This window comes from Bufo gargarizans, chromosome 4 (assembly GCF_014858855.1).
Source record: "Bufo gargarizans isolate SCDJY-AF-19 chromosome 4, ASM1485885v1, whole genome shotgun sequence".
Classification (NCBI taxonomy): Eukaryota; Metazoa; Chordata; class Amphibia; order Anura; family Bufonidae; genus Bufo; species Bufo gargarizans.
In genome coordinates, this window is record NC_058083.1 from 511,255,620 (window position 1) to 511,327,708 (window position 72,089).

Consider the following 72,089-nt stretch of genomic DNA (forward strand, 5'->3'; position numbering starts at 1 on the left):
AGATTGTATGCCTTGAGGATTCCACTACTCTGAGGACACAGGGGGCCTTCATGACGTCCATTTCATGATCCAATCCAGCCAAGAATAGATGGAGAGGTGGCAACTAATGCTTGTGAGACACTTTTGAAGTCTATAAGAGTCCCTGGCTTGGTTGTCTTTATTACCTCCATACACTCCTGTGGAGATGGCCACGTCTACCCACCTCTCCTGTTTGCATCCGGTTGAGTGCCTGCCTGCCACAGAGGCCAACCATAGAAGCCCCCATTTTGAGTTAGATGAGCTGAAGAAAGTGGAACATAATAAGATCAAGATTTAAGCAATCATTTTTATTTGATTTTAAGAATTTATCTAAGCCCTTATTTAAAACGTGCCAATGTTCCTGCTGTGCCCACGTTCTGAGGTGACTATTCCAGAGATTCACAATTCTTACAGTAAAGAAGCTTTGACGCTTCTGGAGACTGAACTTTTTCTTCTCCAGTCGGAGGCAGTGCGCCCTTGTCTTTTGTCTATGTCTTTTTACATAAAATAGCATTTTACCGTATTTTTGTATGGCCCATTTATATATTTGTATAGGTTAATCTTGTGCCCCCTTAGACGTCTCTTCTCAAGATTAAATAAATGTAATTCTGTTACTCTTTCCTCATAACTAAGGCCCTCCATGCCCTTATCAGTCTAGTTGCTCTCCTTTGTACTTTTTCCAGCTCCAGGGCATCTTTTTTATGGACTGTTCGGTCTATCCCACATCCTGGTCCGACCAGCATACATTGTCGTACAATACTCAGGGAAGAAAATGCTCAATTCTTTGATTTCCATGTAGTGGAGGCTCCTAGCTAGTGGAGCATCTACGGTATTTGCCCCTCTAGCCCACCCCATAATTCTGCGCCAGATAATACTAGACAACAATTGGCTTGTCAACCAGCTTTCAAAATCTCCCAAGCTGGAAGTGCAGCATCTTACTCCAAGAGTCACATTAAACTGCAAAATGCTGTATTTTCTGTTTGCACATGATAATCAAAAGCCAAATTATTATCCACCACTAGATGGGGCTGGTGTCACCCTCTATATAAAAGAGGGCAAAACATCCTTGAGCCAGTTCATTCCAGTCTATTCCAGAAGCTAGCTGGAGTCAAGTCTACGGCTAAGAGACTGAAGCACAAGAATGTGAAGCTGAAAGGCCAGCTCATCGTGGACCTGGTACTATACCATCCCCAATAGAGCCAGAACATCTCCAGAAAGCATACCAGATGCAAGAAAGGTGTAGAGAAAGACCTGTAGAGGTAACCAGTCTTAAAAAGGATTTCATGGACTCTACGGCACCCATGTTCAGGGGAAACCTGTGTAGTTTTCCACATCCCATGGTGAAAGACTGGATTAGCAACCTGTACAAATAATGTAGCATAAGTATATGTCATCTGCAGGGGGGAACACCCTTATTGGTTGCAAGATATTAATTGCTTAGAGTGAAGTATTACACCCCACATCTGACTACTAAGGTGCAAGTCAACAAAGTGCAGTGTAAGGGTCCATTCACACGACCGTATCTGTTTTTGTGGAGCAGAAATTGTGGATCCATAAAACACGGATACCGGCCGGGTGCATTTAGTATTTTGCGGGTCGGAACATCCTTCCCTATGATAGAAATGCCTATTGTCTGCAAAAATGGACAAGAAAAGGACATGTTCGATCTTTACTGTGGAGCCCGTGAAATGAAAGTGCAGATACAGACAGCACACAGCACACACATCTTTTGCGGCCCCATTGAAGTGAATGGGTCTGCATCTGACTCGCAAAATTGTGAAACGGATGCGGACAGAAAATTACAGTTGTGTGAATGGGCCCTAAGAAAGATTGCTTCAACTACTAAATAGAAACTTCTTGGCCTATGATTAACTGTGCAGCTGTGGGAATCGTAACACCTGAGTATACTGCATTTCTGTGTAACATGAGCAGGTCCATTGTAAGGAAGATCTGTCCTGAACTTTTTGCATTTGAGTTCTTCAGTAAAGAAACCGTTTTGCTGTACATATATCTCCTCATCATTGCTTCTAGCACTACATTTGCACCACAAGGCATCACAACAGGGACCCTGCCTTGCCCCTCTAAACCTTCACCATCAAGGGCATCTCAACCGTCATCCGGCAGGAGGATCCCAAGAACCAGAGTGTGCCCCAAAGAGAAGAACAGATGCACCCTTCCTGTCACTACACGCTGGCCCAGGGTGCTTCAGAACCGTGATTACAACTACTACACCCATCCGGCCACATCTGCACTTACACATGCCCCTGTTCCCCACTGCAGAAGCTACCTAATTATGAATTGGTAAATCTCCCACATCCATCTTTAGGAAAGCTGGGTAAAGCCCATCTGTAATGCCGCCATATTGTCACCAAGCTTCTCTGACTTGAATTATGTGCTTCAATAAGGTCTGCTCCCCTGTAAATAAGCCCTAGCCTACACAGTGGTCCTTGCTCCTTCACTTTCATTGAAAAAAAAAAAAAAAAAAATATTCCAGTAATGACTAACGTACCCTGGAAGCTTCCTGTATAGTGGAACATTGTCCCAGCGACGGCGAGAGAATACAGTAAATCCCCGGCAGTGACATTTCTGTATTGTAATATCTAAAGCTGCTGATATATTCCGTGCTGGAAATTGCTGGGTGAGATGGAAGCCTATTTATTCTGCGTGTGAATAATGACCTGATACTTTTCAATAAGATGTTTTCCATCTGCAGAACTTCTCAACGGTGTCCAGAGCGATCGGCGGCGGCTGGCGATTACGCTTTTTATTGGTGCGCGACCAAGGGGGAAGATATTGCAATAGAAAACAGCAATAATGTAGGTAATAATACCCCCCACAAACACATAGGTGTGTAATATGAGGTTCTTCAGTAGCTGAGGTGTGTACTATGAAGTTCTGTAGCAGCTGAGGTGTGTATTATTATGTTCTGCAGCAGATGAGGTGTGTATTATGAGGTTCTGCAGCAGCTGAGGTGTGTATTATGAGGTTCTGCAGCAGCTGAGGTGTGTATTATGAGGTTCTGCAGTGGCTGAGGTGTGTATTATTCTGTACTGCAGCAGCTGAGGTGTGTATTATGAGGTTCTGCAGCAGCTGAGGTGTGTATTATTATGTTCTGCAGTGGCTGTGGTGTGTATTATGAGGTTCTTCAGCAGCTGAGGTGTGTATTATTATGTTCTGCAGCAGCTGAGGTGTGTATTATGATGTTCTGCAGCAGCTGAGGTGTGTATTATGATGTTCTGCAGCAGCTGAGGTGTGTATTATGAAGTTCTGCAGCAGCTGAGATGTGTATTATTATGTTCTGCAGTGGCTGTGGTGTGTATTATGATGTTCTGCAGCAGCTGAGGTGTGTATTATGATGTTCTGCAGTGGCTGTGGTGTGTATTATGAGGTTCTGCAGCATCTGAGGTGTGTATTATTATGTTCTGCAGTGGCTGTGGTGTGTATTATGAGGTTCTGCAGCAGCTGAGATGTGTATTATTATGTTCTGCAGTAGCTCAGGTGTGTATTATTATGTTCTGCAGTGGCTGTGGTGTGTATTATGATGTTCTGCAGCAGCTGAAGTGTGTTTTATTATGTTCTGCAGCAGCTGAGGTGTGTATTATGAGGTTCTGCAGCAGCTGAGGTGTGCATTATGAGGTTCTGCAGCAGCTGAGGTGTGTATTATGAGGTTCTACAGCAGCTGAGGTGTGTATTATTAAGTTCTGCAGTAGCTGATGTGTGTATTATGAGGTTCTGCAGCAGCTGAGGTGCGTATTATGAGGTTCTGCAGCAGCTGAGGTGTGTAGTATGAGGTTCTGGAGCAGTTAAGATGAGTATTATAAGGCTCTGTCCTAGCCCTGTCCTAAATAGCCTTGCCAAGGGAAAGAGGTTTGTTGGCACCCGCTGGCATGCATGTCTTGCTTGCACCCACCACTTGCCTATGCCTCTGGAATGAAGAATAATACCGTCCACCGTTGGTTGATTACCGGCCCTATATGATTGTAAAGGGGGGGGGGCATAAGAACATGGTATTATTTACATGTACTGTATATCGATGGAACCTCTTGATTGATTTCCTGTACTATAGTATAACGCCTTTACAGTGCCAAGAGGGGATTGAAAACAAACTGAAAACATCTCAACCCAACCTTGTACCTGCTGTGAATTCATAGTAAATTCCCAATCCTCCTACCAGTTACTTTAAGATTTCCCGTTACAGGGCAGCAGCTGTTAGCCATGTGGCACCTGCGCGTTATCGCTGAGCGGGTCCAGACTACCTGCAGGGTTTATAGGCAGCGCCACTAATGGGAAACTTTAAAGAGTCCTTGTCCAAATGCATGTATTTTCTTTACAGTTTCAATGAGCCGTGGAGGTGCCACAGTTAAACGGCCTCGTGAAATCTTCCAGGAGGTTAAAGGGAAACAGACCGACCTTGCTTTACTGAAAAGGTGACTCCATTATTTAATGAGCACGCCAAACCTCTTTTCACTCTTCGTGCCTATTACCGATCCAGCCCCGAAATCCTCAAGAAGAATGGACGGCGCAGCTCCTGGCAGCTTTACATGAAACCATTAAAGATCCCTGCTGCTGTTTCCACCATTAAAAAGATTCCAAACTCAAAAAAATGAACATTTATTAATGGTAGAAGTTTATTCTCCCAACGTTATTTAGTACTCGTCGCGAGAAGCCTGAAATACGCTCATTGACACAAGAAATACCGCACCGAGATAGAAATGTCGGACTGGTGCAGACACTCCAGGCAGTTATGTCCTAGGCAGATATGTAAATGATTACAGGTGTGGTCTGATGAAAAACTGGGTCTTGCCACAAGAGGGTGTAAACGTGCTTCCTACACTGTCCTATAAAAAGACTCTCAGAGGCTACTTTTGAGTAGTATACCTTCTCGTGACAGATCGTTGACTGCTAGACATTCCTCTACGATCCACTTGAAGAAAGTTTGCCCATTTGACAGACTTTGAAAGGGGTACATATTTCGTCTTAAAGAAGCAATATGGTTGTTTGGCAAACTGCCCACCATCTAGGCTGTTCTTATCCAGCTGTTAAGAACTTAGGAGGGGTGGTTTCGTGAGGACACACACATATAGGGAACAGGCTCTGGACGGCGCAGACAGTCCACCAGTAGAAAAGATTTTGTTGTCCGTGATCCAGACACAGGTGGCATCTTCATTACACCCCTGTCACTGCCAGGGCCATTTAGGCGCTTAGCAGAAGGAAATTTGGTGTCACGGTGCCCATTACATGTGGTGCCATTGATAGCCAGCCACTGTTACTTCCATTTGCAGTGGTGTCGTGAACGAGAAACCACCTGGACTGCTATGGACTGGAACTGCATCATCTTTATTGATGAATCCAGGTTCTGTTTGGGATCCGATGTCGGGTTTGAAGTATTGAGGACCTCGTGGTAAGCGCTTCAATCCTGCCTTTGATGTAAAGTGCCACACTGCCATAACTGCTGGTGTGATGATCTGGGAAGCCATCACATACGACAGTCGGTCACCCCTAGTAGTGCTACAAGGTACACTAACAGCTCAGCGAAATGTGCAGGACATCCTGCCACCACATGTGTCCCCTCTCATGGCAGGGGTTCTAACTGGCATTATTCAGCAGGATAATAGTCACCCTCACAGAGTAAGGAATTTCCCAGGAATGTCTCCTCCAGATTACAACACTTCCTTGGCTGCCCGGTCGACAGATATATCACTAATCAAGCTTTTATGGGACCAGCTGGGACACCAGCTTCACCAACCCATGGGTGTACAGGATCTACAAGCCCAGCTGGGAAAATGTGCTGCAGGATACGATACAGAACCTGTATACCTCCATTCCCAACCATATCTCATCTTGTATCCAAGCTAGATGCTGTATCTCAACTTGTACGAATGCTAGAGGACGTATCTCATCTTGTATCCAGGCTAGAGGTCGTATCTCAACTTGTATCCAGGCTAGAGGTTGTATCTCATCTTGTATCCAGGCTAGAGGCTGTATCTCATGTTGTATCCAGGCTAGAGACCTAATCTTATCTTGTATCCCGGTGAGAGACTGTATATCATCTTGTTTCTGGGCTGGAGGCTGTATCTCAACTTGTATCCAGGCTAGAGGCTGTATCTCATCTTGAATCCAGGCTAGAGGCCGTATCTCATCTTGTATCCAGGCTAGAGGTCGTATCTCAACTTGTATCCAGGCTAGAGGTCGTATCTTGTCTTGTATCCAAGCTAGAGACCGTATCTCATCTTGTATCCAGGCTAGAGGCCATATCTCATCTAGTATTCAGTAGTGTTGATTGCGAATATTCCAATCGCGAATATCGGCACTTCAAGATTCGCGAAGATGTAGAATATAGTGCCATATATTCGTAATAGTGAATATTCTAGTTTTCTTTATTAAAGGGGTTGTCCAGGTTCAGAGCTGAACCTGGACATACCTCCATTTTCACCCAGGCAGCCCCCCTGACATGAGCATCGGAGCAGTTCATGCTCCGATGCTCTCCTTTGCCCTGCGCTAAATCGCGCAGGGCAAAGGCATTTTTCAGAGTTCCGGTGACGTACCGGGCTCTCCATGGGGCTGACAGGAAGCCCGGTGACGTCACCGGCACTGATGGGCGGGATTTGGCTCTGCCCTAGCCAGTAAAACGGCTAGGGCAGAGCTAAAGCCCGCCCCTCAGAGCCGGTGACGTCACCGAACACACTGCTGGGCGGAAGTTACCGCCCGGCAGTGTGTTATTGAAAATAAAAGAGCCCTTGCCCTGCGCGATCTAGCGCAGGGCACTGGAGCGCATCGGAGCATGAGATGCTCCGATGCTAGGCTCAGGGGGGCTGCCGGAGTGAAAATAAGGGTATGTCCGGGTTCAGCTCTGAACCCGGACAACCCCTTTAACCTCCCTTCTTGCTTGTGGGCCAATGAGAAGGCTGCAATATCTTTGTCAGAGCCTAGCAACCAATAGGAAAGTTGCCAACCCCTTTACTATTTAGGAACCTCCCCAGCAGCCATTTTCTGCTATTTTTTTGGCAGTTCTGAGAGAGAGAGAGAGAGAGAGCAGTGACATTGCTGTGCTCTGTGCTTTTATCTGGATCCTATTCCTTATCCAATTACATTAGATAGTTAGCTCATAAATATAATACAGATAGTTAGTGGGAGATAGTCAGTGTAGGTTAGACAGTGATATAGTGTAGCTGATTCAGCTGTTCCAGTGCAGAGTGTTAGGTAGTGTGATAGGAATTACTGTTTCTCTGCTGTCCATACATACATGCTACAGACATAGTGCTGTGATGTCACAACACTCAGACCTGATAAAATGTGAAGTTGCATGTATCGCACCAAAAATATGCGCATCATTAGTGCCGATTTGCCCAATCGTGAAAATAATGATGAGATCACGAATTCTAGAATTCGCAAATTTATTGCAAATATGCGAAAAATGTGTGAAATATCGCAAAAAACAAATATTGCCTATGCCTCTCATCACTAGTAGAGAATGGCTTTGCGGTTCGCCCGGCGGTCGGTTCGCGGTGAACTTTGCGCGTTCGCGATTCGCTGAACATGCCAACATATGGCGATATTCGCGCCCGCCATATTCTTTTAAATTGTGAAGAACTTTGACCCATGACACATCCATCAGGTGGTACAGGACAGCCAATTGAGACGTTTCAGCACATGGACATACCCCCTACCTTATAAATAAACCCAATCTGGCCGCCATTTTGCATTCAGTCTTTTGCCGATGTAGGGAGAGGTTGCTTTGTGTAGCAGGGACAGACTGTTATGGACACAAATCGCTAGCTAATAGGGCCACAAAAGTCCTTTTAGGACTGGTATAGGTGTGCTATCGATAGGTGTGACTTACTGAGGGGTGTAATATACTTATAATATACTGTACTTTCTAACATAGTATATTATAGTGCAATTGTATTGTGCAGCAGTTGTGTGCAGTTCTGCTGCGATACTGCAGGTAAATAGAGGGACAAGCGTTATTTGAACAAATAATTTCTACTGGTGTGATTTACCAGTTGCCCCCCCAAAAAACGAATTGAAGCAGGGATTTTATATACCAATAATATAAGTTCTATATAGTGCATTTAGGTAGTGCAGCATTTCTCTGTGGTTTTGCTGCGTTTTACCACATCTACACAGAGTAAAAAACACTATTGGAACCAATAATTTCTACTGGTGTAATTTACCAGTTGCCCCCCAAATAAACTGATTTAAGCAAGGATTTTATATACCAATAATATACGTTCTATATAGGGCATTTGGGTAATGCAGCATTTGCGGTTTTGCTGCGTTACCGCATCTACACAGAGTGAAAAACACTATTGGAACCAATAATTTCTACTGGTGTGATTTACCAGTTGCCCCCCCCAAAAAAACTGATAGAAGCAGAGTGTGATATACATTCTTCCACAAATACTGCTCTTCTATAGGGACTTTTGTCACAGGGTCATTTTGAAAATGACAAGCAGAGGAAGAGGGAAGTTGCAGAAGGTACGTGTGATTACGTCAAAGGACGCACCAGACTTGGTTGAGTGGCTCTCTCAGCCTTCCGCTTCTCCACCCTCCTCATCCTCTCTATCTGCACCCTCTTCACTCTCTGTTGTGTCCACCCCCAAAGACACCGCCACCACCACCATATCCCCTCCACTCGAGTCAGAGGAATTATTTTCCCATACATTCCAAGGCCTTACCGATGCGCAGCCATTCTTGGCATCAGATCAGGAAGAGGAGGTATAAACGGTTGCCACCCAGCAGTCTGACGACACTACCCAAATCAGCCCAACGAGGGTGGTCCCCGCTGTTGCTGCTTACTCCGAGATCTCTAATGTCAGTGGGGGTGAAGGTGACGAATCCGATGATGACGTGTCGATGGACGTCACGTGGGTGCCCACAAAAAGAGGAAGAGAGAGTTCAGAGGGAGAGACGGAGCAGTAGATAGGGAGGAGAAGAAGGAGAAGCAGGCAGAACTTACAGTGCACAGGAGGCAAAAAGCAGACTGCTAATGTATCTGGAACGAAGCATCCACCATGCATGGTCACATCTGGCGCTCCCAGGACGCCGGCACATGGCTCCGCAGTGTGGGCTTTTTTTAATGTGTCTGCTGCTGACAATAGTGTTGCCATCTGCAGCCTGTGCTGTCAACGCATAAGTCGCGGTAAGCCCAACACCCACCTAGGGATGACAGCCTTAAGAAGGCCCCTGGCCTCCCATCACCGAGCCCAGTGGGAGCAACACCGTCAGAACCTACAAAGCCACACTCCCGGCGCTCACCATCTTGCCTCTTCTCCTTCTCCTCTCTCCTCCAGTTATCCTCCACTCCACCTTCCATTGTGTGTCACCGCAAGTTCTGTGAGAAGGTCTGCCAGACGTCCTTCTCTACCTCTTGCATGACTTTCTTTGTTTTGGTTTCATTTTGTCATCTCCTTTCCTTCTCCCAGGTGTCACCTATTTAGACTAATCATCTCCCTTTATATTCCCTCCCATACTGCCTCACTTTGCTGTTTATACTACTTCCTGGATGAAGTGTTCACTGCTGGAGGCTGCTGCTGCTGTTTGCTCAGATAAGTCTTTTAATGTATTGTGTTTCCTTGCTGGCTTGATTCTAGGTGACCCTGACTCCGTCCGTATTAAGTGCAGGGAAGCCGGTGGTCGTGTCTACTCACTATTATAGAGTTTTCAGGTGTCACACAGTCATAGGTACGTGGGCATGCAATCGTCTACCATTGAGACCCTTGCATGGGCATAGCAGTCAGGGAGAGCTCTTAGGGTTTTATAGGGCTCACCTATATGCTCCTTAGTTTTGGATCAAGCCAGTTGGATGTTTATTCATAAGTTCCAGCTATCTGCAACATCACCCGTGACATTATAAACCGCCGTAACTGTCTTAAGCATGGATTCGGTTTCAGCCTTGATTGACCGCATGCAAGGTCTTTCGCTGGAGGTAGCAAATCTCCGTAAAACTGTGTCTCAGTTTCAGGTGACCGGTTCTGCTGGCGTTCATGGAGTTTGTTCCGAGCCTAAGATCTCGCTTCCGGATACGTTCTCCGGGGGTAGTGAGAATTTTGTTTCGCTTTAGAGAGGCTTGCAAACTCCATTTTCGCCTACTTCCCCATTCCTATGGTGATGAGGAGCAGAGGGTGGGGATCATCATCTCAGCTGCTCAGGGATAACGCTCAGTCTTGGGCCTTTTTGCTGCCAGTGGGGGCACGGCCCCTGGGGCAGATATATGATGACCCGGATCGTATTGCTCTGGCTGAATCTAAACTGCGTCTTTTATGCTAGGGTAAACAGTCCGCATGGATATATTGTTCTGAATTTCGGATATGGGCAGCTGATACTGGTTGAAATGATGCTGCACTCCGAAGTCAATTTTGCCATGGTCTTTTGGAAAGATTGAAAGATGCATTTGCTTTTCATGAGAGACCAGCCTCTGATAGTAGACATTTTTCTGCCTCTGATAGTAGAGGATTTAGCTCTCAGAGGAGGGGTTGTTTCTGTTGTGGTATAAATCATTTGGCTAATGTTTGCCCCTCTAGGAGATTTATGGAGTTTTCTGAGGGTAATAAAAAAAAAAAACTAAAGAAAAAAAACCTCTAAAAACTTTCCATTTGCTTCTATTGGCAAGGTTGATGCGGAAATTGAAGGTTTGCAATTTGCTTGTAGTTCCCATTTTCTCCTACCTGCCAGGGTGGCGCTAGACAGCAAGAACATTGTTTGTGAGATTTTTGTAGATAGTGGAGCAGCTGTCAATCTCATTGATACCATGGTTTCCAGGTATGCACTTTGGAAAAAGATATACCTGTTTTTGCTATCGATTCCGCTCCACTTTCTCAAAGATCGTTAAAGGGCATAGTTCACAATATTCGTTTGACTGTGGGTGACGCTCATGTTGAGGATATGTCATGTTTCGTCCTAAGCGGATTACCTACTCCTCTAGTATTGGGGCTACCCTGGCTCACTAAACATAACCCCACCATTGATTGGCAAGCAAGGCAAATAAATGGTTGGAGTGAGTTTTGCAGAGAGAATTGCCTCACGGCGTCTCTTTCAGAGGTTTCTACCAAGACTGTACCATCTTTTCTCTCTGAAATTTCGGATGTGTTTTCCGAGAGTGGTGTCCAGGAGTTGCCCCCTCACCGGGAGTACGACTGCCCTATTAATCTCATCCCAGGCGCCAAGCTGCCAAAATCACGTTTATACAATCTCTCCCAACCTGAAAGAGTCGCTATGCGTACTTATAACTCTGAGAGCCTGAGAAAGGGACACATCCGGCCCTCGAAGTCACCTGTTGCCACTGGTTGTTTTTTTGTTAAGAAAAAAGATGGTTCTTTAAGACCTTGTCTGGATTTCAGGGAGCTGAACCGTATCACAATTCGTGACCCATATCCGCTTCCTCTGATCCCGGACCTGTTTAACCAGATTATTGGGGCTAAAGTTTTTTCAAAGTTGGATTTAAGAGGGACATACAACCTAGTCAGGGTCAGGGAAGGGGACGAATGGAAGATGGCCTTCAATACCCCTGAGGGTCATTTAGAGAATTTGATTATGCCCTTTGGTTTGATGAATGCTCCGGCGTCTTCCAACATATTGTGAACAGCATTTTTTATCATTTAATGGGGAAATTTGTTCTGGTGTATCTAGATGACATTTTGATTTTTTTCTCCTGATTTCAAGACTCATCGGGACCACCTACGTCAGGTCTTGCTGATTCTGCGGGAGAATAAATTGTACGCTAAACTGTAAAAATGTGTGTTTGTGGTTCCGGAGATTCAATTTCTTGGTTTTCTTCTCTCCGCTTCTGGTTTTCGCATGGACCCTGAGAAGGTCCGCGCTATGCTTGATTGGGAGCTTCCTGAGAATCAGAAGGCGCTGATGCGGTTTTTGGGTTTTGCCAATTATTACAGAAAGTTTATTTTGAATTATTCCTCTGTTGTTAAGCCACTCACTGATATGACTAAAAAGGGGGTGGATTTTTCCTCGTGGTCGGTAGATGCGCTTAAAGCCTTTTCTAGTATTAAAGAGAGTTTTGCTTCCGCTCCCATTTTGGTACAAAAAAAGGTCTCTCTACCTTTTATTGTTGAGGTGGACGCTTCTGAGGTGGGTGTGGGTGCGGTCTTATCTCAGGGTCATATGGCCAAATGGCGACCGTGTGCCTTTTTCTCAAGGAAACTCTCCTTTGCAGAGAGAAATTACGATGTGGGAGATAGGAAGTTGTTGGCCATCAAATTAGCTTTTGAGGAATGGCGCCATTGGTTAGAGGGAGCCAGACACCATTTTAACGTGTTTACCGACCATAAGAATCTGGCCTACTTGGAATCGGCCAAGCGTCTGAACCCGAGACAGGCCAGATGGTCTTTGTTCTTTTCTAGATTTAATTTTGTTGTCACGTTCCGCCCTGGGGTTAAAAATGTGAAGGCGGATGCCCTCGCACGTTGTTTTCCAGGAGGGGGGAACTTTGAAGACCCGGGTCCCATTTTGGCTGAAGGGGTGGTTGTCTCTGCTCTTTATACTGATTTGGAGGCAGAGGTTCAGGCAGCCCAGGCAGAGGCTCCTGATCTTTGTCCTCCTGGGAGGTTGTTTGTGCCTCTAGCTTTACGACACAAGGTTTTTAAGGAGTACCACAATACTGTCCTTGCTGGGCACCCGGGGAGTAGAGCCACAGTGGATCTCATTGCTCGGAGATTCTGGTGGCCGGCTCTTTGTAAGATGGTTGAGGGTTTTGTGGCAGCCTGCGAGACCTGCGCTCGTGCCAAGGTCCCTCTGTCACGGATTGTGTAACAGAAAACAAGAAGTTACAAATAAGGATCTGACTGGCTTGATCCAAAACTAAGGAACAAAAGGGTGACCCCTATTAAAGCCCTGAAGCTCTCCCTGTCTTCTCAGCCCATGCAAAGATCTCAGTGATAGAAGGTTGCATGTCCATGTACCTAGACTGAATGACACCTGCAAACCCTATAATAGTGAGGGGACACGACCACCAGCTCCTTGCACTTAATACGGAGGGAGTCAGGGTCACCTAGAACCAAGCCAACAGGAAAACAACAAATACAGAAATAGACTTATCTGAAAACCCAGCTGTAGCAACTTCTAGCAGAGAACACAATCCAGGATGTAATATAAACTGCAAGGTGAGGCAGTATGGGGAGGAGATATATAGGGAGGCAATCACTGCTAATAGATGACAGCTGGGAGAGGGAGGAGAGATGTCAAAACGAAAGCAAAATAAAAGAAGATCATGCAGGAGGTACTGAAGAACGTCTATCAGAACTTCTCAAAGATCTGGTGGTGACACCCTCATTCACGGCCATCGGGTTCTCTCCTCCCGTTACCCATTCCTTCCCGTCCTTGGACGCATCTGTCTATGGACTTCATTACGGACCTGCCTCGTTCCTCGGGGAAGACTGTGATTCTGGTGTTAGTGGACCGTTTTAGCAAAATGGTGCATTTCATCCCTTTTCCTGGGTTACCCAATGCTAAGACGTTGGCGCAAGCGTTTGTTGATCACATTGTTAAATTGCATGGCATTACTTCAGACATCGTTTCTGATAGGGGCACGCAATTTGTTTCCAGATTCTGGAAGGCCTTCTGTTCTCGCTTAGGGATTCGGTTGCTGTTCTCTTCTGCTTTTCACCCGCAGTCGAATGGTCAGACCGAAATCGTCAATCAGAATCTGGAGACATATCTGCGCTGTTTTGTGGCGGAGAATCAGGAGAATTGGTATTCTTTTTTGTAACCTTGCTGAGTTTGTTTTAAATAACCGTCACCATTTTTTGGTGCATATGGGTTTCATCCGCAGTTTGGGACATTCTCTGGAGAGGGGTCTTCTGGTTTACCTGATGAGGAGAGATTTTCCTCGTCTTTGTCATTTATTTGGCAAAAGATTCAGGGTAATCTGAAGAGGATGAGTGAGAGATATAAGCATGTAGCGGATAAGAGACGTGTGCCTGGTCCGGACCTGAATGTGGGTGATCTGGTGTGGTTGTCTACAAAGAATATCAAACTGAAGGTTCCCTCCTGGAAGTTGGGTCCTAAGTTTATTGGGCCTTACAAGATCTTGTCCGTCATCAATCCCGTTGCCTTCTGTCTTGATCTTTCTCAGACTTGGAAGATCCATAATGTTTTTTACAGGTCCCTATTAAAACCTTATGTCCAACCCACTGTACCCTCCTCTTTGCCTCCTCCTCCGATTTTTGTTGATGGTAATCTTGAATTTCAGGTCTCTAGGATTGTGGATTCTCGCATTATCCGCGGTTCTCTTCAGTACCTCGTTCATTGGGAGGGTTGTGGTCCTGAGGAGAGGATGTGGGTCCCAGCGGCGGACATTAAGGCCACTCGTCTCATCAGGGCTTTCCATGGGTCTCATCCTGAGAAGGTGTGCTCTGAGTCCACCCGTAGAGGGAGGAGTACTGTCACGGCCAGTTCTGTGAGAAGGTCTGGCAGACGTCCTTCTCTACTTCTTGCATGACTTTCTTTGTTTTGGTTTCACTTTGTCATCTCCTTTCCTTCTCCAGGTGTCACCTATTTAGACTAATTGTCTCCCTTTATATTCCCTCCCATACTCATCTTAAATCCAGGCTAGAGGCTGTATCTCTTTTGTATCTGGGTTAGAGGCTGTGCCTCATCTTGTATCCAAGTTTGAGGCCGTATCTCAGCTTGTATCTAGGCGAGAGGCTATCTCTAATCTTGTATTCAGGCTAGAGGCCGTATATTACCTTGCATCCATGCTAGAGGATGTATCTCCTGTTGCTTACAGGCTAAAAGCTTTATCTCCTCTTGTATTTAGGCTAGAGGCTATATCTCATCTTGTATCCAGGCTAGAGGCTGTGTCTCATCTTATATCCAGGCTAGAGGCTGTATCTCATCTTGTATCCAAGCTAGAGGCCGTATCTCATCTTGTATACAGGCTAGAAGCCGTATCTCATCTTGTATCCAGGCTAGAGGCTGTATCTCCTCTTGTATTCAGGCTAGAGGCTTTATCTCCTCTTGTATCCAGGCTAGAGGCGTTATCTTATCTTGTATCCTGGCTTAAGACTTTATATTATCTTGAATCTAGGCTAAAGGCTGTATCTCATCTTGTTTCCAGGCTAGAGGCCGAATCTCAGCTTGAATCAAGGCTAGAGGCTATATCTCATCTTGTATCCAGGCTAGAGGCTGTATCTCATTTTGTATCTGGGTTAGAGGCCGTACCTCATCTAAAATCCAGGCGAGAGGCTGTATCTCATCTTGTATCTGGGCTAATAGCTGTATCTCATCTTGTATCTGGGTTAGATGCCGTACCTCATCTTGTATCCAGGCTAGAGGCCGTATCTCATCTTGTATCCCGGCTAGAGGCTATATCTCATCTTGTAACCAGGCTAGAGGCTGTATCTCCTCTTGTATCCAGGCTAGAGGCTTTATCTCCTCTTGTATCCAGGATAGAGGCTTTATTTTATCTTGTATCCAGGCTAAAGAATTTATCTTATCTTGTATCTAGGCTAAAGGCTATATCTCATCTTCTATGCAGGCTAGAGGCCGTATCTCAGCTTGAATCTAGGCTAGAGGCTATATCTCATCTTGTGTCCAGGCTAGAAGCCGTATCTTATCTTGTATACAGGCTAGAGGCCGCATCTCAGCTTGTATCCAGGCTAGAGGCTATATCTCCTCTTGTATCCAGGCTAGAGGCTTTATCTTATCTTGTATCTAGGCTGAAGGCTGTATCTCATCTTGTATCCAGGCTAGAGGCCGTATCTCAGCTTGAATCTAGCCTAGAGGCCGTATCTCATCTTATATCCAGGCTAGAGGCTGTATCTCATCTTGTATCTGGTTCAGAGGCTGTATTCCTCATCTTGTATCCAGGCTAGAGGCTTTATCTCCTCTTGTAACCAGGCTAGAGGCTTTATATTATCTTGTATCCAGGCTAGAGGTCGTGTCTCATCTTATATCCAGGCTAGAGGTTGTATCTCATCTTTTATCCAGGCTAGAGGCCGTATCTCGTCTTGTATCCATGCTAGAGGTTTTATCTGCTCGTGTCTCTAGGCTAGAGGCCGTATCTCAGCTTGAATCTAGGCGAGAGGCTATATCTCATCTTGTATCCAGGCTAGAGGGCGTGTCATCTTATATCCAGGCTAGAGGCTGTATCTCATCTTTTATCCAGGCTAGAGGCCATCTCTCATCTTGTATCCAGCCTAGAGGCCGTATCTCGTCTTGTATCCATGCTAGAGGTTTTATCTGCTCGTGTCTCTAGGCTAGAGGCCGTATCTCAGCTTGAATCTAGGCGAGAGGCTATATCTCATCTTGTATCCAGGCTAGAGGGCGTGTCTCATCTTATATCCAGGCTAGAGGCTGTATCTCGTCTTGTATCTATGCTAGAGGTTTTATCTCCTCGTGTCTCCAGGCTAGAGGCCGTATCTCAGCTTGAATCTAGGCGAGAGGCTATATCTCATCTTGTGTCCAGGCTAGAGGGCGTGTCTCATCTTATATCCAGGCTAGAGGCTGTATCTCGTCTTGTATCCACGCTAGAGACCGTATATCATCCTGTATCTAGGCTAGAGGCGCTATCTCCTCTTGTATTTAGGCTAGAGGCTTTATCTTATCTTGTATCCAGGCTAAAAGCTTTATCTTATCTTGTATATAGGCTACAGGCTATATCTCATCTTGTATCCAGGCTAGAGGGCGTGTCTCATCCTATATCCAGGCTAGGGGCTGTATCTCGTCTTGTATCCACGCTAGAGACCGTATCTCATCCTGTATCTAGGCTAGAGGCGTTATCTCCTCTTGTATTTAGGCTAGAGGCTTTATCTTATCTTGTATCCAGGCTAAAGGCTTTATCTTATCTTTTTATCTAGGCTACAGGCTATATCTCATCTTGTATCCAGGCTAGAGGCCGTGTCTCATTTTGTATGCAGGCTAGAGACTGTATCTCTTCTTGTATCTGGGTTAGAGGCTGTACCTCATCTTGTATCCAGGCTTGAGGCCGAATCTCAGCTTGTATCTAGACGAGAGGCTATATCTTATCTTCTATTCAGGCTAGAGGCTGTATCTTATCTTGTATGCAGGCGAGAGGCTGTATCTCCTGTTGTATCTAGGCTGAAAGCTTTATCTCCTCTTGTATTCAGGCAAGAGGCTGTATCTCAGCTTGTATCTAGGCGAGAGGCTGTATCTCATCTTGTATCCAGGCTACAGGCCGTGTCTCATCTTGTATCCAGGATAGAGGCTGTATCTCATCTTGTATCTGGGTTAGAGGCTGTATCTCATTCGTGTCCAGGCTAGAGGCTGTATCTCATCTTGTATTTAGGCTAGAGGCCGTATCTCAGCTTGTACCTAGGCGAGAGGCTATATCTCATCTTCTATTCAGGCTAGAGGCTGTATCTTATCTTGTATCCAGGTGATAGGCTGTATCTCCTGTTGTATACAGGCTGAAAGCTTTATCTCCTCTTGTATTCAGGCTAGAGGCTGTATCTCATCTTGTATTTAGGCTAGAGGCCGTATCTCAGCTTTTATCTAGGCGAGAGGCTATATCTCATCTTGTATCCAGGCTATAGGCCGTGTCTCATCTTGTATCCAGGATAGAGGCTGTATCTCATCTTGTATTCAGGATAGAGGCTGTATCTCATCTTGTATCTGGGTTAGAGGCTGTATCTCATCTTGTATCTGGGTTAGAGGCTGTATCTCATTCGTATCCAGGCTAGAGGCTGTATCTACTCTTTTATCCAGGCTAGGGGCTGTATCTCATCTTGTATCCAGGCTAGAGGCCATATCTCAGCGTTTATCGTGGCTAGAGGCTTTATCTCCTCTGCAGGCTAGAAGCTGTATCTCATATTGTATCCAAGCTAGAGGTCGTATCTCATTTGTATTTGTAAAGGCTGTATCTACTCTTTTTTCCAGGTTAGAGGCTGTATCTCATCTTGTATCCAGGCTAGAGGCTGTATTTAGGCTAAAGGCTTTATCTTATCTTGTATAAATACAAGAAACAGAACTGGATCGCACATCCTCAATACTATGCTTTTATCGAACTGCTTCTCAGCATAATAAACATCGCTTCTCAGTGTAATTTATCGTATACCTACCCCTATGCTGCATGCTAGACATGAGGCATTAGTATACAATTTGATCAAAAAGCATAGGCCCACTCACCACGACAAGGTTCCTACCTCTCAGTTGGAGTTCCTGAGAGTATGTGATAGGGTGAGTTCCATACTTGTTCACATGGTGAGAGTATGTAATGGGGTTGGTTCCACACCTGTTGACATGGTGCAGTACTGCACGGCGGCTGTTGTTGCTTTGGTGCCATTCTGGTGGGTTGGTGGGGCCCAGTGCCATGGTGGCTTTGTCATGCAGCGGGGGGCGCTGTTTGACTGCTGGGTCCCGCTGCCTGCTGGGGTGGTGCTGCGGCGTCGGCGTTCGCCGTGAAGTGCTGCGCCAAATCTAGAATAGGGTCCCATTCAAAGAGGCAACCTTGTCGCGGTGAGGGGGCCTATGCTTTTTGATAAAATTGTATACTAATGCCTCATGTCTAGCATGCAGCATAGGGGTAGGTATACGATACATTACACTGAGAAGCGATGTTTATTATGCTGAGAAGCAGTTAGATAAAAGCATGGTGTTGAGGATGTGCGATCCAGTTCTGTTTCTTGTATTTATACATTTATCTTATCTTGTATCTAGGCTAAAGGCCTTATCTCAGCTTGAATCTAGGCGAGAAGCTATATATCATCTTGTATCCAGGCTAGAGGCCGTGTCTCATCTTGTATCCAGGCTAGAGGCTGTATCTCATCTTGTATCCTGGCTAAAGGCTGTATCTCATCTTGTATCCAGGTTAGAGGCTTTAGTTCCTCTTGTATCCAGGCTAGAGACTTTATCTTATTTTGTATCCAGGCTAGAGGCCGTATCTCAGCTTATATCTCGGCGAGAGGCTATATCTCATTTTGTATTCAGGCTAGAGGCCGTATCTTATCTTTTATATATGCTAGAGGTTGTATCTCCTGTTGTTTCCAGGCTAAAAGCTTTATCTCCTCTTGTATTCAGGCTAGAGGCTGTATCTCATCTTGTATCCAGGCTAGAGGACATGTCTCATCTCTTATCCAGGCTAGAGGCTGTATCTCATCTTGTATCTGGGTCAGAGGCTGTATCTCATTTGTATCCAGGCTAGAGGCTGTATCTACTCTTTTATCCAGGCTAGAGGCTGTATCTTATCTTGTATCCAGGCTAGAGGCCATATCTCAGCATGTATCCAGGCTAGAGGACATCTTTCATCTTGTGTCTAGGTGAGAGGCTGTATCTCATCTTGTATCCAGGCCAGAGGTCGTATCTCATTTGCATTTGTAAAGGCTGTATCTCGTCTTTTTTCCAGGTTAGAGGCTGTATCTTATCTTGTATGCAGGCTAGAGGCCATATTTCAGTTGTACCTAGGCTAGAGGGCTAGCCTCTATATCTTATATCCAGGCTAGAGGCTGTATCTCATTTTGTATCTGGGTTAGAGGCCGTACCTAATCTTGAATCAAGGCGAGAGGCCGTATCTCATCTTGTATCTGGGCTAGAAACTGTATCTCATCTTGCATCTGGATTAGAGGCCGTATCTCATCTTGTATCCAGGCTAGAGGCCATCTCTCATCTTTTGTCCAGGCTAGAGGCCGTATCTCGTCTTGTATCCGGGCTAGAGGCTTTATCTCCTCTTGTATCCAGACTAGAGATCGTATCTCATTTGTTTTTGTAAAGACTGTATCTCCTCTTTTTTCCAGGTTAGAGGCTGTATCTCATCTTGTATTCAGGCTAGAGGCCATATCTCAGCTTGGATCTAGGCTAGAGGCCGTATCTCATCTTGTATCCAGGCTAGAGGCCATATCTCAGCTTGGATCTAGGCTAGAGGCAATATATCATCTTGTATCCAGGCTAGAGGCTGTATCTCATTTTGTATCTGGGTTAGAGGCCAGGCCATAGCTCATCATGAATCCAGACGAGAGGTCGTATCTCATCTTCTATCTGGGATAAAAGCTGTATCTCATCTTAGAAAAATTCACAGTAGAAATAGAATACGTATATTGTAGGTATATATAAACTGTATATCACTGAATAATTGTCCTACTAAAACTTAACTTTTATATTGGTATTAGTTAAAATAAGTCCCACAAAATAATCATAGATAACTGCATATGATAAATTAGGCTTATGCACAGATGTATAAGGAAAAAACCACACTGAATAAACAGCTGAGAAGAATACAATTTTGACTTTGTAGTCACCACTCACGGTTTGATGTACGCTATTGTGGAGGTATTCTGTGCCAGGGCAAATGGATGTATTTGCGGCAGGATAGTCAGGTAGCATCCACGGTTGTTTCTTTCTTCGCTGCAAATATAATCCAAATAAATCTTTGGTAACTGGCTCTCCTTATACAGGGAGGGTAGGTCAGAGGGAGAGATATATCCCTAACCAACTATATTAGCCCTGCCTGAAAGCGGAGAGGTCTCCCGCCTAAATGCGGGAGAATCACCCCCAGAGGGAGCGACCCCACTTATCGGTGGCTAGCCCTGTTATTCTCACCCTGGAAAAAAATCTCCCAGTGCCTGCATAGTCAGATGTTAGATGTTTATCCCGACGCGTTTCCTCTAGTAAAAATTATTACCAGATTCATCAGGGGATGTCAAAAAGAGGATAAAAATAAAGATAGAGATATGGCTCAATGGCCGTTAGCACGATAACTCTGTCTAGATAAACCAACTGAATAATGCAGTCCAGTTAAGTTTTAGTAGGACAATTATTCAGTGATATACTGTATCTCATCTTGTATCGGGATAGAGGCCGTACCTCATCTTGTATCCACACTAGAGGCTGTATCTCATCTTGTTTTCAGGCAAGAGGCCGAATCTCATCTTGTATCCAGACTAGCGGTCGTATCTCAATTGTATCCAGGTTAAAAGTTGTATCTTCACTTTTATCCAGGCTAGAGGTCCGTACTTCATCTTGTATCCAGGCTAGAGGCCGTACTTCATCTTGTATCCAGGCTAGAGGCTATATCTTATTTGTATCCAGAATAAAGCCTGTATCTCATCTAGTATCCAGGCTAGAGGCTGTGTCTCATCTTGTATCCAGGCTAGAGGCTGTGTCTCCTGTTATATCCAGGATAAAAGCTTTTTCTCCTCTTGTATCCAGGCTAGAGGTCGTATCTCATTTGTATCCAGGCTAGAGGCTTTATCTTATCTTCTATCTAGGCTAAAGGCTGTACCTCATCTTGTATCCAGGCTAGAGGTCGTATCTCAGCTTGTATCTAGACGAGAGGCTATATCTCATCTTGCTTCCAGTCTAGAGGCTGTGTCTCATCTTGTATCTGGGTTAGAAGCCATACCTCATCTTGTATCCAGGCTAGAGTCCATATGTCAGCTTGTATCTAGGCAAGAGGCTATAGCTCATCTTGTATCTGGGCTAGAGGCTTTATCTAATCTTGTGTCTAGATTAGAGGCTGTACCTCATCTTGTATCCAAGCTAGAGACTGTATCCCATCTTATATCCAGACTAGCGGTCGTATCTCATTTGTATCCAGGCTAAAGGTTGTATCTCCACTTTATCCAGGCTAGAGGCTGTATCTCATCTTGCATCCAGGCTAGAGGCCGTATCTCATCTTGTATCCAGACTAGAAGTCATATTTCATCTTGTACTTGGGCTAGAGGATGTACCTCATCTTTTATCTAGGCTAGAGGCCGTATCTCATCTTGTATCCAGGCAAGAGGTTGTATCTCATCTTGTATCCAGGCTAGAGGCAGTATTTCATATTTTATCCAGGCTAGAGGCCGTATCTTGTATCCAGACTAGAGGCTGTATCTCCTGTTGCATCCAGGCTAGAGGCTGTATCTCATTTGTATCCAGGATAAAGGCTGTTTCTCCTCTTTTATGCAGGCTAGAGGCCGCATCTCAGCGTTTATCAAGGCTAGAAGCCTCATCTCATTTTGTATCCAGGCTAGAGGCTTTATCTCCTCTTGTATCCAGGCTAGAATCTGTATCTCCTCTTTTATCCAGGCTAGAGGTCGTATCTCATTTGTATTTATACAGGCTGCATCTCCTCCTTTTTCCAGGTTAGAGGCTGTATCTCATCTTGTATCCAGGCTAGAGGCCGTATCTCAGCTTGTATCTAGGCTAGAGGGCTACCCTTTATATCTCATCTTGTATCCAGGCTTCAGGCTGTATCTCACTTTGTATCTGGGTTAGAGGCCGTACCTCATCTTGAATCAAGGCGAGAGGCCGTATCTTATCTTGTATCTGGGCTAGAAGCTGTATCTCATCTTATATCTGGGTTAGAGGCTGTACCTTATCTTGTATCCAGGCTAGAGGCTGTATCTCACTCGTATCCAGGCTAGAAGCTGTATCTACTTATTTATCTCCTCTTGTATCCAGGCTAGAGGCGGTATCTCGGCTTGTATCTAGGTGAGAGGCTATATCTCATCTTGTATCCAGGCTAGAGGCTGTATCTCATCTTGTATCTGGGTTAGAGGCCGTACCTAATCTTGTATCCAGGCTAGAGGCCGTATGTCAGCTTGTATCTAGGCGAGAGGCTATATCTCATCTTGTATCTGGGCTGGAGGGTGTATCTCATCTTGTGTCTGGATTAGAGGCCTTACCTCATCTTGTATCCAAGCTAGAGGCTGTATCTCAACTTATATCCAGGCTAGAGACTGTATCCCATCTTATATCCAGACTAGCGGTCATATCTCATTTGTGTCCAGGCTAAAGGTTGTATCTCCACTTTTATCCAGGCTAGAGGCTGTATCTCATCTTCTTTCCAGGCTAGAGGTTGTATCTCCTCTTGTATCCAGGCTAGAGGTTTTATCTCATCTTTTATCCAGGCTAGAGGCCGTATTTCAACTTGTATCTAGGCTAGAGGCCGTATCTTGTCTTGTGTCCAGGCTAGAGGCTGTATCTCCTGTGGTATCCAGGCTAGGGGCTGTATTTTATTTGTATCCAGGATAAAGGCTGTTTTTCCTCTTTTATCCAGGCTAGAGGCTGTATCTCATCTTGTATCCAGGCTAGAAGCCTCATCTCATTTTGTATTCAGGCTAGAGGCTTTATCTCCTCTTTTATCCAGGCTAGAATCTGTATCTCATCTTGTATCCAGGCTAGAGGTCGTATTTGATTTGTGTCCAGGCTAAAGGCTGTATCTCCTCTTTTATCCAGGTTAGAGGTCGTATTGTTCTGTCCCCACATGAAGGCGAATGAAGGTGCAACTGATGATAACCTTGTGACTGTCTTACCTTCGTATCCAAGCAGTGCAGCAGACCGGACCGGCAGATGCTCAGGTTAGATGGATCCAGACGCAGACATGAGGATGCAATCAAACGTGGGTTTATTTGATCCAGGGCAGTGACATACGGTGATGCAATACAGGAATGCAGTAGATGCTGTCATGTGGATGTCTTTCCTGAGGCAACTGCTGAGGCAACTGCTGGTCAAAAACTGATGCCTTCACAAGCCAAGGGGTAAGTCTCCAGTCACAAGGAGTTCAGCACTGAAAATGGCTACAGGAAGTGACAAGGACCAAGGCTGCTAAAACCACGCCCAGCAGAGAAAAACTTTATAGACAAGAAACAAGGCGTGCAGCATACGAATTCCGGCCAGCAGATGGCAGCAGAGAACAATACATAGAAACAACATAGTGAGAAGAGATAATAATACAGTGCAGGAATTCAATTTGAAAAGAACAGCACACGTATCTCATTTGAATTTGTACAGGCTGCATCTCCTCTTTTTTCCAGGTTAGAGGCTGTATCTCATCTTGTATCCAGGCTAGAGGCCGTATCTCAGCTTGTATCTAGGCTAGAGGGCTACCCTTTATATCTCATCTTGTATCCAGGCTTTAGGCTATATCTCATTTTGTATCTGTGTTAGAGGCCGTACCTCATCTTGAATCAAGGCGAGAGGCCGTATCTTAGCTTGTATCTGGGGTAGAAGCTGTATCTCATCTTATATCTGGGTTAGAGGTTGTACCTTATCTTGTATCCAGGCTAGAGGCTGTATCTCACTCGTATCCAGGCGAGAGGCTATATCTCATCTTGTATCCAGGCTAGAGGCCGTGCCTCATCTTGTATCCAAGCTAGAGGCTGTATCTTATCTTGTATCTGGGTTAGAGGCCGTACCTAATCTTGTATCCAGGCTAGAGGCCGTATGTCAGCTTGAACCTAGGCGAGAGGCTATATCTCATCTTGTATCTGGGCTAGAGGCCGGACCTAATCTTGTATCCAGGCTAGAGGCTGTGTCTCATCTTGTATCCAAGCTAGAGGCTGTATCTTATCTTGTATCTGGGTTAGAGGCCGTACCTAATCTTGTATCCAGGCTAGAGGCCGTATCTCATCTTGTATCTGGGCTAGAGGCCATATCTCAGCGTGTATCCAGGCCAGAGGTCATCTCTCATCTTGTGTCCAGGCTAGAGGCCGTATCTCATCTTGTATCCAGGCTAGAGGCCGTGTCTCATCTGGTATCCAGGCTAGAGGCTTTATCTCCTCTTGTATCTATGCTATAGGCTGTATCTCATCTTGTATCTAAGCTAGAGGTCGTATCTCATTTGTATTTGTAAAGGCTGTGGGCCAGATTTATCATTAGCTCAAGTCAGAATAATGGAGTGAAAAAGTCGCAAATTTTTGCGCAATCTCTTAAACTGCGCAAAAATTTGCGACTTTTTTCTGCTCTGCACTATGCTCGCCAGTTTTCTGAAAGTGGGTGTGTTTTCTTATGTAAATGAATCTATAGACAGATTTACTATTGGGACTATTTAAAAAGTCGCAAAAAAGTCGCAAAAAAGTCTCAAAAATGTCACAATTTCACTCCAGTGAGGACCATGCTTATCTTTTGACACTTTTTAATAGAACATGCGACTTTTTCATAAAAACTTGCGACTTTTTCGTAAAGATGTGCGACTTTTGTAAAGCTGCTTACTGACGGATAAACTGCTACCGTCAAACCACATTTATTACAGTCTTAAAGGGGCGATAATAAATCTGACTTGGCTAAAACTGACTTTAGCCATATGTGAAAGTGGAGTGAGCTGTCAGAGACATGATAAATCTGGCCCTGTATCTCCTCTTTTTTTCCAGGTTAGAGGCTGTATCTCATCTTGTATCCAGGATAGAGGCTGTATTTCATCTTGTATCTGGGTTAGAGGCTGTACTTTATCTTGTATCCAGGCTAGAGGATGTATCTCATTTTGTATCTGGGCTAGAGGCTGTATCTCATCTTGTATCCAGGCTAGAGGCTGTATGTCATCTTGCATCCAGACTAGCAGTCGTATCTCATTTGTATCCAGGTTAAAGGTTGTATCTTAACTTTTATCCAGGCTACAGGCTGTCCCTCATCTTGTATCCAGGCTAGAGGCCGTATCTCATCTTATATCCAGGCTAGAGGCTTTATCTTCTCTTGTATCTAGGCTAAAGGCTTTATCTTATCTTGTATCCAGGCTAGAGGTCGTGTCTCATCTTGTATCCAGGCTAGAGGCTGTATCTCCTCTTGTATCTGGGTTAAAAGGCTGTACCTCATCTTGTATCCAGGCTAGAGGCCGCATCTCATCTTGTATCTAGGCAAGAGGCTATATCTCATCTTGTATTTAGGCTAGAGGCTGTATCTCATCTTGTATCCAGGCTAGAGGCTGTATCTCCTGTTGTATCCAGGATAAAAGCTTTATCTTCTCTTGTATCCAGGCTAGAGGCCGTATCTCATCTTGTATCCATGCTAGAGGCCGTATCTCATCTTGTATCCAGGTTAGAGGCTATATCTCCTGTTGTATCCAGGCTAGAGTATTTATCTTATCTTGTACCCATGCTAAAGGCTGTACCTCATCTTGTATCCAGGCTAGAGGCCGTATCTCATCTTGTATCCAGGCTAGAGGCCGTATCTCAGCTTGTATCTAGGCTAGAGGGCTACCCTTTATATCTCATCTTGTATCCAGGCTTTAGGCTATATCTCATTTTGTATCTGTGTTAGAGGCCGTACCTCATCTTGAATCAAGGCGAGAGGCCGTATCTTAGCTTGTATCTGGGGTAGAAGCTGTATCTCATCTTATATCTGGGTTAGAGGTTGTACCTTATCTTGTATCCAGGCTAGAGGCTGTATCTCACTCGTATCCAGGCGAGAGGCTATATCTCATCTTGTATCCAGGCTAGAGGCCGTGCCTCATCTTGTATCCAAGCTAGAGGCTGTATCTTATCTTGTATCTGGGTTAGAGGCCGTACCTAATCTTGTATCCAGGCTAGAGGCCGTATGTCAGCTTGAACCTAGGCGAGAGGCTATATCTCATCTTGTATCTGGGCTAGAGGCCGGACCTAATCTTGTATCCAGGCTAGAGGCTGTGTCTCATCTTGTATCCAAGCTAGAGGCTGTATCTTATCTTGTATCTTGGTTAGAGGCCGTACCTAATCTTGTATCCAGGCTAGAGGCCGTATCTCATCTTGTATCTGGGCTAGAGGCCATATCTCAGCGTGTATCCAGGCCAGAGGTCATCTCTCATCTTGTGTCCAGGCTAGAGGCCGTATCTCATCTTGTATCCAGGCTAGAGGCCGTGTCTCATCTGGTATCCAGGCTAGAGGCTTTATCTCCTCTTGTATCTATGCTATAGGCTGTATCTCATCTTGTATCTAAGCTAGAGGTCGTATCTCATTTGTATTTGTAAAGGCTGTGGGCCAGATTTATCATTAGCTCAAGTCAGAATAATGGAGTGAAAAAGTCGCAAATTTTTGCGCAATCTCTTAAACTGCGCAAAAATTTGCGACTTTTTTCTGCTCTGCACTATGCTCGCCAGTTTTCTGAAAGTGGGTGTGTTTTCTTATGTAAATGAATCTATAGACAGATTTACTATTGGGACTATTTAAAAAGTCGCAAAAAAGTCGCAAAAAAGTCTCAAAAATGTCACAATTTCACTCCAGTGAGAACCATGCTTATCTTTTGACACTTTTTAATAGAACATGCGACTTTTTCATAAAAACTTGCGACTTTTTCGTAAAGATGTGCGACTTTTGTAAAGCTGCTTACTGACGGATAAACTGCTACCGTCAAACCACATTTATTACAGTCTTAAAGGGGCGATAATAAATCTGACTTGGCTAAAACTGACTTTAGCCATATGTGAAAGTGGAGTGAGCTGTCAGAGACATTATAAATCTGGCCCTGTATCTCCTCTTTTTTTCCAGGTTAGAGGCTGTATCTCATCTTGTATCCAGGATAGAGGCTGTATTTCATCTTGTATCTGGGTTAGAGGCTGTACTTTATCTTGTATCCAGGCTAGAGGATGTATCTCATTTTGTATCTGGGCTAGAGGCTGTATCTCATCTTGTATCCAGGCTAGAGGCTGTATGTCATCTTGCATCCAGACTAGCAGTCGTATCTCATTTGTATCCAGGTTAAAGGTTGTATCTTAACTTTTATCCAGGCTACAGGCTGTCCCTCATCTTGTATCCAGGCTAGAGGCCGTATCTCATCTTATATCCAGGCTAGAGGCTTTATCTTCTCTTGTATCTAGGCTAAAGGCTTTATCTTATCTTGTATCCAGGCTAGAGGTCGTGTCTCATCTTGTATCCAGGCTAGAGGCTGTATCTCCTCTTGTATCTGGGTTAAAAGGCTGTACCTCATCTTGTATCCAGGCTAGAGGCCGCATCTCATCTTGTATCTAGGCAAGAGGCTATATCTCATCTTGTATTTAGGCTAGAGGCTGTATCTCATCTTGTATCCAGGCTAGAGGCTGTATCTCCTGTTGTATCCAGGATAAAAGCTTTATCTTCTCTTGTATCCAGGCTAGAGGCCGTATCTCATCTTGTATCCATGCTAGAGGCCGTATCTCATCTTGTATCCAGGTTAGAGGCTATATCTCCTGTTGTATCCAGGCTAGAGTATTTATCTTATCTTGTACCCATGCTAAAGGCTGTACCTCATCTTGTATCCAGGCTAGAGGCCGTATCTCAGCTTCTATCTAGGTGAGAGGCTATATTTCATCTTGCATCCAGGCTAGAAGCCGTGTCTCATCTTGTATCCAAGCTAGAGGCTGTATCTAATTTTGCATCTGGTTTAGAGGCCGTACCTCATCTTGTATCCAGGCTAGAGGCCGTATGTCAGCTTGTATCTAGGCGAGAGGCTATATCTCATCTTGTATCTGGGCTAGAGGGTGTATCTCATCTTGTGTCTGGATTAGAGGCCTTACCTTATCTTGTATCCAAGCTAGAGGCTGTATCTCATCTTGTATCTGGGCTATAGGCTGTATCACATCTTATATCCAGGCTAGAGACCGTATCCCATCTTATATCCAGACTAGCGGTCATATCTCATTTGTGTCCAGGAAAAAGGTTGTATCTCCACTTTTATCCAGGCTAGAGGCTGTATCTCATCTTCTTTCCAGGCTAGAGGTTGTATCTCCTCTTGTATCCAGGCTAGAGGTTTTATCTCATCTTTTATCCAGGCTAGAGGCCGTATTTCAACTTGTATCTAGGCTAAAGGCCGTATCTTGTCTTGTGTCCAGGCTAGAGGCTGTATCTCTTGCGGTATCCAGGCTAGAGGCTGTATTTTTTTTTTTGTATCCAGGATAAAGGCTGTTTCTCCTCTTTTATCCAGGCTAGAGGCTGTATCTCATCTTGTATCCAGGCTAGAAGCTGTATATCAGCGTGTATCCAGTCTGGGGGCCGTATCTCTTCCTGTATCCAGGCTAGAGGCTTGATTTCCTCTTGTATCCAGGCTAGAAGCTGTATCTCATCTTGTATCCAGGCTAGAGGTCATATCTCATTTGTATCCAGGCTAAATGCTGTATCTCCTCTTTTATCCAGGCTAGAGGCTGTATCTCATCTTGTATCTGGGCTAGAGGCTGTATCTCATCCTGTATCTGGGTTATAGGCCATACCTCATCTTGTGTCCAGGCTAAAGGCTGTATTTCCTCTTGTATCTAGGCTAGAGGCTGTATCTCATCTTGTGTCCAAGCTAGAGGCTGTATCTCGTCTTGTATCCAGGCTAGAGGCCGTATCGCCTCGTGTATCCAGGCTACAGTCTGTATCTCATCTTTTATCTAGGCTAGAGGCAGTATCTCATCTTGTATCTGGGCTAGCATCTGTATCTCATTTTGTATCTGGATTAGAGGCCGTACCTCATCTTGTATCCTTGCTAGAGGCCGTATCTTATTTGTGTCTAAGAGATGGCAAAACAGGGTCCTTGCACAGTTTTCTCCAATAAACTTCTCCTTTCCTCTAATATTGGAATCACTTACATTTATCATCATTACAGTCACACATAGGAAGATTCAAATTCATTTTTGGTGCAGTATTTTTTTTTTGTCAGTGAGTGTAGAAATTACCTGGAAACACAGACAAATTAAACACAGTATAAAAAATACAGCACTTTTTTTTTCCCGTCTGGGAGCTCCGCTGACGTTGGCAGACATTGTAATAGCACATGTCTAGGTATTGTCCATAGTACCATCACCATACAACTACAGTCCTCTGCTTTTCTTGTTGTGGAGCTGTGACCAGTCCTGCACAATGTGGAATATCCTTATCTCTTCTGCAACCAAACAGAAAGCAGATATCAGATATCTCCTATATCAGACCACATGCTATAGTAGCACCATTTTCAGCCTTTGACCAAATCAAACCCCTTTGCTCCAGGAGTTTGGATCTCTATGCTATCGTGACTCCTGCCTCCTGGTCAGCAGGGTCTGTACCTTCTTAGATCCAAAAGATCTGGTGTGGAGACCCTCTCCTGGTAGACTTTGCTAGATCCAGAGGGAACAGAGAATAGCGGTGGAGGGAGAGACTCTCTTGGTAGATTTTTCTACGTTCAGAGGGAAGAAAGGGCTGGAGTGTGGAGACCCTTTCCTGGAGGGAGGTCCTATTGTCAGGCTGCAGGACCAACTCTCTGGACTTTGTTAGATCCAGATGAAGGAGAGGATGGGGCAGGCATCCTAGAATAATCCAAGAGTAGGGATGAGCGAACCCGAACTGTATAGTTCGGGTTCGTACCGAATTTTGGGGTGTCCGTGACACGGACCCGAACCCGGACATTTTCGTAAAAGTCCGGGTTCGGGTTCGGTGTTCGTCACTTTCTTGGCGCTTTTTGAAAGGCTGCAAAGCAGCCAATCAACAAGCGTCATACTACTTGCCCCAAGAGGTCGTCACAGCCATGCCTACTATTGGCATGGCTGTGATTGGCCAGTGCAGCATGTGACCCAGCCTCTATTTAAGCTGGAGTCACATAGCGCCGCCCGTCACTCTGCTCTGATTAGCGTAGGGAGAGGTTGCAGCTGCGACGTTAGGGCGAGATTAGGCAGTGATTAACTCCTCCAAAAGACTTCATTCAGAGATCGATCTGCAGCTGTGGATGATTGAACTGCTGCTATTGAATTGCTCACTGTTTTTAGGCTGCCCAGAGCGTTTTTCAGTCACTTTTTTCTGGGGTGATCGGCGGCCATTTTGTGTCTTGTGGTGTGCCAGCACAAGCTGCCAACAAGTGCATTTAACCCTCAGTAGTGTGGTTGTTTTTTGGCTAAATCCTACATCAGGGTCAAGCTGTCACACCAAGTGCATTTAACCATCAATAGTCTGGTTATTTTTTGGCCATATACTACATCAGGGGCAAGCTGAGCCTGTCACCAAGTGCATTTAACCCTCAATGGTGTGGTTGTTTTTTGGCTAAATCCTACATCATGGTCAAGCTGTCACAGCAAGTGCATTTAACCATCAATAGTCTGGTTATTTTTTGGCCATATACTACATCAGGGGCAAGCTGAGCCTGTCACCAAGTGCATTTAACCCTCAATAGTGCGGTTGTTTTTTGGCTAAATCCTACATCAGGGTCAAGCTGTCACACCAAGTGCATTTAACCATCAATAGTCTGGTTATTTGTTGGCCATATACTACATCAGGGGCAAGCTGAGCCTGTCACCAAGTGCATTTAACCCTCAATAGTGCGGTTGTTTTTTGGCTAAATCCTACATCAGGGTGAAGCTGTCACAAGAAGTGCATTTAACCATCAATAGTCTAGTTATTTTTTGGCCATATACTACATCAGGGGCAAGCTGAGCCTGTCACCAAGTGCATTTAACCCTCAATAGTGCGGTTGTTTTTTGGCTAAATCCTACATCAGGGTCAAGCTGTCACACCAAGTGCATTTAACCATCAATAGTCTGGTTATTTTTTGGCCATATACTACATCAGGGGCAAGCTGAGCCTGTTACCAAGTGCATTTAACCCTCAATAGTGTGGTTGGTCAAGCTGTCACACCAAGTGCATTTAACCATCAATAGTGTGGTTATTTTTTGGCCATATCCCAGTCTAATTCTGTCAGTAAACGTATACCTGTCACCCAGCGCCTAAATACTAGGCCTCAAATTTATATCCAGCTAAATCTGTCGTTACTGGTGTGGCTGGTCAAGTTATTTAGTGTCCGTCAAAGCACCGTTTTTGTTCTGGGTTGAAATACAATTCCCAATTTAGCAATTCTCTAAATTAGTGGTTTCTGCTGTATCAGGCCTACTTTTAATCTATCCCTAAAAGGGTATATAAGATTCAAGGTGCACATAGGGTCATTCTCAATAACTTTTGGGAACAGGCTACTGTGCATATCCCAGTCTAATTCTGTCTGTAAATGTATACCTGTCACCCAGCGCCTAAATAATAGGCCTCAAATTTATAGTCAGCTAAATCTGTGGTTACTGCTGTGCCTGTATTAGTGTAATACGGTACCTAAATAGATAGCCAGATAGTGTTAGGCGTCTTTAAAAAAGGCCTGAATTTGAATTCAATACATTGGGCCAAATAATATTTTTGTTGTTGTGGTGAACGATAACAATGAGGAAAACATCTAGTAAAGGACGCGGACATGGTCGTGGTGGTGTTAGTGGACCCTCTGGTGCTGGGAGAGGACGTGGCCGTTCTGCCACAGCCACACGTCCTAGTGTACCAACTACCTCAGGTCCCAGTAGCCGCCATAATTTACAGCGATATTTGGTGGGGCCCAATGCCGTTCTAAGGATGGTAAGGCCTGAGCAGGTACAGGCATTAGTCAATTGGGTGGCCGACAGTGGATCCAGCACGTTCACATTATCTCCCACCCAGTCTTCTGCAGAAAGCGCACAGATGGCGCCTGAAAACCAAGCCCATCAGTCTGTCACATCACCCCCATGCATACCAGGGAAACTGTCTGAGCCGCAAGTTATGCAGCAGTCTCTTATGCTGTTTGAAGACTCCGCTGGCAGGGTTTCCCAAGGGCATCCACCTAGCCCTTCCCCAGCGGTGGAAGACATATAATGCACTGACGCACAACCTCTTATGTTTCCTGATGATGAGGACATGGGAATACCACCTCAGCACGTCTCTGATGATGACGAAACACAGGTGCCAACTGCTGCGTCTTTCTGCAGTGTGCAGACTGAACAGGAGGTCAGGGATCAAGACTGGGTGGAAGACGATGCAGGGGACGATGAGGTCCTAGACCCCACATGGAATGAAGGTCGTGCCACTGACTTTCACAGTTCGGAGGAAGAGGCAGTGGTGAGACCGAGCCAACAGCGTAGCAAAAGAGGGAGCAGTGGGCAAAAGCAGAACACCCGCCGCCAAGAGACTCCGCCTGCTACTGACCGCCGCCATCTGGGACCGAGCACCCCAAAGGCAGCTTCAAGGAGTTCCCTGGCATGGCACTTCTTCAAACAATGTGCTGACGACAAGACCTGAGTGGTTTGCACGCTGTGCCATCAGAGCCTGAAGCGAGGCATTAACGTTCTGAACCTGAGCACAACCTGCATGACCAGGCACCTGCATGCAAAGCATGAACTGCAGTGGATTAAACACCTTAAAAACAAGGAAGTCACTCAGGCTCCCCCTGCTACCTCTTCTGCTGCTGCCGCCTCGGCCTCTTCTGCTGCTGCCGCCTCGGCCTCTTCTGCTGCTGCCGCCTCGGCCTCTTCCTCCGCCTCTGGAGGAACGTTGGCACCTGCTGCCCAGCAAACAGGGGATGTACAACCAACACCACCACCTCAGTCACCAAGCATCTCAACCATGTCACACGGCAGCGTTCAGCTCTCCATCTCACAAACATTTGAGAGAAAGCGTAAATTCCCACCTAGCCACCCTCGATCCCTGGCCCTGAATGCCAGCATTTCTAAACTACTGGCTTATGAAATGATGTCATTTAGGCTGGTGGACACAGACAGCTTCAAACAGCTCATGTCGCTTGCTGTCCCACAGTATGTTGTTCCCAGCCGGCACTACTTGTCCAAGAGAGCCGTGCCTTCCCTGCACAACCAAGTATCCGATAAAATCAAGTGTGCACTGCGCAACGCCATCTGTGGCAAGGTCCACCTAACCACAGATACGTGGACCAGTAAGCACGGCCAGGGACGCTATATCTCCCTAACTGCACACTGGGTAAATGTAGTGGCAGCTGGGCCCCAGGCGGAGAGCTGTTTGGCGCACGTCCTTCCGCCGCCAAGGATCGCAGGGCAACATTCTTTGCCTCCTGTTGCCACCTCCTCCTTCTCGGCTTCCTCCTCCTCTTCTTCCACCTGCTCATCCAGTCAGCCACACACCTTCACCACCAACTTCAGCACAGCCCGGGGTAAACGTCAGCAGGCCATTCTGAAACTCATATGTTTGGGGGACAGGCCCCACACCGCACAGGAGTTGTGGCGGGGTATAGAACAACAGACCGACGAGTGGTTGCTGCCGGTGAGCCTCAAGCCCGGCCTGGTGGTGTGCGATAATGGGCGAAATCTCGTTGCAGCTCTGGGACTAGCCGGTTTGATGCACATCCCTTGCTTGGCGCATGTGCTGAATTTGGTGGTGCAGAAGTTCATTCACAACTACCCCGACATGTCAGAGCTGCTGCATAAAGTGCGGGCCGTCTGTTCGCGCTTCCGGCGTTCACATCCTGCCGCTGCTCGCCTGTCTGCGCTACAGCGTAACTTCGGCCTTCCCGCTCACCGCCTCATATGCGACGTGCCCACCAGGTGGAACTCCACCTTGCACATGCTGGACAGACTGTGCGAGCAGCAGCAGGCCATAGTGGAGTTTCAGCTGCAGCACGCACGGGTCAGTCGCACTGCGGAACAGCACCACTTCACAACCAATGACTGGGCCTCCATGCGAGACCTGTGTGCCCTGTTGCGCTGTTTCGAGTACTCCACCAACATGGCCAGTGGCGATGACGCCGTTATCAGCGTTACAATACCACTTCTATGTCTCCTTGAGAAAACACTTAGGGCGATGATGGAAGAGGAGGTGGCCCAGGAGGAGGAGGAGGAGGAAGAGGGGTCAATTTTAGCACTTTCAGGCCAGTCTCTTCGAAGTGACTCAGAGAGAGGTTTTTTGCAACAGCAGAGGCCAGGTACAAATGTGGCCAGCCAGGGCCCACTACTGGAGGACGAGGAGGACGAGGATGAGGAGGAGGTGGAGGAGGATGAAGATGAAGCATGGTCACAGCGGGGTGGCACCCAACGCAGCTCGGGCCCATCACTGGTGCGTGGCTGGGGGGAAAGGCAGGACGATGACGATACGCCTCCCACAGAGGACAGCTTGTCCTTACCTCTGGGCAGCCTGGCACACATGAGCGACTACATGCTGCAGTGCCTGCGCAACGACAGCAGAGTTTCCCACATTTTAACGTGTGCGGACTACTGGGTTGCCACCCTGCTGGATCCACGCTACAAAGACAATGTGCCCACCTTACTTCCTGCACTGGAGCGTGATAGGAAGATGCGCAAGTACAAGCGCACGTTGGTAGACGCGCTACTGAGAGCATTCCCAAATGTCACGGGAGCAAGTGGAAGCCCAAGGGCAAGGCAGAGGAGGAGCAAGAGGTTGCCAAGGCAGCTGTGTCACGGCCAGCTCCTCTGAGGGCAGGGTTAGCATGGCAGAGATGTGGAAAAGTTTTGTCAACACGCCACAGCTAACTGTACCACCACCTGATACGCAACGTGTTAGCAGGAGGCAACATTTCACTAACATGGTGGAACAGTACGTGTGCACACCCCTCCACGTACTGACTGATAGTTCGGCCCCATTCAACTTCTGGGTCTCTAAATTGTCCACGTGGCCAGAGCTAGCCTTTTATGCCTTGGAGGTGCTGGCCTGCCCGGCGGCCAGCGTTTTGTCTGAACGTGTATTCAGCACGGCAGGAGGCGTCATTACAGACAAACGCAGCCGCCTGTCTACAGCCAATGTGGACAAGCTGACGTTCATAAAAATGAACCAGGCATGGATCCCACAGGACCTGTCCGTCCCTTGTGCAGATTAGACATTAACTACCTCCCCTTAACCATATATTGATGTACTCCAGGGCACTTCCTCATTCAATCCTTTTTTTATTTTCATTTTACCATTATATTGCGGGGCAACCCAAAGTTGAATGAACATCTCCTCTGTCTGGGTGCCGGGGCCTAAATATATGCCAATGGACTGTTCCAATGTTGGGTGACAAGAAGCCTGATTCTCTGCTATAACATGCAGACTGATTCTCTGCTGACATGAAGCCAGATTCTCTGTTACGGGACCTCTCTCCTCTACCTGGGTGCCTGGTCCTAAATATATGACAATGGACTGTTACAGTGGTGGCTGACGTGAAGCCTGATTCTCTGCTATGACATGCAGACTGATTCTCTGCTGACATGAAGCCAGATTTTCTGTTAAGGGACCTCTCTCCTCTGCCTGGGTGCCTGGGCCTAAATATATGACAATGGACTGTTACAGTGGTGGCTGACGTGAAGCCTGATTCTCTGCTATGACATGCAGACTGATTCTCTGCTGACATGAAGCCAGATTCTCTGTTACGGGACCTCTCTCCTCTACCTGGGTGCCGGGGCCTAAATATATGACAATGGACTGTTCCAATGTTGGGTGACGTGAAGCCTGATTCTCTGCTATGACATGCAGACTGATTCTCTGCTGACATGAAGCCAGATTCTCTGTTACGGGACCTCTCTCCTCTACCTGGGTGCCTGGGCCTAAATATATGACAATGGACTGTTACAGTGGTGGCTGACGTGAAGCCTGATTCTCTGCTATGACATGCAGACTGATTCTCTGCTGACATGAAGCCAGATTCTCTGTTACAGGACCTCTCTCCTCTACCTGGGTGCCTGGGCCTAAATATATGACAATGGACTGTTCCAATGTTGGGTGACGTGAAGCCTGATTCTCTGCTATGACATGCAGACTGATTCTCTGCTGACATGAAGCCAGATTCTCTGTTACGGGACCTCTCTCCTCTGCCTGGGTGCCTGGGCCTAAATATATGACAATGGACTGTTACAGTGGTGGCTGACGTGAAGCCTGATTCTCTGCTATGACATGCAGACTGATTCTCTGCTGACATGAAGCCAGATTCTCTGTTACGGGACCTCTCTCCTCTACCTGGGTGCCTGGGCCTAAATATATGACAATGGACTGTTACAGTGGTGGCTGAGGTGAAGCCTGATTCTCTACTATGACATGCAGACTGATTCTCTGCTGACATGAAGCCAGATTCTCTGTTAAGGGACCTCTCTCCTCTGCCTAGGTGCCTGGGCCTAAATATATGACAATGGACTGTTACAGTGGTGGCTGACGTGAAGCCTGATTCTCTGCTATGACATGCAGACTGATTCTCTGCTGACATGAAGCCAGATTCTCTGTTAAGGGACCTCTCTCCTCTGCCTGGGTGCCTGGGCCTAAATATATGACAATGGACTGTTACAGTGGTGGCTGACGTGAAGCCTGATTCTCTGCTATGACATGCAGACTGATTCTCTGCTGACATGAAGCCAGATTCTCTGTTAAGGGACCTCTCTCCTCTGCCTGGGTTCCTGGGCCTAAATATATGACAATGGACTGTTACAGTGGTGGCTGATGTGAAGCCTGATTCTCTGCTATGACATGCAGACTGATTCTCTGCTAACATAAAGCTAGATTCTCTGTTACGGGACCTCTCTCCTCTACCTGGGTGCCTGGGCCTAAATATATGACAATGGACTGTTACAGTGGTGGCTGACATGAAGCCTGATTCTCTGCTATGACATGCAGACTGATTCTCTGCTGACATGAAGCCAGATTTTCTGTTACGGGACCTCTCTCCTCTACCTGGGTGCCGGGGCCTAAATATATGACAATGGACTGTTCCAATGTTGGGTGACGTGAAGCCTGATTCTCTGCTATGACATGCAGACTGATTCTCTGCTGACATGAAGCCAGATTCTCTGTTACGGGACCTCTCTCCTCTACCTGGGTGCCTGGGCCTAAATATATGCCAATGGACTGTTACAGTGGTGGCTGACGTGAAGCCTGATTCTCTGCTATGACATGCAGACTGATTCTCTGCTGACATGAAGCCAGATTCTCTGTTACGGGACCTCTCTCCTCTACCTGGGTGCCTGGGCCTAAATATATGACAATGGACTGTTACAGTGGTGGCTGACGTGAAGCCTGATTCTCTGCTATGACATGCAGACTGATTCTCTGCTGACATGAAGCCAGATTCTCTGTTAAGGGACCTCTCTCCTCTGCCTGGGTGCCTGGGCCTAAATATATGACAATGGACTGTTACAGTGGTGGCTGACGTGAAGCCTGATTCTCTGCTATGACATGCAGACTGATTCTCTGCTGACATGAAGCCAGATTCTCTGTTAAGGGACCTCTCTCCTCTGCCTAGGTGCCTGGGCCTAAATATATGACAATGGACTGTTACAGTGGTGGCTGACGTGAAGCCTGATTCTCTGCTATGACATGCAGACTGATTCTCTGCTGACATGAAGCCAGATTCTCTGTTAAGGGACCTCTCTCCTCTGCCTGGGTTCCTGGGCCTAAATATATGACAATGGACTGTTAAAGTGGTGGCTGACGTGAAGCCTGATTCTCTGCTATGACATGCAGACTGATTCTCTGCTGACATAAAGCTAGATTCTCTGTTACGGGACCTCTCTCCTCTACCTGGGTGCTTGGGCCTAAATATATGACAATGGACTGTTACAGTGGTGGCTGACGTGAAGCCTGATTCTCTGCTATGACATGCAGACTGATTCTCTGCTGACATGAAGCCAGATTCTCTGTTACGGGACCTCTCTCCTCTACCTGGGTGCCTGGGCCTAAATATATGACAATGGACTGTTACAGTGGTGGCTGACGTGATGCCTGATTCTCTGCTATGACATGCAGACTGATTCTCTGCTGACATGAAGCCAGATTCTCTGTTAAGGGACCTCTCTCCTCTGCCTGGGTGCCTGGGCCTAAATATATGACAATGGACTGTTACAGTGGTGGCTGACGTGAAGCCTGATTCTCTGCTATGACATGCAGACTGATTCTCTGCTGACATGAAGCCAGATTCTCTGTTAAGGGACCTCTCTCCTCTGCCTGGGTTCCTGGGCCTAAATATATGACAATGGACTGTTACAGTGGTGGCTGATGTGAAGCCTGATTCTCTGCTATGACATGCAGACTGATTCTCTGCTAACATAAAGCTAGATTCTCTGTTACGGGACCTCTCTCCTCTACCTGGGTGCCTGGGCCTAAATATATGACAATGGACTGTTACAGTGGTGGCTGACGTGAAGCCTGATTCTCTGCTATGAAATGCAGACTGATTCTCTGCTGACATGAAGCCAGATTCTCTGTTACGGGACCTCTCTCCTCTGCCTGGGTGCCTGGGCCTAAATATATGACAATGAACTGTTGCACTGGTGGCTGACGTGAAGCCTGATTCTCTGCTATGACATGCAGACTGATTCTCTGCTGACATGAAGCCAGATTCTCTGTTACGGGACCTCTCTCCTCTACCTGGGTGCCTGGGCCTAAATATATGACAATGGACTGTTACAGTGGTGGCTGACGTGAAGCCTGATTCTCTGCTATGACATGCAGACTGATTCTCTGCTGACATGAAGCCATATTCACTGTTACGGGACCTCTCTCCTCTACCTGGGTGCCTGGGCCTAAATATATGACAATGGACTGTTACAGTGGTGGCTGACGTGAAGCCTGATTCTCTGCTATGACATGCAGACTGATTCTCTGCTGACATGAAGCCAGATTCTCTGTTAAGGGACCTCTCTCCTCTGCCTGGGTGCCTGGGCCTAAATATATGACAATGGACTGTTACAGTGGTGGCTGACGTGAAGCCTGATTCTCTGCTATGACATGCAGACTGATTCTCTGCTGACATGAAGCCAGATTCTCTGTTACGGGACCTCTCTCCTCTACCTGGGTGCCTGGGCCTAAATATATGACAATGGACTGTTACAGTGGTGGCTGACGTGAAGCTTGATTCTCTGCTATGACACGCAGACTGATTCTCTGCTGACATGAAGCCAGATTCTCTGTTACCGGACCTCTCTCCTCTACCTGGGTGCCTGGGCCTAAATATATGACAATGGACTGTTACAGTGGTGGCTGACGTGAAGCCTGATTCTCTGCTATGACATGCAGACTGATTCTCTGCTGACATGAAGCCAGATTGTCTGTTACGGGACCTCTCTCCTCTGCCTGGGTGCTGGGCCTAAATTTATGACAATGGACTGTTGCAGTGGTGGCTGACGTGAAGCCTGATTCTCTGCTATGACATGCAGACTGATTCTCTGCTGACATGAAGACAGATTCTCTGTTACGGGACCTCTCTCCTCTGCCTGGGTGCCGGGGCCTAAATATCTGAGAATGGACTGTTCCAGTGGTGGGTGACGTGAAGCCAGATTCTCTGCTATGGGACCTCTCTCCAATTGATTTTGGTTAATTTTTATTTATTAATTTTTATTTTAATTCATTTCCCTATCCACATTTGTTTGCAGGGGATTTACCTACATGTTGCTGCCTTTTGCAGCCCTCTAGCCCTTTCCTGGGCTGTTTTACAGCCTTTTTAGTACCGAAAAGTTCGGGTCCCCATTGACTTCAATGGGGTTCGGGTTCGGGACGAAGTTCGGATCGGGTTCGGATCCCGAACCCGAACATTTCCGGGAAGTTCGGCCGAACTTCTCGAACCCGAACATCCAGGTGTTCGCTTAACTCTATCCAAGAGCCCTAACAATAAAGCTAGCCTGTGCTATTATATACGGTGCAGAAGACTGCATGGTATAGTGTAAATAATGCAGTAGACTGCATGCTATAGTAGCCCCACTCACTGAGAGGAACATAAGGGCTAGAACCCACCTCGATCCACAATTCCTGGACATGTCATGGATGGTAAAAAACCTTTGGTGCTGTGATCGTTATTGCACTATATATAGAGCGTTCCAGGGCGCATGTCACCGATGGAAGAAAAAGCCTTCAGAATTCTGAAGAATTAAAACATAAAGTATACTAGAAAGTCGTAGAACGTTTCATTTCCATAAAACTGGAAAACATCCTGTATAATTGTCATACTCTATTAGCGAGTCCCTTTCATACAGACTTGGACCTGACTCCTCCAGCAGATGATTACTGAGATTTTAAGAACCCATTTACTGCAGTCTTTTCCCATTATCCATTCTGAGAATGGACTGCTGGTGCACTCCCCAAGGGCCTGCAATAAAGTCATAATTCATTGCTTTTGCTTAATGCAGTCACTTGTGTCAAGAATTATGCTCAGTGTCTTATTATGTTATAATGGGGAATATAAAGTCCAAAAAAAATATGATTCTTCTGGGAATGGAAAGTCTTCATGACTTATAGGAGCTGGAGTGCGGGGAGCATGTGATCGGCCTGCACCTGCACATTTGACAGGGCTTATACAATGGCTTGGCCTATAGAATGCAGAAAAAAAACTAAAATAGCAGTGAGTGGAGGCGAGCGTTGCGTGCCTCTTATTCCCAGCTCTTCGTTGCTCATACCACAGAGGAGCACGACTCATACGTGGAAATGAACTCCTTCAATCAGATGAAATCCACCGAAGCTTTTATTACAATGATGAATAGTGAATCTTGCTGACGTACACTTCACATGCTGAACCCAGCTTTGCTTTATGACCCGGCTGCAACTTCCCGCTCGTTGCGACTGCGATTCTACATTCTCTGTTATTAAAGGGAGGCTCTCACTAACTCATAGCCACATCTGCAATGAGCCCCCGAGACGCCGGAGTGGTAGTGGCTCCGGCTGTTACCGTCAACCACAGTGGCTTTCCTAACCGTAATGCTCCCTAGGGCAGTGGAAGGAGAGCACACCCTTTCTTCCCTCTGGGCACATCCTAATTATGAGACTCCTGCCCGATGGTAGATGCTTGTATGGGTGCAAGGCAAGGCAGGGCGTATGGTATAGAAGTCATAAAACCAAGCCAGATATAGCAGAACAAACATCTCCTTTACTTAAAGGGGTTTTACGACAGTTTTTTACTAATGACCTATCCCATGGATAGGTCATCAGTATCTGATCGGTGGGGGTACAACACCCGGGACCCCTGCTGATCAGCTGTTTTAAAAATGTATCAGTCTTTGCTGTAGCGGCACGGTCTTCTCCCAGCTCACCAAGCAGAGCGCTGTCCATTGAACAGCGGCTGTGCTTTGCATCACAGCTCAGCCTCATTCACTTCAAGGGAGCTGAGTTGCATCTAGGCCATATGACGATGAACGTGACATCACATGGCCTAGGTAAAGGTGGAGAAGGCCGCGGCACTACAGTGAGCGCTGGAGCCTTGTCAAACAGCTGATTGTCAGGAGTCTCGGGAGTTGGACCCCATCGATCAGATACTGATGACCTATCGAGAGGATAGGTCATCAGTAAAAAACTGTAGGAAATGGGAGTTGTAGTACATCCAACACAATGAGGCACAGTTCTTCCTGTACACAGTGCAAATCCTTTGCTCAGGTAGAGAGGCATGGAGGCTGGCAAAGCTCAGAGTTATGACCCTCTTTGTACACTATGTTGCTAAAGTCTCTTTCTGTACAATCTATGGCTGACAACAGTACCTTGACAATAATGGCTGTAGTGTCCACTTCAGGATACTGGCCAGGACGTGTACAACTGGGAAGTGTGTCTTCACGGTGTCCCTCACTGCAGCAAAGTTTGAATACCTGAAGTAGCAGATTACCTTGCTAAGGCTAGGGCTACACGACAACATGTGTCGCGCAACATTTTGTCACAACAATGTAACGCGACAATTTTTATAATGATAGTCTACGGTGTCGCACTGCGACATGCGACATGCTGCAACTGCAACACGACAGTAGCAAAAAATCCATCCATGTCACAGCATGTCATATGTCGTAGTGCGACACCATATACTATCATTATAAACTTATCGTCGTGTAGCCCTAGCCTAACTCCTATTTTTGGCCATGCAGGTTCTAAGTTCTCCTCTTTCTCTCTCTTTTTGTGCATCTTGAAGAGATTGGTGAGATTCTGTATTGTGAGGCCTAAAAAAAGGAGCATAGGTCACTGCTTCCTTCCTCCATCAACTCTCACTCAGAACTGAACTAAGTTAGGGGTGGGACCAGCCCACCAATAACCTCTAATATCCCACTGGCATCAGATGCATCACAATTATTAAGAGGCGCACTCCACCAGCAAGGGATCTGCTGCAGATGTCCACTATAAACTACGCCAGTTTTCTAGTGTAGATTATAATACGCCTGCCGGGCCCCTACGTCGTCCATGCCCTTCTCTGCTCCACCTACCTTTTGGAAAAGAGGCAAGCTCCCCCAAAAGTTGCAAAATCTTGTACATTCATGGTATGTGCCTAACTTTATGGGCCAGATTTATCATTAGCTCAGGTCAGAATAATGAAGTGAAAAAGTCCCCAAAAAAGTCCCAAACGCTAAAACTGCGCACAAATTTGCGACTTTTTTCTGCTCTGCACTATGCTCGCCAGTTTTCTGAAAGTGGGCGTGTTTTCTTATGTAAATTAATCTCTAGACAGATTTACTATTGGGACTATTTAAAAAGTCGCAAAAAAGTCGCAATTTCACTCCAGTGAGGACTATGCTTATCTTATGAGACTTTTTAATAGAACATGCAACTTTTTCATAAAAACGTGCGACTTTTTCGTAAAGATGTGCGACTTTAGAGCTGATTACTGACAGATAAACTGCTACCGTCAAACCACATTTATTACAGTCTTAAAGGGCCGATCATAAATCTGACTTGGCTAAAACTGACTTTAGCCATATGTGAAAGTGGAGTGAGCTGTCAGAGTCATGATAAATCTGGCCCTATGACTTTTTGACTCCAGTGTTCTGGTTTACCGGGAGTGATAGACGTCTCCCTTTATCTTATGTTTATCTGTGCGCTTTTTGTACACCATATTTGAGGCATCAACAGAAGGCACCTCATAGGGCATCACCCAACATAAAGCTAGCCCTGATTCTGAGGGGATCATCATGTATGACATCACTTGTGGCAATCTGGTGATACCGGAGGCCACTGAATGGGGCACCTGGGGGGGGGGTACTTGGGGGACCATATGTGGCAGATAATTTGGGCAGCATCTAAAGGCATTTATGTGGAATTTATAACTGGCACTCACAGCTGCGTTAAGGAATTGTCCTATTTGTGCAATGTATTAATAGTTGTCCTGAGTTCAGCATTAAGGAGGCTTATCGGTTCCCTTAAAAGATCACTTGTCAGCAGGATCAGCCCTATTAAACTAGGTATATTGTCTGGAAATGTTGATCCTGCTGATTAAAATGATACTGGTCTTGTGAAAACCGGTTGCTTCATTCCCGATAAAAAAATACTTTTATTCCGTATGCTAATAAAGGCTTTAGTAGAAGAAAGGGAGAGAAAGAGAGACAGGAGGTCGCGCCTCGTGTGTGTGGCTGTATATATGGTCTTTTTGCACTCTATACAAGAAGCGCTTACCGTATGTCGTTGTGTGGAGCCACAACGACATACGGCTTTAGTGCTCTGAGGGCCGGGGCCTAGCCCTTGCTGCACTGGAGCCTTCATTTGCATAAAGAATAAAAGTATTTTTTTCTTGGGAACCCCACAACCGATTTTCACAGATATGATTCTAATTCGCAGGATCGACTCTACCCAACAGTGTGTCTGGTTTAATAGGATTGATCCTGTTGCTCTTTAAGGTTTACAAGAGATCATTCTGTGATAGCCCATCTATGTTCTGATTATAATTACCAATGGGATCAATATTGATTGCAAATAATCAAACCCAAAAACACTTTTTAAGTGGAGTTACCCTTTAAATCATATTGGAAAGAGAACACTCCTATTCCCCAAGATAAACCGGCACGGCAGCCAAGCGTTAATTATATCACTGTTGCCCTGCAAGACGTAAAGCTCATTATCCTCATCCAAATATTGTAAATGTGGGAAAACAGAGATGGTTATTACACTCCAGCTGCATGCCTCCAATGTGTTGACTTTGCCTTTGCAGCTGTTCAGACCTGCAGCTGAGCCATATTTTCTCTCGTTGAATGCCACAGATCACATCCAGTTATTAGTTGGACACTGAGGGATTGGCAGGGTGGCGGCTTCATAGCAAGGTGAAATATTCCCTGATTAATGATCCTCTGCACAGCCCATCCAGGATTGAGCCTCCCCTCCCCTGATCCTCGCCGCTTCTTACTTATTTCCCTTAAAGCTGATGTTTCGTCTCCGACGACAAGGGAATTTGTGTAGAAATCTTGTCGTTTCCACCTATTAGGGCAAAAAAATCAGCTTAATGAAACGTCAAATAAAGCACCAAGGTGTTAGAAACGTGCTACAAGTTCACAAAATCCCCGGCAGAAAAAAAAAAAAAACAACAAAGGAGGGCACAGGAAGCCAAGTATTCATTTCATGTTCCTCCATTAGCTCCACCACCTGTTAATCCAGATCATTATTCTCCGCTCGGCCTAAAAGGCTAATCTACAAGACTTTTATGTCAACAAACTGGAGCAAAATGCTGTCTAATTATCCCATTGAACCCGTGTCAGCTCAAAGCCCGGCTTCATTCCCCCTCGTTGGCAGATAGCCAACATAGTCAAGCTGGCTGACGGCGCGACTCACCACCAGTACGTATTCCGGGAGCAGAAGGAATTTTCAGAAGGGGTTTACATGGTCGTACTTTCTCTCTAAGAATTCGGTGTACCCAGTGCCTGGGCTGGAGGCAGTCATTTTGTAGATGAACCGATACCTAGTGATGTAATTAGCATCACATGGGCTTGGTTGAATCTCAACTAGAGATTTGCTTCCTTTAGAAAAACTTTTGTACGATGTACAAGAGCTGTGACCTAATATTTTTGAGTAAAAAAGTGCCGTAGAGGTGGCCTTGTGGTCCTGTTGGCCCATTGTCTCATTTGGCCCATGAGACTGTAGGGCCAAATTCACTGACCTTTAGTCATATTTACAAAATTGTAGTTGTTAAATTTGTGGTGTGTATATCCAGACCTTGGGAATGACCCCAAACGCATCTGGAAATGTCCACTTACAGGTGGGCTTATTGAAGACCTTCCTATTTCTGCTCCAGGACAGACCAAATTTGCCGGCAGTGTCTCTGAAAATTAGGGACGGTCCCTGCAAATCAAGACTGGCGGCAAGTATGGCTATAGTATGAGCATGGAGGCCACTTAGAGGGTGCTCTTGGGTTGTTCTTCCTAGAATATCTGTTATATGCTCCAAATTAAAGGAGTTGTTTGGATTTGGGGTCTAAAGTGAAGCATGTGGCCATTGCATTGTTTTAAAGGGGTATTCCCATCTTAAAAGTGATGGCATAACGCCAGTACAGTATATGTCATCATTTTATAACCGGAGGAAGTCATGATGACCCCCCCACTAATCCTGAGAAGAAAGGTTACACACTGGTTTAGCATTTCAATGTATTTGCCATGCATAAAGGTAGGGAACTGGAGAGAAGTAAATGGCACCTTTTGTAGTTCCTGACACCGCGGATGAGGTGTTGTGAGCAAAAGACGTAGAATTTTTAATAATGAAGTAGGTATAATCTTGGACAACTCCTTTAAAGACACCATACACACAGTAAGGCCTTAAAGAGCATATGTCAGCAGGATCATGCCTATTAAGCGAGATATATTGTCTGGTAGGGTCGATCCTGCTGATTAAAATGATACCTGTCTTGTGAAAATTGGTTGTGGCTTTCCTGAAAAAAAAAATGATTTTTATTTTTTAGGCAAAAGAGGGCTTCACTATATTGAGGGGTGTGGTCAGCACTGGAAAGCTGAGGAGCACAGAGGGGTTAGGCCCCAACCATCGGTGTCCTGAAGTCCTCAGTAGCATAAAGAATAAATGCCTTTATTTCTCGGGAATGCCACAACCAATTTTCACAAGACATGTATCATTTTAATCAGCAGGATAAGCCCTACCAGGCAGCATGACTGGTTTAATAGGCTCAATTCTGTTGATAGGTTCACTTTAAAACAAAAAAGCAAAATGACTTATGTAGAGCAGACCAAACATAGGCACAGATACAGTTTTCAATGTCGAACTGGGGTTCCTTGGTCCAACCAGAGGAAATAATAGTTTGGGCCACCCAACCTAGGTAGGTTTTGATTCAAAGAAATAGACCCTAGTGGCAATGTATTGTCTCTAAAGGCAGTTCCCAATGCTTTTTTCCTCCTGGGCCTTTGTGGCCCACTATGGTGTCAGAACCTGGGCCCACCGGTGAATCCTTGGGAACTCCAGAGGGCCAGTTGGATGCTGACCGTATTGGCCCAAAGATTTCTATGGGTGGCATATTATGAATCCATAGTAAATTTACCCGCAATATGGTCATATAGCCCAAATAGTATTTCTGAAAAATACCAGTACCTCTACAAGAAATCTGGAAATACACATGATTTCTTAACTATCCATAAAACAATTCTGACAAGAACATGGTCGACATATTACATTTATTATCCTGTGGATCACATTTTTGTAAATTTCTACAATTTATATACAGATGGGTTTGTCGATATTAAGGCTATAAATACTTTACATCATGTGAGGATATGTTCCAATAAGTCCTGCGTCTTCTCTGACCCGGTAGAACCTGGATTAAGTAGGAAATATCTACTCTGAGAGGAAATAAAAGGTCAACACCGTATTGTTACAGAGCGCAGGTTTCCAGACACTTCCCGTATGGACAATTCGTTTAGAGACGCACTTGTGTGATGAAGTTATGGATCTTGGAGCTTTTCTCTTTTTTATTTTCTTTCTCTCGGTAACAATGTGAATTAACAGGTCATTAAATCTTAGTTTCCATTCTCGAAGCAGAGCATGGAATTTGTGAGCGTTTGAAGAAAAGAGTGTCGAGATCATGAAAACAATTACGGTCCTGTTCACGGTCCAAGTAAGTTATGTGGCGGATGTTTGTTGAGGAGAAATAATATAGTAAATATATAATATATGGCCATTTATGATAGCGTGGTGGACAATCTATTCTTCACATCTGCTCATGTTCTACATGATCATGTTTCATGTCATGAAGGACAACACAGTGAGGAGGGGACTGGAAGGGAAAGTTACAATATGAAACCACAAGAAAAAAGAAAAATGCAATGTCATCCAGCTCACCCCACCACCATTTACGGCCCGAGTCCTAGGAATCCAAGACGATGATTGGGAAATGCCTCTTCACAGTAAAATCCAGCACCTCCATAAGGTGAAAGTTCAATAGCTTTGCGTTTCGGACAAACATCATCATGGCATCATGTAGGACAACGTGTTTTTCTGAAATGTGTTGCTGTTGACCTTGCACCTTCTAGATTTTTTAAGTGACCAATAAAGATTGCTCTTTTTATGAAGATGTTGTGCTGGATGCTACCTTGAAAGTTACAATATGCCTTTTTCAACATTCGGCCGTTATGAACGGGTCAGTCAACCTGGCTCTGACCTTTCCGCTGTTATATGTAGGGGCACATTCACGTGATTGCATTTTGGGCCATTTTTTTTATAATTATGTGAGAGGATGCAATTAAGAAAGGGTTTCCAAATGCTCCTCCAGAACATCCTGGCTTCTGTTTAGATCACCACCATTGATGGAAACAGTGTAAAGATGCAGGACCTGAGTGGTGGCCAGGTGTAGAGCACTGGATACTGTAGCGGTTGACTTGGAGCCACATGGCAAGCTTCTGAAATTGGTTGTTGTTATTGGTTTCACTGTGGAAATTCTTGCTGAACTTGCCTCACCCCTGCTTAGATATAAGATGAGACCTATATATAAGAAGCTTAATGGTCTCATTCAGATAAGCAGCCACATCTACTGCAGATATTTGCCACTGGTTCCCTGAACAGACATGTCTACGTGCACAGGAGAGAGCAATATATCCTAAAATGGAAAATGGGACCCCCAGTTTATTTTTGCTTTGCATAAAAGCTTTACTACCCCCCCTTAAAGACCTGTTGATGTGTTTCATGGGACCTCCCTTGTAGTGCCTGTTCTTGCCACCTTCAATGCTCCTCAACCTGATCCTTGTTTGCCCTAAACCTTTGTTTGTCAATATCAGAATGCCTGCAACTAAGAATGTCCTACCTAGGTTCTCATCATCCAAACTGAACTGGGATCACTTTGTCTGGGCTACACTATAGTATGTACACTATGTTGTTGAGGGTGCATGTTTCTCCATCCTTGTTGCATGTGGCCAAGTATCAAGCACCAAAAATATTCTTCTCCATTCAAGTTTTATGAATTCTAGATCCAGACAAAACAGAGCTCAAGGAGTAAAACATCTGATCCAGTGGTGAGATATGGTGCGCGCTCAGCCCTGTGTGTGCTCTACTGGCTCCCTCCTGGAGGAGGCCTGCTCCAGACATGACATGTGTTTTCCTACAGATTTTACATCCTTTACTTTCTCGCTGCTCATTAACAGGTTCACTTGATTCTCTCCCAGGGATTTAGCAAAGTTTAGCTATTAGTCTCAGTGAAAATAGTTTAGGAGTGACCTGCCGGATAGAGGCCCATTCTCTGGGGACGCTCAGACACTCTTAATAAGCACATGGAGAAAGAAGACCATAAGTGCTTAAGACGGCCTCAGGAAGCGGGTCTAGAAAGATGGGATCATTAGAGCTGTCTACAAGTCTTCCTTGTGTCCTCCTTCAGTTCTAGAATGGTATTTTTAGATTATCTTTTTGTCAATAAATTATTAAAGGAACACTCCAGGAAGAACAAAGTATTATGTTATACTGTACCTAGTGCAGGGCCTATGGCTTCTATGCACCAACTCTTCAGGATCTGTACTGGGAATTACACAATGTATATTTTTTCCAAGAGTGTTATACTAACATACAGGGATCAGATAACATCTCCATACAGATGTGTCCTTCATTACCATTGCTCTTAGCTCAACATATCCTGAGATTGCAATATAGGAGTAAGTCTGGTACTGCCTATGACCCTATTGTGAGGATGCCTGTACATAATCACTGGGATATTTCACTATAAATGCAATTTCCAATCTTCAGGTGGTGCTCAGTATCCAAAGTGTGCCACATATTCCAGAAGCAAAAAGAAGAAAGTACGGAGGTCACCCTCCAGTTGCAAAACTTCTCTTTATTGCTCAAGCAGGATACATCAGATTTGGATAAAACTGGGCGACGACCATTTTGTGATATCCAAGATATCCAGATGTCAAGAGAGATGACCAGCTTTTTGGAAAGAACATCCTTTCGCAATACTCTGTCAATAGATGTCTGTCCTATATAAGCATATGTATGGCTACTGCTTTAATGTCCCAGATTGGCACAGTTGCTAAACCTGGATGCTTAATCCCTTAGAAGCTGCAGTCAATAGCGACCACAGAATCAAAGTGGGTTCAAAGGGAGGTAGATCCCTCTGTTAGCCATCGGCACTGCCACAAATGAGATTGCCTGTACTCGTCGTCAGCTGGGGGTCCAATGAAGGCTCCCATGTTTGCCTTCTTTGTACACCTATTAGGAAACTTTAGGCTTTGGGCCTATAGATTTGAATTGGTATATCTCTCAGCATAGATATAAGATATCCAGACATCCAGGTTTTCACATTTGTAATGTATTAGAAACAGCTCTTAATGAAATTCTTATAATAGGCCATTTTATTAACTATTTTTCCATCCAAAAATGGATGGAAAAGTGAGAATCCTTTAATCTGTAAAATTGATCAACAGCGAGTAATCAAATATTCAGGATCAGTCATAAAACAGATATATAATTGTGTAAATCAAGTTAAAATATAAAATTCTGCTTGTAAAAAAAATTAAAAATGATATAACATTGAATAGGGATCCAACTGCGGCTCTGGCCTTCATCTATGAACAGATAATTAGGGGTCCTCTGTATGGGGAACGTGGAGGGTCTGTCTGCTATAAAATGGAGAGTAAATCTAAAGATACCTCAAGGTTAAGTAAGTTGTCCCTTTAGCACAGGCTTAGTCTATAGCCATAAGAGCTGGAAACAGGGGGGATTATTCTTCTACCTCCAGGACTTGGCTAAAGGATAAATCCATTTTACTTTAAAATGTACTAAAATGTAGACAACAGCAAGTTAAAACACAGGTACACCTTTGTGACCAATATTTTTATTGTTCCAATACATCTAAAGTTTTTAAAAAATTCCACTTTGCCGATTTAATAAAATATCTGTGCAGCCCTTTGTGTTTTCGTGGTTACAGACTATGATCAAACTGTCACAAACTTACCTGTCCAGGCTCCAAGGTGAGATCTCCAGCTTATATTCAACCGGGAGAGATGCGCTGCCAAGCTGTGCCCCCTGGTGACGCAGCAGCATTCTTAGCAACACAGTGGGTGTGTGCTGGAGGAGACTAGCAGTAGGCTGATTGCTCAGCTGCTCTATTCCTGTGTGCAGGTGTCCTGACTAATGGAGCTCCGAGTCATGAGCTATCAGGTTCTGATGCTGGGACTCGATGGTCTATTTAAACCCCTTCCTGGCCATACACCAGTGCCAGTGATAGTCTCTGACTCATCAGCTGTGTTCCTGTGCTTTTTGAATTGCTCGTCCTCTGACCCCAGCTTATCTTCTGACCACTCTCGTTCTCTTGTTTTGTACTGCGTTGTCTGCCTGGTTCTGATCTCAGCTTGTCTTCTGACCACTCTCTGTCTCTCGTTTGGTACTGCATAGTCTGTCTGGTTCTGACCAATTTACAGTCAGGTCCATAAATATTGGGACATCAACACATTTCTAACATTTTTGGCTCTATACATCACCACAATGGATTTAAAATGAAACAAGCAAGATGTGCTTTAACTGCAGACTGTCAGCATTAATTTGAGGGTATTTACATCCAAATCAGGTGAACGGTGCAGGAAATACAACAGTTTGCATATGTGCCTCCCACTTGTTAAGAAACCAAAAGTAATGGGACAATTGGCTTCTCAGCTGTTCCATGGCCAGGTGTGTGTTATTACCTCATTATCCCAATTACAATGAGCAGATAAAAGGTCCAGAGTTCATTTCAAGTGTGCTATTTGCATTTGGAATCGGTTGCTGTCAACTCTCAAGATGAGATCCAAAGAGCTGTCACTATCAGTGAAGCAAGCCATCATTAGGCTGAAAAGAACAAAACAAACCCATCAGAGAGATAGCAAAAACATTAGGCGTGGCCAAAAAAAACTGTTTGGAACATTCTTAAAAAGAAGGAACGCACCGGTGAGCTCAGCAACACCAAAAGACCCGGAAGAACACGGAAAACAACTGTGGTGGATGACCGAAGAATTCTTTCCCTGGTGAAGAAAACACCCTTCACAACAGTTGGCCAGATCAAGAACACTCTCCAGGAGGTAGGTGTATGTGTGTCAAAGTCAACAATCAAGAGAAGACTTCACCAGAGTGAATACAGGGGGTTCACCACAAGATGTAAACCATTGGTGAGCTTCAAAAACAGGAAGGCCAGATTAGAGTTTTCCAAAAGACATCTAAAAAAGCCTTCACAGTTCTGGATCAACATCCTATGGACAGATGAGACCAAGATCAACTTGTACCAGAGTGATGGGAAGAAAAGAGTATGGAGAAGTAAAGGAACTGCTCATGATCCTAAGCATACCACCTCATCAGTGAAGCATGGTGGTGGTAGTGTCATGGCGTGGGCATGTATGGCTGCCAATAGAACTGGTTCTCTTGTATTTATTGATGATGTGACTGCTGACAAAAGCAGCAGGATGAATTCTGAAGTGTTTCGGGCAATATTATCTGCTCGTATTCAGCCAAATGCTTCAGAACTCATTGGACGGCGCTTCACAGTGCAGATGGACAATGACCCAAAGCATACTGCAAAAGCAACCAAAGAGTTTTTTTAAGGGAAAGAAGTGGAATTTTATGCAATGGCCAAGTCAATCACCTGAACTGAATCCGATTTAGCATGCATTTCACTTGCTGAAGACAAAACTGAAGGGAAAATGCCCCAAGAACAAGCAGGAACTGAAGACAGTTGCAGTAGAGGCCTGGCAGAGCATCAACAAGAATGAAACCCAGCGTCTGGTGATGTCTATGCGTTCCAAACTTCAGGCAGTAATTGACTGCAAAGGATTAAGGATAAAGGATTAAAAAGTGAACGTTTGATTTATGATTATTATTATGTCCCATTACTTTTAATCCCTTAACAAGTGGGAGGCACATATGCAAACTGTTGTAATTCCTACACCGTTCACCTGATTTGGATGTAAATACCCTCAAATTAAAGCTGACAGTCTGCAGGTAAAGCACATTTTGTTTGTTTCATTTCAAATCCATTGTGGTGGTGTATAGAGCCAAAAATGTTAGAATTGTGTTGATGTCCCAATATTTATGGACCTGACTGTATGTACAACCCTGTTTTTGTGTTGTTTTGTCTCTTGGTGTCTGTGTGTCTCTGCACCTTAGTAGTATAGGGACTGTTGACCAGTTGCGGTCTTGCTACCTAGGGCTTGTACTGCAAGTAGCTAGGGAAAGCAGGCTATGTTCTATGTCAGGGCTCACTGTCCGTGTCTGTTTCTATCTACCGGTGTTACGTAAACCCTGTGGAGTCTGATCCTGCAGTCACGTGTACTGTGTTTATGTTTTTTATTTTAGATACATTATAACGCTAAAAAGAAAATAAAAACAGTTGCCACGGTGGAAAAATCTTTTCATAAAAATGTAAGTTACCAATAATAACAGAAGTATAGCTTTTTAATCCTACGATAATGTAAAGAATGTAAAGTTTTTTTCTGACCTACAAAAATATAAAGAAAAGTACTAAATGCTCACTAGCTCAAAATATATTCAGTTTCTTTATATTTGAAGTGAGCCCCTGAGAAGCTAGTGCAGAGGATGGGAGTGATAGCGGCCTGATGAAGTATTGTGCCATGGTGCACTTCTTCAGGCTGTCGTTCCCTGGGGATCAGTGCAGTGGTTGGAAGAATCAGGCGAGAAATTATTGTATAAAAGTCTCTCTTATAACTTGTGGCGCATCCAGCAGTATGAAGTACAATTTTCAGTTTCTGGCACCAGATGAGGAAGTATGGTGGCTGGTTGTATGCCGATTGATTGGCACTAGCAGTTGATATAGGTGTCCACTGTGATACAGGCTTGATATTTGTCTGGCCTGTTGATGATTATAGGTGATGGGTGTCTAAGCTGCAGTCCCTCATCTTGCAGCAGTGTATGTAAAGTTGTAATTTTACTGATCCCTCTGATGCTTTCTGATAGAAGTGTTCTGAATACTGATGATCTCTCTGGAGTGATTTTCTCACAGGAGAACTGGATCTGGTTCCCAGGAGTAGGAGCTCTGACATGTGCTTCCTCTCCCTTCTCTATCTACTCAGGAACTCCCCCTCCTGTCAGAAAGCAGGACCAGTCCAGTCCTACCAAGAGGGGAGGAACAGGGTGGTTAGCCCTGTTCCTGCCAACTACTGCCGACCATACCTCATCAAGCTGGAATATATGGCCAAAACATGAAAATACCGTACATAACATGAACATAGATAAGAACAAAGAGGAAATGGAGCTCAAAACGCCAGAAATAGAAATTATTATAAATATTTATTTATGTCGTAAAAAACACATCAAGGTTACATATAGCAGAATGCAATGATACAGGGACAAGAAGAAAACAGGGAACAAATGGCTAACAGCGCCACCCTGGATGGGAGACTCTGGTCATGAATGTAGAAAAACACAGTCAGCGGAATAGGTACACAATGGTACTGGTACTGGTACATAGTAATGGCATAATAGCGCCGCAGATGTCAATAAATACAATAATGGGGGTGAGTCCAAAGATATAAACAGAAGAAATAGGTCAAGGTAGAAAAACCCAAACCCATGTGTACATCAACGGGTGCCGTTTATTATATTGGGCATACTACCGCATGTATTTGAGTTATTATACTCATGCAAGTAGGTATTACATTGGCTGCCCACCTATAACACCCGGCATCCTCTCTTTTTGTTTTCTTTCCCCTTCCCTCTGGTTCCCTCTTGTCCTTTGCTCTTGTGCGTAGGAGTGCTCTCAGCTTTGGGCCTTCATCGCAGCAGACGGGTGTCTGTAGCCCCTCCCCTAGTGTGATGCGTGCGCGCGTCATCTGGGGCCGCCTCCGGCGCCCCGAGCCTGTGCGTCTACACGTCATCCACGCCCGATCATGTGCTTTGTCACGTGGGGGGCGTGTCACTGATTTGACGCCGGGCTCGGGGTGTCCGGATGTGGTTTGCCCGGAGTGATCGCGCGCCTGAGACAGCGCACCTGGGGACGAGCAAATGCTGGTGTGTGATTGGTCCACCATGATTTTAAAATGTCTGATCCTCAGTATGGCGCTACCCCCTGACGAAGGTACGCCGAAACGCGCGTTGGGGTGGCGCCATCCTGGCTGGTTCTCTCTTGGTCTATTATTGTGGTGAGTTCCATCTTATCATGTGCATTCCGGTTTTTCTCACATGGATTTCTATTGTGCCGTTTGGCATTGACTTATAAACTGGATGCTTTTGCCCTTTGGGGTATGGGTTTTTCTACCTTGACCTATTTCTTCTGTTTATATCTTTGGACTCACCCCCATTATTGTATTTATTGACATCTGCGGCGCTATTATGCCATTACTATGTACCAGTACCATTGTGTACCTATTCCGCTGACTGTGTTTTTCTACATTCATGACCAGAGTCTCCCATCCAGGGTGGCGCTGTTAGCCATTTGTTCCCTGTTTTCTTCTTGTCCCTGTATCATTGCATTCTGCTATATGTAACCTTGATGTGTTTTTTACGACATAAATAAATATTTATAATAATTTCTATTTCTGGCGTTTTGAGCTCCATTTCCTCTTTGTTCTTATCTATGCTCGGGAGCTTTAGCCGAGTCACTCTCATTAGGGGTGTCGTTTTGGGTATATTGGGGGAGCACTGGCCCCCCTGGACCTTTCTGTCCCCATTTGGACGCCCCTGGGGTCACCCCCTCCCTTTCTGATAACATGAACATAACAGTATACAATAAAATAACAAAAAATTACAGATACCTCCAGGTCTGGGCAGCACCATTGTTTACATGTTGCCAGGGTTTGATGTGGGCAGGATTAATAGATGTAAACTAGGACAGTTCTCATGATTGTTCTCCCGTTTTATAGATATTGCCTCTATTTACAGCTGCCTAGATGCCACTATATTACAAAGTTTAAGGCAATGCTGTAAATGGTGGTGCTACTGGTGCCACTGACCTGGATTCTCAAATTTATATTTTGATTCACTGCCCCCCGCCTCCCAGTCCCTCACATTGCTATAATTCATTGTTAGGACTGCTGAGTTCATGCTCAGATGGTCCTCCTTATTATGTGGGCGAGTTCAGCAGTACTGACACTGTATTACAGTGGAGCTGTAGGAAATACCGTTCACACCAGGAGCATGGTCATGTGATCTTAAAACTCCATTATCTAGGAATTTATTTTCAAAATGTTATATTAATTTAAAAATTGAAACAGAAAAATAAATGTAATGCAAGGAGAATAGGAAACATAAACAAAAATATGAAACCTCTACTGACCTCAGTAAAATATGATCCAAAATAAAACGTTCTGCTTATCAGCTGAGGAGTTTCCATCTCAACAATTTATTTGCATTTTGCATTTCCATTCAAGTCAGATGCAAATACTTATATGCGATAAGAGGAAGATTCAAACTTTTAATGGGGTAACAAAGAAGGGCAGTATGGGGAGGGTGGAGTGGGGGTATTGTGATTCTTGGATGTTGTTCTTGAAATTTCATGAAAAATGTCTGCCGAGAATGAGAAGGGACATTTATGTGAAATAGAGCGTGTGATGTGAAGACTTTTTCTACAGATTAAACCTAAGAAACACAAGGCTATATTTTCCTATGTTGTCAGATAAGAGTTTTTGCACTTGTAACATCACATTCTTAGACAAAAAAGCAATAAAAACAAAATTCCATAATAAAAGGGATATGACCATGTCTCTCTCTTGATTCTGTTCTGTCTGATATTGAAATAATGAATGTGATAAGTATATTAAAGAAGTGGTTGAACTAGGTGAGAAGAAGGTTAGAAAAGAGAAATTTAAGCAATGATGAAAGGAAAAATTTCAGTTTGCCTTCCTTACTGATTATAACAACATAGATGCAAGTAAGTATCTAATTAAGAAAAATTGGCCTGTTTTAAAAGGTACCTGAGTTTAAAAAAAAAAATTGTTTGCATAATGGCTGTGCTTCTTTGTACGACCAAAACTATGAAGGAATACGGTAGGTCTTTTTTTTAGGGTTCCCTACTGTCTTTTTCAGCATTATTCCCCTCTTCAGCTGCACAGCTAGATGCATTTCTCTCACAAGCAAAAGATGTCTCCTTTCTGTGGAATCTGCTGGTACTGTTCTGCTGTGATGTCCTTTCCCTTATTTCCCACCATGTTTGTTTTGAGCTCTGGAGTTCACAGAACAGATAAATAGGGAGCGATCACGCTTACAGAAAGGCAGGGCGCTCCTGTGAATTCAGAAGCAGCGTAGGAGCAGTTCTTTCATCAGGCTCACAATATTAGCTAGCTCTGACACACCCACACTTTTTCCCAGCCATCTTCTGTGTCTCTGTTAACAAGGATGCATCTTGTTACCAATGGACTGCACATTAGGTGGAAGTAAGACCACTAGTGGCCAGGACTTTACAGCCTTTTTCAGGTGGAAGCAGATTGCAGATTTTGTAAATGAAGTGATTAAGAAATTTTCTAGTTGCACGATTCTCTATTAAATGAAATAGTGTGGAAGTACATTAAAAGTGTTGTGGCAGGCGCAGCACTATGAAGTGTCTTTTGCGCTGTGGCACTAGAAGTGTAATCCAGTCTTGGGTCAAATATTGCCAAACCATCCATCTTTATTTTTATGTTTAAAATCTAATGGGGGCACTAGTTGTAGGGGTAAGTTCACTTGGTGTTTTTTGTTTTGTTTTGTAGTTTATAAAAACCATAGCCAGAAAACTAGGAAACAAAAAACAAATCTTGTTCTAACCACTAGCAACAATCATTCATTTCATGTTTTAAGAAACCACAGCTGTAAGAACACAGGAGTCGTCTATATGCTGGAGTGCCCTTGGGGCCCCTACTATGTTGGGTGGACTTAATACAATTCAGTACCCCTTCCATCTGTCATTCTAAAGTCTCTCTCTCTGCAGAATCCAAGGCTGGCAATAAAGGTTCTTTTAAATCCTTCTGTAATTCTCAGGCTGAGGGGTACAGATGTAAGATATGGCTGGCCAAGCCATCTCAAAGTGTAGGAGGGCACATTGGCAGTATTGCCGCTTACAGTGGCAAAGTCTGTATCAGCCTTAAACAAGCACAATACGTTGCTGTCTGACTCAAGTGCATGGCCTTGCAGACTCTGGACCTTGTGAGCTTTCTTTCTTTCTGGAGCACTTTGGATAAAGTTGCTTCCTTAGCTGTAAATGTCTCATAGCTGATGTTTTTCTGAGCTCAGGCCTACTACTGAGGAGCAAACACATGGTGGTCCTCTCAGTAGCTCCGCTTCTTTCTAGAATCGAGAAGAAACTCCCTCTGGGTCGGACCCAGGTCCATCTTCTAGTATCCTACAGGGCTGAGTCAAGGTTATTAACCCTGACCTATCCATACAATACCATTGAGTATGGATATATAGTAAATCAAGACATTTCAATTAACCAGATAACTGAATCAACACCACAGGAAGAATGAAGAATTGCACAGTTTCCAGAGTGACAGAAACTTTTTGAAACAGATGAGAGACATATGGTAGGGACCCGTTACATCAACTCAGAGTGAACCAAGAGTCCTCCCTATTATTTTTTACTAACAGGGTATCAGCTGGAGCTTAGTTGTCAGGTGAAAACCAAGCCTCTCCCAGGATGGGAAGGATTTAGATAATAGCCGCTTGAAATGATACACATAAATGGCAGTCAGGTTCATCGGGACCCAGTTAGTACTGCTCCTGGGCTCCAAGTGCTGCCTTCTCGGTTTGATGATAATCCTGTATGGCAGTGTTCCTCAACTCCTGTCCTCAGGGCCCACCTGATGGTCATGTTTTCAGAATTTCCTTAGTATTGAGCAGGTCATATAATTGTCAATGCATCAGGACTTACCACAGTTATTCATTCTGTGTGATATTCTCAAATCATGACCTGAAGATGGGCCCTGAAGACTAGAGTTGAGGAACACTGCTGTATAGTACGTGCGGGCCTGGAAATGAAGAAGGAGCGTTCATGACTATGCAGTGTTTGAACTAAGACATGTGTTGCTGTTTCCTTTGAATCATAGTAACAAGAAAAGGATCTTCTCAGATAATAATTCAGCAGAGAGATAGACCTGGACATTTTACCTTGTTAGGACGTAATTCACTGTTGGACTAGATAGGATCCTGCTGAAACTCATCTGCTTTGCTCTGGAACCTTGGTCTGTTGGCACAGTCACGGTTTCCTACCTCAGCTTCACGCTATTATTATTTCCCCTTCATATTTTACATAGGTCTTGGCCCAAAAAACATTTTCTCTAATCTTTTGTCTGTCTTTACATTGAAGAAACAGTTGCTGCTATCTCCGCGAACACGTTTCAGACATAAGGAGGGGAATAGCCTGGAATCTTTCTGTATCTACTGAATAGTGCGGTGCAATGACGGGAATTTGTTAGTAATTATTTAGATGCGTCTGTTTTTATTCAGGGGCGAATTCACATTCAAAATACAATTTCTGAAGACTGTGGCATTTTCCAGTTGTAACCCAAGCCAGATTCAACACTTTATTCGATGAAGATTATAAGACATGTACTCCTGCATCTTGTGTCCGAGTCTCATACCAGTCATTCTCTCCTACATTAAAGCCATCTCCAAATCTTAAAAAATATATTTTGTATCCGCCTCAAAATACCCATCATCTCTCAACTTTTGTAACTGATTTCTAAGGCTCTTTTGAGCTTGAGCCTATGGCTGTAGGTATATGTTGTGAGCATGCATCTCCCATGGGCTCGCACGTGGTAAATAATGTGATATTTCAGACCTTTTGGGCTTAGACAAAACCAATTTTTTAAAAAAATCTTTACATTTTATATGATAAATAGAAAAATATATATAATATAAATAAATAAAAATATATTATTAAACTTCTTTAGAACTTTTATTAGTCCTGCTAGAGAGCTTGATCTTGGTTGATCGCACTGCCTTCTGTATTGCAGTATGTTGTAATTTCAGCGCTATCCTATTACATCCTGTCGGAAGAGAAGAAGAAGAGCACATAGCCTTCACTTTCCCCTGACTGTCATGTCAATCACTTTGCAGCTTGTGCTTGTATGTAATAGCTCAGAGGCCATGATCGTAAGAGGCCATGATATCAAAGTTGTTGAACAGCTGGGATCAGAGTTTTCTCCAATCCCGGCTATTGCATGCGCATGTCAGCTGTATAACACAGCCAGCACCTGCTGCGTATATAGCAGGCTCATGTACATGGGAAGGAATTAATGTCTCCTTATTAGAGACGAACAAATTGATTCTAAACTAATCAAATCCTACCTGAATTTTCCAGAATTACAGTCAATTCTGAATCCAAACTTTTGACAGTTCAATTAGGCAAATTTCTCAAAATCGCATGAACTATTTTTCAGATCAGAAGACAGGAAAGATGAAGAAGGAGTATCACATGACCCCAGGTGGTGTGTGTGCATACACACCGGCAAGTATTTGCTTCTCAAAAACAAAAATGTTTAATAAAATTTAAAAAAAATAAAAAAATATCTGACAATGAAGTATGTTTTTAAAGAGGTTGTTTGTTACAACCAGCAACCATGCCTTTACCCACAGCCATATATATTCCTGTCACTTTAAGATTACCATTGCTGGCTTGGTGTTAAAGATCTTAAAATAAGTTGCCTACAGTCCTAGGACAGCTCAGGGCATTTGTAGCACTTTCGATTTGGTACATGCGGATGTACATGGCAACATTTATAAAGGAAAAATCACGGAAAATAATGCACTAACACAATAGATGCAAACATTATATATGGACTAAGCCCTCACTCTGATATGATAAAATCTGAGACTCTCAGCCAATATATTTTGATCAAAACACATTTTTGCCCACCTACCCGCGCAAGGTGGTCTCAGTCTGGCAGGTCCTACTCTAAACCTACTTATGCCATTGGGCATCTACATTCAGGAGAGCAAACTCTGCACATATAGTGTGCTGCTCCTAGTTACCTCAGTGTACTTCAAGAAACTAATGAGAGGAGGAGCACAAGTAACCTGCCTGACAGAGACCACCTTGGCGCTGGTAGGTCGGCACAGATGTGTTTGAACAAGATATATTGGCTGAGAGTCTCAGATTGTATCATATCAGAGTGAGGGCTTAGTCTATATACCTGTATAATGTTTGCATCTATTGAGTTAGTGCATTATTTTCTGTGATTTTTCCTTTATAAATGTTGCCATGTACATCTGCATATTTATTTATCATATCGTGCAGGATGTTTTGTATCTTTTTCGGTGATTTTTGGATATATTTATGTTCTTGAAGGAGTGGCACCTTCAAGTGTGAATGTGCTCCTATTATCTAGGGAGTAGCATTTTTGTGCCCTTTTGCCCTGCCTATCTTATAGGCGACTTTGATTAGGTGGTACTTATAGCTATGTGTGCTCCTCCTCTCATTGGTTGCTTGGTGCACACAGAGGTGACTAGGAGCAGCACACTATATGTGCAGAGTCTGCTCTCCTGAACATAGATTCCCAATGGCATAGGTAGGTTTAGATCAGGACCAGCCTGACTAAGACCATCTTGGCACGGGTAGGCGGGCACAGATGTGTTTTGATCAAAATATATTGGCTGAGAGTCTCAGATTTTATCATATCAGAATGAGGGCTTAGTCTATATATAATGTGCGCACCTATTGTGCTACTGCAGTATTTTCCGTGATTTTTCACTTTCGATTTGGGTCAAAGTATATCGAATAACCCCACTGATTCTGCTGAATTGAATCTGAATTGAATTTCAAAAAATTCACTCATCTCTACTCCTTACGTGTCTAGCCTTAACCTCTGCTAACGAATGACTCGTGCAGTGACCCAGTGTGTCACTACTAATGGGTTAAAACCAATGTTCTGTTTGTTTTTTGTTGTTGGTTATATCTCTTTATTAACTGTTTTATGCTGGTTATAAACCTGAATGCTTACATGGATCATTTTCTTCCAGAAAGGGTGGGTCCAAACCCCTGGGCTTTGCTATTTCCTGTCTTTGAGTTCAAGAGTGAGCAGCTTGCAGGAACTGCAGTCCTGTAGCAGCTACGGTTAGTATATACAGAAGGGATCCAGGGAGAAAGCCAGGCAAGATCCCCCCGAGTGAGTGAAGGTCAGCACCCCTAAGAAGGTCGATCATCTAAGAGACAAGGGTTTGTGAAAAGAAGCAAAGTGTGAAGATAATGTTTGTTCATGGCTTCTGGACTCCACAGCCCTTGCCCCGTTTTAAATGGCCTCTGGCTCCCAGTACATATCGGTGGGACAGATTGCGTCTCTGTCTTAAGGTCTGAGCCCTGCAGTGGGCATTGTGGACATACTATATATACTTTTGTGAGGATAGGGATCTTAAGTGTTGCTATCTTTGAAAGTGCCCCAGGGAGCTCCTGGAATTAACTACATACATCAGCATCAGGAATGTTTGCAGCAGGTTGAGAACTGTATCTCTATTTCATGTGATTAATGCACTGGCTACCTCATTTCCCTGCCTACCGTACCCTGCCTTACACCTCACCTTTATGAATATCAAGTGCACCCCATTTTCCAACAGGCAGGGGACCCCTACCAGGGTGTGCCTCAGAAGAGTAGGTGTACCCCCTCTTTGCTATACATGACCAAAGAGAGTGCCAGAGTACCCTTGCAGTAAAACCACCATCCCTCTCACACTACTGCACCTCTCACACTACTGTCACTCCCATCCTCTCCCTTCACACCTCCCATCCAGTCCACTGCACTAATGTCTTTATCCTTGGTAACCATCTCCCTCTAGTGTCCAAGACTTCTCCCGTGCTGCACCACTTCTTGGAATGCTCTTCCAAATTGCATATGACTATTCACCAACATACAAAGCTTTAAGAGGGCCATAAAAACCCAACATGTCAATGACCAATCATTTTTAATTTTTCACAAAACACACAAAACATCAAAGAATTCTTCAAAGAACAAGAGTAGAGCAGTACTGAACACGTCACGTGTCAAAAAACTCTAAATATTGTTCCCCCAAACCAGAGCTGACATTGTTTTAACTATGAATGTCATTTAATGAAGTAGCTGTTCATGTTTTACAGTGTTTTCAGTGTTTTACAGATGTTTAGGTAGAGGGGGAAACGGAGAGAGCCAGGAGGTCTTGACTCCTCCTAGGATCGGAGCTCGCTGTATGAACATGTGTTACTGGATAAACATTTGACATTACACCGGGCTCAGACATAATGACTCTTGCAGGTATCGTCTCAGTGTGCAGGTCCAGCTCTTTGCAGTTGTAACAGCTGCTTCCTTTGTTCCTGTTTTCTTAACTTTGCTTTAAGCTTTTTGCAAGGACTTCTCCCGTTCCCATGTGGCCACTTATAGACAAGAGAAAACCATCAGGCACGATATTTACTTCCATGTGAAACCAAGCTTATGGCAGCACTTAACTCGACCTGGAGAGCGGGAGGGAGATCTTAATTTAGCAATAAAAACAGTAGTTATATGGACACGTAAGATCACTTACACGCAAAATACTGTAAGGTGGACCTGGCACCTTCAGACCTGTAGCCTTAAAGGGGTTGTCTGGTTTAAAAATGCCTTATAAGCCAGAGCAAACGCCACTACAAAGAGCATCCCTCATTCTGGAAGACCTGGCAAATGTGTACTGTATATTACATATCCTACTGATTTCAATAGACACTATGTAATGCATTATTTCCCCTGTGGTGGCGCTGTAGGGGGAATTAAACAGTTATTGCTGTGTTCCTCCACAGGTTAAGGCTGATCAGCTTATCAAAGCAAAAAAGGATTTCGAAAGTGGAGAACCCCCCCTTAATGAACATGTGCATTTGTGCCTGTTACAAAGGATGTTGATCCTAAGGGCTCTCCCTGGTCCTCACCATTTAAACCCTATACAAGTATCTGGACTCCGCTGCAGGGGAACCACCAAGCCGCTATCTCTGTTCAATAGAGCTCTGACCCGAAGGGGTCAAGAAACACTGGCACAAAGCATCAAGGGGTCAGGCAGAATCATAGTCTGGGAAAATTGATGTCAGGGTAAATGGGCCAAAGGTCTGGGCAGGCAGCTCAGGCTCAACACAAGAATCAGGCAAAGGTTAGATCAGGCAGCAAAGGGTCAAATTCAGTAAACAGGCAGAGGTTGGGCGCAGGAAATAGGAACATATACAGCACACCTTCACAGGGAACTAGAACACACTATTGCTCAGGCATCTTTCCACAGAGCCTTAAATAGAGTGGAACAGACAGCCATAGGCTGGGCACATGTACTGGGCCCTACAGGCAGAGAGGAGAGACGCAGGCAGGAAGCAGGCCTTAGTCTGCATGGGGTGTGTGGAGCAGCACTACTCTGGTGGTCAAGCAGGAGTTGAACGAAAGTGACTTAACAAGTCAAGAGTGTATCAAAGAAAAATTTTCTTCGATAGAGCTTCCGGTCTGGTATGCGCTCCAACTTGGAACGCACTAAGGACTTCCTGTTCCTCCCTCGAGATGTATAGTATTAGACTTCCGGTTCCTGTTATGCGTCTCACACTGGACCGCAAGGACGAACTTCCGGTCCGGCGATGAGGACGCTAAGTAGTACAAACTTTGTGGTTGGAAGGGGGACAAAGTAGGACAACTTATAAGGTCAAATCAAATTCACATGTATATGGGCCGGATATTAATGCACACCTGTGAAAAAACACAGACGTACATATCTTCCCATATATGCATATAAGCTCATAACAGTTGTATATAAACATGTTATCGCAATTAATAAATACATATAAATATACATAAATAGGAGACATAAAAAATAATGAAAAAAAGGGAGAAATGATTAAATATGGGGAAGAATTTTTGTGGCCCCAGTATTATGATGAAATATTAGTAATATTATGACTATTAAAAGTATTTTAATTTTAAATTTTAAACATCCCTGATAAGATTGTATAAAAGAATAAAATAAGATTATATATTAAAAAAGGTTTTTATATAAAATGTCATGAAGTGTTATATAATTATAATTACTTGGAGGTAGTTTGAGGAATCTTTATTAAAAAGGAGAATCCCATCAGTAATTAACATATTCGAGTGCCTCATTTAGACCAAAAGGCGTTAGTGTATTAAGATGATATATCCAAAACATTTCTTTAAGGCTGAGTTGCTGAAAGGAAGACGATACGTGTTTTAAAGGAATCATTTTTAGGGTAGCCGAATTTCCCTCGTGCTTAAGAGCAAAGTGGCGTGATACACTATGAGTTGTAATTTTTCTATTAATATTGGAGCGGTGCTCATTCATGCACTCCCTTAGGGTTTGGGTGGTACGACCAACATAAGGCCTCTTTCACACTTGCGTTGTCCGGATCCGGCGTGTACTCCACTTGCTGGAGGTACACGCCGGATCCGGAAAAACGCAAGTGTACTGAAGGCATTTGAAGACGGATCCGTCTTCAAAATGCTTTCAGTGTTACTATGGCACCCAGGACGCTATTAAAGTCCTGGTTGCCATAGTAGTAGTGGGAGCGGGGGAGCGGCATACTTACAGTCCGCTGCGGCTCCCGGGGAGCTCCAGAATGACGTCAGGGCGCCCCATGCGCATGGATGACGTGCCATGCGATCACATGATCCATGCGCTTGGGGCGCCCTGACGTCACTCTGATCGCCCCGGGAGCCGCACGGACGGTAAGTATACTGCTCCCCACTACACTTTACCATGGCTGCCAGGACTTTAGCGTCCCGGCAGCCATGGTAACTATTGAGAAAAAGCTAAAACGTCGGATCCGGCAATGCGCCGAAACGACGTTTAGCTTAATGCCGGATCCGGATCAATGCCTTTCAATGGGCATTAATTCCGGATCCGGCCTTGCGGCAAGTGTTCAGGATTTTTGGCCGGAGCAAAAAGCGCAGCATGCTGCGGTATTTTCTCCGGCCAAAAAACGTTCCGTTCCGGAACTGAAGACATCCTGATGCATCCTGAACGGATTTCTCTCCATTCAGAATGCATTAGGATAATACTGATCAGGATTCTTCCGGCATAGAGCCCCGACGACGGAACTCTATGCAGGAAGACAAGAACGCAAGTGTGAAAGAGCCCTAATAGAGACCACAGGGACACCAAAGTAAATATACAACAGAACAGGGTTGCTGATGGTTCCGGGCCACCAGAGGCCAGGAGCAGGAGGACGGGCGATATCGGTTGGCATGGAGCGTCGTTATAAGTTGGACCCAGGTATAAGAATCTAAGGCTTAAATATGTCAAAAACACATGGTTATATTTATGAATTCTGGTTCATTTTGCACTGTCCAGTCTCACCTGTTACTTTTGAAACCAGCAGAAGGGACTGTATGGCATATTCCGACTGTATCTAAAACCTTGTGGCTAAATGTAATTGTCTCCAGGGCAATAAATACCCTGAGTTATGACATTCTTCCAAGTCATTGGAAGGTATTGAACTTGAGAACATGAGATTAAAATGCCCGCAACTTTGCGTTCCTGTTTGCGTCATACTGCAATTTTTACTGCAAACAATTTTCATTGAAAAGCGAGGGAAAAAAGTAAATTTTCACAACTCACATTGAGCAAGATGAAAATGGATGGGCATTGTCTAGACAAGATTTTCTCATAATTTAAAGTTTCTTTCAGCATTTATTCAAAACACTTCCTAAATGGTACATTGTTGATATACACGGTAAAACCAAACATGGGCTACTAACAATGGCCATCATTAGACATTGAGATGAATGAAATCTACGAGAATTGACTTGGTTTAATGAGAAGAGCTCATATGGTGTCCACTGGGAGCCAGCAGGCAGGATCTTTTTGTAAGTTCGTTGAGAGATCTATTGATCTAAGGTTTCAGTTAAACGACAGATAATTAGTTTTTAAGGGCAAATGGCTGCTCTGTCGAATCACCTGTCCAGAGCTGTGAAGTTCAGGACCTCTGTTGTATTTTCTAGCTGGGCACCATTGCATCTCCTAAGTAATTTATAGAAGATGTCCACTTTGGAAATCTCTTTATATTTGAAGGAACCCCTGATGATAAGCTCTCACTGGTGGAAGAACAAGTGTGAATTTTTCAGCAGCACCTCAACAGGATAAATCAGGAATTACACAGTTGTAATTACACAATGTAATGCAATTTAATGAAATTCTTTGTAGTCACTTTCTACAACGGCTAAAAGATGAGGGTTCTGAGTGGAACAAAACACTCTATTACCTGTATTTGTATTCATAAATAGGTATTCTAAATGTAACCCCTGTAGAGAAAGCAGTGGGTCTAGTGTATAATGCTGCCAGCTAGAAGCAGGGACTCACAGCAGCAGGTATTAGTGCTGATTCTTCTGAGATGAAGTGGACTATAAATCCCATGAACACTTTCTCCTCCCTGCAGCCAATAGCAGGGGGACCAGGAGGAAAGGCTAAGTAAGCAAGATGAAGAGCATCCATCTTAGAGACAGCAGCATGGCAGGAGATGAGAGATCTCCACAGACAGAAGTGTGCCCTGCCTCTGTGAAGCCATTACAGCACAGTCCTGACAACTATTGTAAGGCAAAGAGAAAGCTCTGCTGCTGCATTAACCCTACAGCACTACCCAGACAGCTCCTATGTTTCCAGTGTGAGCTGCTTCATTAAACCTACAGCCAAGCCTGCATCCCAGGAGGATCTTGCCCCTGACTCCATTGCCATCCAAGCTCCTGAATGCTGCAGCCCCCAGCTGGTTCCTGGGCAGGACAATCGTAAGTCCAGCTGTAAAACCCCAGAGTTGCATTACAAAACTCTTTTACCCCGCTACAACCTGTTAAGGGCATTAACTTTGTCATTGAATGTAATTTCACATCATATTCTCACGAATGTGCATTGAAATCATTGTTACATGTATTTTGCTGTGATTTCCATGTTCACCAGCAGGTGGCAGCAATGTTAGCAGGGACTTAGCTACAGTTTAGTGTTTCTAGGCTAGAATAGTACAATTCCAGTTTAGCTCCCCCCTCTCTGAGCAGAGTGGATTATTCCATATCCTGCCTCATGGGGAGAGAAGGAAGTTAAGCTAGTGTGCCAGCCACCCCTGCTAGGGATCCAAAGCCAGGATCTTGTCTCGGCTGAGACAATTGTTCATCATCCCACTGCCTGAGCCTTGCAGCCTCAGCTGGTAGAAGCAAGCAGACAACTCCAGATATCCAGGAAGAAGCATACCCTGCGAAGCTAACTGTGAGTCAAAGTCCAGAGACCCAGGAGAAGCCATAATCCTCCTCAGCTAGTCAGTCCCCAGATAGCAGAAGATAGCAAGCGCAGAATCCAAATTCCTGCCACATTACAGAGCTAACAAGCAGACGTCCTTTTCCTGCCAAGCTCCAGGTACATGATAGAGCAGAAGATATATTCCTGACACACATTGCTAATACCTGCTGGGACCAAAGACTAATGCTGTATCCTTGCTTGGATGAAAGCTACAACCAGTAAAGACAAGTTTGAACTTTACCCAAGGTCTGGATCTCAATTACTGCTGCAAATCTCTCTATTACTCCTACTAGCACCACACTCAATTTCTTGCAAGTGAGCCAGGATCCAGGAGGCCAGCCGTACCCAGGTAGGAGACACCGTTGACACCATTACCACTACCATAAAGTGACATTACACCACTCTGGCATTCCTAACTAGTGATGGACGAACATCTGCCGGGACGGTTCGCGAACATGATCGCGATCAAATGTTCGCGAACCGCAAGTTTGCGGCGGGTCCCATTCATTTTAATGGTAGGCAAACCTGAAAAACCTTCAGCTCATAATTGCAGCCAATAAATAATTACTATAAGTGCACAAATAGTCCCACAACATTGGACAGTGACATACCAGATGTATTATTCGAATTTGCAATCTGCATTCATTATTTTTTCCAATGCAAAATATCGGCAATATAATTTTCGCGTACGCGCATGCACAAATGCACTATACAGTACCCAAATGCACTATAAAGAAAGTATATTGGTATATAACACCCCACTTCAATCAGTTTTTTGGGGGGGCGACTGGTATATTACACCAGTAGAAATTATTTGTTCCAATAACGTTTGTCCCTCTATATACCTGCAGTATTGCAGCAGACCCGCACACAACAGCAGTACCCAGGTAGGAGACACCGTTGACACCATTACCACTACCATACAGAGACATTACACCACTCTGGCATTCCTAACCTGGTGCGTGAGTTACAACACCTTCAAGGGCCCTGTGACTGTACCCTGCGCATGCTGCAATTTGTGTCACAAACAAACTATAGACTTGCTGCTTTTCCAAGTCTGCTATTTCAAGTGCTACTTGTTATAAGTGCATTGGAGATATTCAGGAGATACTCAGGAGGTAATATGGAGGTGGATACAATCTAAACAAGTAAGATTTGTTTGTTTAAAATCTTTCCCCTCTTTACAATGGCAGACCTGGTTCTGTGCAGGAATTCTTGTGCTTTTATTTCAGGTTCCACTCTTCAGAGGTTTGGATACTGTCTGATCTGTAGACAGCTCTCCATAATGCAGCAGGAAATTACCTTTTTGAAATATGATATTTGTAAATTAACCACTAAACAAACTCAGGCTGAGAACATTGCAATGCCACTGCCACAGAGGCTCCCTAGAAATGGAAGATGGGTTACTGTAGGTTCTGGTAGACTGAGAGTTGTGGATAGAAGACATGTCCCACAGTCTGTGGCTCTCCATAATTCATTTGCAGCACTTTCAGAGTGCAAGAGCAACATGGAGGATGGCTCAAGCACAGTGGGTGAGAAACAATCATCTCCCATGCCTAAAGTATGTAAGACTGCAGCCAAAGACAAAAAGGAGAAGGTGAGAATTGATAGTAAGCAGCTGTTGGTGGGCGATTCCATCATAAGAGGTGTGAAGTTTGAGGAGAATGGTGTTGTGAGATGTCTCCCTGGTGCTACCGCTAGCAGGGATAGACGACGGATCCTTAATATTGTTAGGCAAGCAAAGCAGGAAAGGGAAGTGGATGTTATTGTCCATCTTGGGACAAACGATCTGGCTTGCAATGAGGTTTCAAAGGTGAATGAAGCTTTTCACACACTTGGAAAGGATATACAGGAGGTTGCATCAACTGTTTCATTTTCTGCAGTTTTGCCTGTGCATAACCTTCAGCATGACAGGAAGATGTGGCATTAAGGAATTCAATGTATGGCTTGGTGAATGGTGTCTGAACCAAGGGTTTGGCTTTGTGTCTCATGTTAGCTCTTGTTGGAATGGAAAAGAACTGTACAAGAAAGATGGTTTGCATCTTTCTCTCAAGGGAACGAATGTCCTTGGTGAATAGTTCCAAGTATTTGCTAAGGAGCATTTAAACTAGGAAAGAGGGGCAAAAGAGTGATAATCCAGCAGTCCGACTGCCCCCCTGAACAATGCCAGAAGATGCCAGTAGCACAAAGGTTAAGAAATGACAAGCTCAGAGTCTTGTCTACAAATGCTCGCAGTTTAGGGAGTGAAATCAATGAACTTGAGGCTATAATGGCATCTGAAAATATAGATGTAGTGGCTGTTACTGAGACGTGGTTCAAGGGGAGTAATGACTGGGATATATCAATAGCAGGGTTCTCTCTATACAGGAAAGACAGAGAAGGCAAGAAGGGGGAGGGGTGGCCCTGTATGTGAAAGAAAGCATAAAATCTAATTTAATACAAGTTAGAGTCAGTTTGGGTTACCTTGCAGCTTGATAATCATAAGGTAACTCGTGTAGGTGTGATATATAGACCACCTAGCCAAGTCAAAGAATTAGATGATCTACTAGTTGAGGAAATAGCTAAAATGATATTGAAGGGGGAAGTTATCATTATGGGAGACTTCAATCTTCCAGATGTAAACCGGAAAACCAAAATAGCTAGTTCTGCCAGGAGTACAGATATTCTAAATTCCCTACTGGGATTATCTCTACAGCAAGTAGTGGAGGAGCCAACCCGGAAGGAGGCCAATTTAGATTTAGTATTCACAAATGGGAATTTGGTATCTGATATTACTGTAGAGGAAAGCTTGGGATCTAGTGATCACTAGTCAGTGTGGTTTACTATAAGTACAGTGACTGAGTCACACCACACAAAAACAAAAGTTTAAGATTTTAGAAAAACTGGCTTTTCTAAAATTAGATTAGTGGTACACGAGTCCCTATCAGATTGGAACAGTTTCATTGGAGTCCAGGAAAAATGGGACTACTTAAAAGTGGCGTTATTGAAGGCAGCAGAAAATTGCATTAGGCTTGTCAGTAAAAGCAAAAAAAGGAAGAGACCACTGTAGTACTCAGCAGAAGTGGCCAAAATCATTAAAAACAAAAAGATAGCATTTAGGAATTATAAAAAAAATAAAAAATGAGGATGACAGGCAAATTTATAAGATTAGGCAGAGAGAGGCCAAACAAGTTATAAGAGCTTCTAAAGCACAGGCAGAAGAGAAATTCGCTCAGTCAGGGAAAAAATGCGATAAGGCATTCTTCAGATACATAAATGAAAAAAGGAAACTAAAACAAGGAATTACCAAATTAAAAAAAAAAGAAGGAAGGTATATGGAAGAAGATAAAGAACTAGCTGACTGCCTCAATGAATACTTCTGTTCAGTTTTTACAAAGGAAAATGAAGGAGAAGGACCTCAGTTAGGAAAGAAGACTAATGAATCTTTTGATGCATGTGTCTTTACAGAGGAAGAGGTTCTAAGTCAGCTGTCTAAAATTAATACAAATAGGTCACAGGGGCCTGATGGGATACACCCAAAGCTATTAAAAGAGCTCAGCGGTGAACTAGCAAAACCATTAACAGATTTATTTAACCAATCACTGGCAACAGGAGACGTCCCAGAAGATTGGAAATTAGCAAATGTTGTGCCCATTCACAAGAAAGGTAGTAGGGAGGAATTGGGCAACTATAGGCCAGTAAGCCTGACATCAATAGTGGGGAAATTAATGGAAACCATACATAAGGAGAGGATTGTGGGACATCTAAAATCCCATGGATTGAAAGATCAAAAACAGCATGGGTTTACTTCAGGGAGATCATGTCAAACTAATCTTATAGATTTTTTTGATTGGGTGACTAAAATAATAGATGGAGGAGGTGCAGTAGACATCGCTTATCTAGACTTTAGTAAGGCTTTTGATACTGTCCCACATAGAAGGCTTATCAATAAATTGCAGTCTTTGGGCTTGGACTCCCATATTGTTGAATGGATTAGGCAGTGGCTGAGGGACAGGCAACAGAGGGTTGTAGTCAATGGAGTATATTCAGACCAGGGTCTTGTTACCAGTTCTGGGACCCATATTGTTTAATATCTTTATTAGCAAAATTACAGAAGGCCTCAATGGTAAGGTGTGTCTTTTTGCTGATGACACAAAGATTTGTAACAGGGTTGATGTTCCTGGAGGGATACACCAAATGGAAAAGGACTTAGGAAAACTAGAGGAATGGTCAAAAATCTGGCAACTAAAATTTAATGTTGATAAGTGCAAGATAATGCACCTAGGGCGTAAAAACCCAAGAGCAGAATATAAAATCTGTGCTACAGTCCTAACCTCAGTATCTGAGTAAAGGGATTTAGGGATCATTATTTCAGAAGACTTAAAGGTAGGCAGACAATGTCATAGAGCAGCAGGAAATGCTAGCAGAATGCTTGGGTGTATAGGAGAG

The 72,089-nt window shown here is 44.5% G+C and overlaps 1 long non-coding RNA gene across 3 annotated transcripts; it reads left to right on the plus strand.

Moving 5' to 3' along the window:
* Window positions 1-2,579: 2,579 nt before the first annotated feature.
* LOC122936296 lies at window positions 2,580-47,744 on the plus strand. Of its 3 annotated transcripts, XR_006388904.1 has the most exons (4): window positions 2,580-2,656; window positions 2,732-2,834; window positions 47,064-47,139; window positions 47,278-47,744. It is a non-coding gene; the product is annotated as an uncharacterized LOC122936296 (long non-coding RNA). The 3 variants fall into 3 exon arrangements; XR_006388903.1 differs by lacking the exons at window positions 47,064-47,139; window positions 47,278-47,744 and adding an exon at window positions 4,352-4,564 and having other exon boundaries at window positions 2,732-2,838; XR_006388905.1 differs by lacking the exons at window positions 47,064-47,139; window positions 47,278-47,744 and adding an exon at window positions 4,352-4,564.
* The last annotated feature ends 24,345 nt before the right edge of the window (window positions 47,745-72,089 follow it).